Raw genomic sequence first — 72,089 nt, 5'->3', positions numbered from 1 at the left:
ATGGGATCTGGATCCTGCAGCCTGCAAGATGAGGACACAGAGAGAGAGAGGACAGGAAGGAAAGATACAAACTAGGGGGGAGAAAGAACAGGGATTTAACAGTCTGAATGTGTTATGATATATTTATAGTACTACAATGTAATTTCTACAAGCAGCATAACTGGTTGTTGAAAAACAGCCAAAGAATTAAAGGGGACATATTATGCAAAATCTACTTTTTAATAATTTTAATACTTGTATTTGGGACTCAAAGCTCTTTGTCGCTAAGTGTTCTATTCTTGGCTGCACAGTGCAGCACAGAGTTCTACACAAACTTCCAGCCTCACAGGATTTACGTGTCCAGTGGATACATGTTATATATGACGGCAATGGGTCGGCTAGAATCGGCAAATGATTGCTTTTCCAAATGCTAACTGCTGTTAGCTGCCGGAGCCTCAGTGACGCTGAAGTACTTTCATGTGTCTCGTTTGCATTTAAAGAGACAGGCACTCAAAACTGAGCGTTCTGAACAGGGCTGTTTTAACAGGGTGATTGAACTGCTGTGGTGCTTCATCCTTAAGGTATTTTGGCCAAAGCATGTCACAGACATGTTCATTAGGACACCAGGGAACTAGGTTAACTTGGAAATAGGGTATAATATGAGTCCTTTAAGACACAAGAAAATAAAATATATATTTTTTTAGTTCAGTCTCTTGTTTTGGACACACTGTAAATCAGTGCAAGAAGGAGGTTTAGCTCATAACTGCTGTAGTTTGCGTTCTTACCGTGATGTAATCTAAAGCATCTCTGGAGGTCAGTGTCAATGTCGCCGTAATGGTTGCTCTGATTATATATGAATGAGAGTCATTTGTTTTGCTTTTTTCATACAGTGTCATTAATTAATGTGTGCCTGTGTTTTTGCTTTCTTTGTGTGATCACTTAGCTCCCCCTTCATCCTTCATCACAGTCTCCACCTCCACCTCCACCTGCCTGTGAAGAATGGCTTCTCATCAGCCCCATAAATCAACAGCCACAGAGCAGGTTACCCACCTCCAAACATGAGCGTCAGTATGGTTTTCTTCTCTACAATGAAAACAAGTTAAATTCTCTTTTTTTTTAGAAATACGTTTCATCATCATTAATCAGCAAAATACTTGTAGATAAAGATTAATTGTCTGTATCTTAAAAATACATTTTATTCTGAAATTAAATCCTGTTATGGGGTAGAACAACAACATAGTACTTCCCGTGTACTGCACTAACCCAGTACAGTGATTTTATTGGCAAGCCTGTTGTGCTCAAATGAAAATCCTTCCAATTGGAGGTGTGCAAATCTTTTCTTCCTTTTTCCTCTTTTGACTGGATGAAAATTCATCCATTTATTTTCTACCGTTTTATCCTCCACATGAGGGTCCGGCCATTGTTCCGACCAGGTCTCAAACCTGGTTCTTCTTGCTGCAAAGGCAATAGTGCTAACCACTACACCAACCACCGTGTGGCCCCTGGATCCATCCATCCATCCATCCATCCATCATCTACCGCTTTATCCTTCACTGGAGGGTCGCGATGGGTGCTGTGCCTATCTTAGCTGACATAGGGCGATAGGCGGGGTACACCCTGGACAGTTTGCCAGTCCATCACAGGGCCACATATAAAGACAAACAACCATTCACTCACACTCTCACACCTATGGTCAATTTAGAGTGACCAATTCACCTCCTACCCAATTCTGCATGTTTTTGGACTGTGGGAGGAAGCCGGAGAACCCGGAGAATACCCATGCACACATGGGGAGAACATGCAAACTCCTTGCAGAAAGGCCCCTGGATGAACATATTATTTAAAAAGATCTATTTTATTCACATTCATTCTCAGTGGAAATGAAACCACAGCCTCCAAATGAAAGAGATTCTCCCTATCTCAAGGTGAAGTGGGTGCAGAGGGACAGAACAAAAAAAAACCGGGGTTCACTTATAATTACGATTCCTGTGGCGTTCACACTCCAGTATGTCACCTGTGTTTGAGTGACAGTTTGGGTGTAGGGCCTGATGTGAAAGGATTGACCTTATTCACGTTCCTTCCCTCGCTCTCTCTCTCTCTCTCTCTGGAGGTCTGTGTCTCACTGAGAGAGGGGAACTGAAAAGGCAGCCTGTAGGTGGTTTCTTTTTTGGGACCATTAGTCAAAGGTGGGGACACCATCAGGGCTTTGATTACAATGGTGTATTCCCTCAGGATCTTCTCTTCTTCATTCATATTCTGCTCTTTAAACAGCCGATTTATCAATTAGCACCACCGCTGCAGCCACGTGTTATCTAGTGTTCATGTGCACACACACACATTCACATTATACAGATATAAGGTCCATCATCATACACATGCACATCTTCCTGGGCAGTATATTCATTTTTTTAACCCTTTTGACACAGATTAGCAGCATAGCTCTATGGCAACATGGGTCAGGTTCATGCTCATCAGTGATTGGATTAATCTGTGTATGAGGTTACATGGTTCTAAGAGGATGATTCCTAATGATTTGGTAATTCTCTGATTTTTCATCTACTGCTATTTAACAGCACCCCCCCGCAACCATCCTGTGGAGGATAAAGAGGCAGAAACTGGATGGATGGATGCATAATAATTCATCTTTACAGACAAACACATCAACATTATACTGTTTTAACTTCGTTTGGCGCAACTTAAGAAATGAGGCTGATGAAAACCGTTTCCTGGTTATGAATGTGTTATGGTTTAGGAACAAAAAGCATGTAGTAGTAATGGCTAGGACCAGGTCATGGTTTGTCCTGACAGCAGCAAACTTTCCGGTGTGGACCTCTGAGTAATTACCACTACACACTGGTATTGATTTGACCTACTTTTTCTCCACAGTGCCTCACCAGTCACACAGAGAGAGTGATAGAGAGAGAGGTAGCGATAGAAGCAGAAAGTAAGTAAGAACGACAGAACAGAACGTAAGAAAATAATCAAGTAAGTCCCCAATTATTAACGGCTGGTCGTAGAGTTGCATACCAGCGCCCCCCACAGACCTGGAGCACTTCCAGGACTAAATATGGACTAAATTTATGCTATCAGCTTATAAAATAACTAGCCATCAGCTGCAGTGGTTTTTGTACGTTATTTAACGTGTCAACAAGCTAAAAGGACGCATATCGCCATCTAGTGTATTGGAGGCAGACACACGGGACACAGATAGAGACAAACAACCATTCACTCACACTCTCACACCTACGGTCAATTTAGAGGAGGAAGCCGGAGAACGCAGAGAAAACCCACGCACACATGGGAAAGGCCCTTGTTCCAACTGGGGCTTGAACCCAGGAACCCGGGTCTCCTTGCTGCAAAGGCAAGAGCGCCAACCACTTCACCAACCACCCGGAGTTCAATCAATTCCCTGCAAATGCAGCACTGTTGCTAAGGAAGGAGTTTGCTCGTTCCTGCCATGTGCACATGAATAAATAGTTGTTCATCTCTGTGCATTGACTACGATGGACTGGTGACTGGTCCAGGGTGTACCCTGCTCTTCGCCTTTTGTCAGCTGAGATTGGCTGCGACCCCCCTGTGACCCTGATGTGGAGGACAAAGTGGTAGACAATGAATGAATGAATGAATGAATGAATTCCGGGCAAATGCTTGTATGCGCGAGACAAGGACAGTACAGTCCAACCGTAGCTCGACTTTACTGTGCATGGAAACTTACTTACCGACTACATTTTTCTCTGAGTGCACTTGAGTCAAGCCTTCCCAGCTCTATATTCTATGTGTGTGTGTGTGTGTGTGTTATATAGCCTCCCCCTCAACCTTTCATTCATTCTCTCTTTCATCTTTTTCCCCTGGTGCCTCATTTGCCCCTGTGCTCTGTTTGTTTGCTCTGTGAAACACTGAGCTGGGCTGGACCACAGTGAGTCTCGGCTTGCTCTCCGGAGGCTTGTCTGCGGAGCACAGATACATTTAGGGGTCGCGACGAATTTAGAGTAATAACACAAAGGCTGCATTTACCTTTGGTAATGGAATGAGTGAGTAAGCGTGTCTGTGTGTGGTCAAACCTACAGCAGACCTGTGCATATATATATATATATATATATATATATATATATATATAGCTATTATTACCCTAAACCTGCAAGTCAGCCACAGCTCATTCATCTGTATCTGCCCCAGCCCCCGGGTTCATATTGAGTGTCCGACTCTGGGGGGATTTAAATCACTCGGGAGGCAGAGTTTCATCTTTTGTCTTCCTCCTGTCACCTCTGTCTGTGTCTCAGTCCTCCACATCTGACAGGCTTGACACCAAAGCCTTGTTTCATCCGTGCTTCTCAAGTTGAGATGACACATCCTTCAGGTAGAGAAACATGCAGCGAGTGACACTTAACTCAGAAGGTGATGGTACACACATGATATCTCATCCTGAGGCAGACGCAGGGAGAGGCAGAGATAGAGATTTCAGGGTGGCTAGTCATACGAGTGAAGAATACATTACAATCTTTAAAAAAATCCTCCAGCTGTGTAAATTATTGTGATGGCTTCCTGTCTTGTCCTCCTCCACTGGCCTTGAGATAATTGTAAACTATTCAATCGTCGAGCACTGGCTGGTTCCTGCCTTCTCTGTGAGAACAGCCTCAGGTCTTTGTGTTCTATAACATCTCAGGTGTGTCGCTGCTGCATTGACATCTCGAGTGAATGAAGGTCACTGAAGGTCACGTTACTGTTTATGAAACCAGACAGCCAACTTCTCCTGGGTGACTTCAAGCACTGATTGCCCAGATGCCAAAATGATGACTTTATATATCTCAAATATCCCAATAACAACATGGTAAACTTGTGCTGCAGCATCAGGAAAAGTGATTAAATGCTTTTTCATCTGTGATACTACCTGGTACATGGTGCTTTTTTTGCTAGCGAGCTAAACTGATACTAAAATGTGACCTCAACAGACTGCCGGCCACTGATTGGTCAGAGAGTGCCATCACTGGAAGATTCATGAGCGTGATGTCAGACACGAATCATGCCAAACTCTGTAGACTCTGTTCAATTGGGGGTTGCAATATTCAGCCGGTCTGAGTTTGCGTTCTCACTGCACCTTTATGACCGAATAACGTATTCCCCTTCTCGCCTGAGGTGGCGCTGCACCAAGAATTACAAGAATACTCGCTCGTCTGTACGCGAGTATGTTTTGGTTGTGTTAACCCACAATGCCCTGCCTTGTAGTCCGCTTCCTGCATTTGGTTCACTTGAAGCCCACCCCATGGAGTGGGAGTGAAGTATTGTTTTTAGTGGCTGTGCGTCTGTCTGCGCGTGCTTCCGCACTTGCACATATGACCAACAGAGGCCGCCAGAGGCTTGTTGCGTGAATGGGGTGAAGTTTGCCATCTGATTCCATTTCAATGCCACTTATGACATCATAGGGAGAAAGAGAAACCCAACAGTTTACACACTGAGCAATAACTATTGCTTATTGTTGACTATGGAGATAAAAATGGGAGGAAACTTCTGGCAGAACCAGAGTCTGAGATATGCATCTGATTTGGGTCCGTTTTGGTGAAAATTGGTGAAAATGAGGGAGACAAGGGATTATTATTGCTGTTATTAATAATAGAAACAGCTTTGACGATTGCAGTAGAGTTGTTGCTTCTGCACAAGTTGCTATAGCGATTTTTGCCAGGTTAAAGAGAGATAAAAATGTCTGGTTTTAGACTCAGACAATAAATACAAACCATTTACCAGAGTCCTCTCTTAAATATTTAGATTTTAGACATTTCCCTGATTGTCGGAGATTTACCCACATTTGTAGGATTGTTAAGTCTTTTTAACTGATCTACAGTTCAGCATTGTTCGCTTTGATTCTTGTGTCGGGCGTCTCGCTCACGCTTCTTCCTGTGATGACACTCTGACCAATCAGTGACCGGCAGTCTGACGGCGTCCTGCATAGTATCAGCTCAGCTCCCCTGGAACCTCGCAGGTACTAAGAATACTACCAGGTGGGAACTCAAAATAAACGCGGTGTGCCGAGTCACGCTAGTGCCAACATGCCATATGCGTCCCTGTGATGGATTGGCGATCTGTCACCCTTTCCTCACCCTCAAAAATCACTTAACTGGTATGAGTGTGGCCTCTGTACGCCAAGTTTCTGAATGAAACGAACGCCTGAACAGGAACTGTGCCGGTGTTTTCCAGTATGCAGAGGCCATCTTTGACAGCACAATGAATATTTAGCTCCACACTGGGCTTCAGCCTCACCCTCTCGCTGCAGCCGCTCGTGCAGAATAACTAACCGGTTGATTTCACGGTCAACCCATTAGTGACGTGTTCAGAGCTCAAGCAAAGGTCAGGCCGCACCGCTGACTGTAAATGGACTGGACTAATTAAGAAAAACCATAAAAGTGTATATTCTTACCACACAGACTCACTGACTTGGTTCCAGCAGATTTTATCCTGCGCTCCGATAATTACACGGTCAAACATTAACACCTAAATTTAAACAGCCCACTGAGCTCGAGACAGCAGATCCAGTCTGGCAGAGCACATTAATTAAGTGCAGCGAACACTTAAATAGAGGATAAAGGTAATGGGCAGCCTCAGGTGACACATCTCTGTTTTAACAAAGGCATATAAATTAATTTCATGTATTAATTCTTTTTTTTATTATTTCTTTATCATAAATCTCACCAGGGGGATTGATTACGTTACACATCTTCATCGGGAAACTAAGAATTATTGCAGGGAGGTGTAAAGTTATCGCGAGAGGCAATTCTGCCTTCACTCATGAGTTAATAGCTTTGCCTGAAATGATCTTCTAATTCTATTAAAAGCTGCGATCCTAGGCTTGTTAGGTACGTGAATAAATGGTCACTATTACTCATCTGAAGGGGACAATGTGGAAGACACTGCTCAGGCAGAAGCTCCAGAGGTATTAATTAGTATTTAATTATAAATGCCGCTCATAAATATCAATAAAAAGCCTTTGTGTGTGCTTCCTTTTGGGACCAGAGGCCTCCTGAGGGAATATTCAGCAAAGGACAAACTGGAACTGTGGATGTCTAAAAACAATAACTCAACTCCGAGGGGATCAAACTATTCTTAGCGTTAACAACCAAACTCTGTTAGGGCTGCACAAGATATCAATATTATATCTATATCAGTACACGAGACAAGATATGGTCTCAGCGTTTATCGTGATAAGGTATCTGAGAGGACTTTTCCTGGTTTTTAAAGGCTGTTGCATTGTTAAGCATCGCATTTATTATAGTGAATCAATTTGTGAAGCACACTAAATATTATTTAAAGGTGCATTATGTAATAAATCTAAAGCAACTGGCCATAAAATCCTCCTAATATGTCACAGAGGACCAGGAATTATATTAATAACATACTGAACTCACCAACAACAACAGTACAGCCAAAATATTCAAAAAAACATGTGGCGCCACCTACCGCCGTCTACCAATCATTGCAGTCAATAGAGTCTCAGCTGCCGAGCAACCACGGGTTGCCAGTTACGTCTGAGCTACAACGGCGGAGAAAACTAAACCTAAAAGACCTCTATATTTTGAATTTGAGTGTAGTAACCGTTTTTGGCCACATTCTTACATATGGCGCCTTTAACCCTTAAAACCCAGAGCATTTGGCTGCTTTTATACGAACGTGCAATATAGAGTGTCTTATATCCTTTTTTTCAGCACAACCTAGGCAATCTCATAAATAATAATTTTCACCAACTATATAAACACACCTGAGCAAAAAGTATGAAAATGTTTTTAAAATCGGATTGAATTTGTGAAATTTGGAAATACGTCACAGTTCAAAGTTCACTTGAATATGAATAAAAAGGAAAAAAAAAACGCTCTATTTTGTGACTTCTGCACAATTATTACTACTTTATATCACTACTAAAAAATGTGATTGACTCAACAACACATAAGACGACGAAAACCCCCGGGATGTCCATATAAGGAGTTGTGTGTTATTCCCACGGCAAATTACCATGGGTGCACCTGTGCCACAGATCTGTGTTCTTATTGTTGTGAAACTTGTATTATATGGTTCTACTTTACAGGCATATATATATATATATGTATACATATATATATATATATATATATATATATATATATATACACATATATATATATACATATATACATATACATATATATATATATATATATATATATATATATATATATATATATATATATGTATATATATATATATCAACCTTCTAAATGAATACTAAATGTGGTTGGGGTGAAGGTTAGGGGCTTGTTATAATCTCAGTAAAATATAGATGTGATTACAATAATGACTACACTTACCACAGCATTTGTTCTCCCAAATCATTGCCCTGAATTTTATTTTTTTTTCCTTCAGCACTTTCACAGTTGAAAAGGCTCTCGGTGAAGGGCTGATACTTAACATCGGCTCCAAAGAGCCTCAGTGTGAGCAGCACTTGTTAATGCCAATCAACAGATGGAGGGGGACCTCTCTGTTCTCTGTTGCTAAGAGACGAGAGAGGATATTTTCATCGGTCCAGCGAGACTCTGACTGATCAGATCATTAGTGGTCTCTGGTGTGAGGTTTTTTTTCTTTCCTTCTTTGGAAAAGCAACATTCTTTATTTTATATTGGAGCAAATTTTACAAACAAAGCTAAAATCAGCTGCACGCGTGCAGAAACAATCTAAACATAATGACATGAAAATCCTCGCAATAACTGGACGAATTGTTGCCGTTTCATCATATTCTCTTTGTGCTGCAGTGAAAAGGGTTTTTGTTGTTCACACGTGGCCTTTCAGGGAATACCTAATTACTATTGGCCGTTTGGTTCACTGTGACATTTATGAAAACTTAATGGACAGCAATTGCTTCTGCTTGTGACATTTTGGAGTCCCCTTTAAATCTGCGAATATGAAGGTTTTCTACTTTATGGGCCACGGGACTCGGAATGAAAACGGCTCCCGCTCCAGGTCTCGTCGGTGCAAAGATGAAAGAGCGGTGAGAGAAAAGAGACTGACGGTGTTTTCATCCCGTAAGAAAAGGTCATAAATATGTTCCATCTTGATGGAGACAAAAGGTCCTGTTTGGTGTGCGATAGGAATCTTTTCACAGGTTGTTGCTTTGTAATTGAAATGATGAATGTGAGGTTGCAGCGCCAGTACAGATGCTGAGGCGTGATACTACCTGGGCTTGTTGTTGATGTGAATGGATATGGAAGGGGATTAGGGCCCACGTGTCAATATTCCTTTGGAAAGACTACATACATCTTTGCCGTGTGAGCACGAAGGGCTAACGGTCTCAAATCACAAGTTTCAGCGCTTCTGCAATTATGTTCCCATAGGAAACAGATGACACGTATAAGTGGACACCAAGTGGCAATTGGTCGTGATGTCACCCATCAGAATCTGTAGTCTCCATAGCTTTGTTTTGGCCAGAACCACGTTGAAGATCACACACATCACTTATTGGATGACACCAGCTGCCAGTCACACTCATACGTGCTGTGCTTAAAGGTTTATTATGCTCAAAATGGGGATGCAATTTTACAGAAATTGACATCATATTCTATTGAAGAAGAGCTGAAGCTAGTTCTAAGTCAAGGGAGAAGTCATTTTTCCATAGACTTCCATTCAAACTGATGGCCCTGTCAGCTATATAATATACTGTATAGTCTATGGTGGGGGCAACCGTGTTATTCACAGGTAGTCTTGTTCAATATGAGTCTGGTTGCAGAAGTAGCTTTTTTTTGTGGATCCAGAATTGTTTTTTTTATCACTTTCCATGAAGAACTATTTCAGGTTTTCTTTAAAAGCGTTAAAAGTTTTTATGAGGTTCTGACACATTGTCGGCACTGACACAGCCTTGTTTTGCTGTTGCTGGCAACCAAACTATCTAACAGAGTAACTTTAACACAGAGCGCAATCGCAGAACGACGTGTTAGCGCAAGCGCACTTTGCATCACCGCAATTATGCTGTAGCCAACATGTAGTTATTACGGTAATTTCACTCGCGTTGTTGTAGGAAGCCGGCGTAGCCAGACTGTTCAAATTTAACATGCAAAATATTTTAACACGCAGTAAATTGTAAATAACTGCCAGATATCGAAAGTTATGCATGGGCCACTACAGTACCTCCAGGTCAGACTGTAAAACTGTAAAAGTATTTAAAGCCCAACAATTCACGTTTTCATCCCTCACTCAGGCCCGTAATCTGTCAGCAGATCAGCGGCTTCACGCTGCTTATGTTACAGTGAAGGTGGACTGCAGTCGCCCCCACTCTGCTTTCATTTACATATTGGATCAGATTATCATTACATTATATATTCCAAGGACAATCCTGGGCTTGGTGGATGACTGGTGCAGTGAAGTCATCTGCACCAAGGTGCTTTTGGACAAGCTCACATCAGTGAGAACACTTGTACACAGCTTTATATACCTGTATACATGTATTAGACACACAAACACACACACACACACACACACACACACACACACATATATATATATATATGTATATATATATATATATATATATATATATATATATATATAAATGTATATACAGTATATATTTATATATATAGGATGGTAGTACAAGTAAACCATGACTGATGAGCAATCCTCAACAGAATAAAGTTTTATAAAATAAAAACAAATAAAGTAACGCTATTAAGATATCTAAATATATCTTAAGATATCTTTTTTTTAATATCTTAACATGAGGGACCCAAGCAGCCCTTTTCCACTAGCACGACTCGCCTCAGCACAGTAGGGTTATTTGGTCTTTCCACTAGCAATAGTACTTGCTATTGCTATTTTAAATACCTGCTCTGCCTTGGACCGGCTCCGAGTAATGGAATGGGGTGACTTCCAGTGAGTTACCATCATCTCGTTGGCAGCAGTCAGTCTAGCAACAAAAATAAATGTTTTAAGTTTAGAAATGCTGCAAAACACTTGTATATCATATCATATCATTACGGCCAGCAACGTGCAGTATCCTTGTGATGTGGTTAACTATAACCTGGATGCATCTACACAGAAAATAACATGTGCCCAGCCAAAACAGCGAAAAGTAGGCCAAGAGACATTTGGAGTTATTTACATTCTGAAAGTGTGATTTCTAACCATTTAAACAATGTCTAACACGTGTAAATCAGATAATATTTGAAGAAGATGGGGCCATTTGAATGTAAGCACTCCTCAAACAGATGTACACCTTCTGGGAGCCAAGAGACAGAATCATCACATTTACATAGCACAACCCCCTCCTGGTTTCTGTGTGAGCTAAACCAGGAGCACAGATGCTATTTTGTGAGCTACACAGAACAATACATAAAAAACTGGACATAATAACCTCTTAACACTTGAAAAATATATGGGGGGCTTATTATGTTATCATTTCTTGTGTAGTCATATTTCCATCATCTGTTTTTGTTGTTGTTTCTTTTCTTTTTGAAATAACAGTTTGCAGTGCAGCTGCAGTAAAAACGGTTGCATAGTCCATTTTAGTCAGGAGGCTGCTTTTGGCTGTAACATTTGATTTTGAGATTTTATATCCTGGTCATGCATACATTCATCGATGCAATTTGTCAGTTTCAAAGATGTCAGCCCGCTACCCTCATCCTGAAGGTCTCAAAATCTGCAACTGCAACCTACACCCCTCACATACCCGTCCTTACCGACAAAATTTCACTCTGAACTGACTTCAAAACTTGAGAGCCCTGATAAACTGTTGTAGTAGTGTGAACAACGTTCATCAATAACATGTCTAGAGACCCCAAGAGTTCTATGAAGAGGTCCCAGAAGGTTCCCATAGAGAAATATAATGAAATATGAATACAAATTTCATACAACAAAAAAGTTAATATACTTAAGAGTTGGAAGGATCAAATATAGATATATATTTCTAATATCAAACCAAATAAAATACATTTAAGTGGCTCTGTGGTGTAGTGTGGATGGATTCTGGAGTCTGTTGCTGAATGAGCTGATGATGTGCTAAATCATAGCTATTTGCTAAATAATTCTGAAACACACAGTGCATTATTAAAAGACAGTGTCGAGCAGAATAGATTCGTAGCATAACATAGATAACCAACATTCATGAAAACTTACCCCAAATGAAGATAGAAGGTTAATAAGAGGACCAGGGTGCTGGCGTCATGTCATCATCTCAGAAGAAACGGCCGCTAAATAATCCATCCGTTTGATTGTAAAGTTTGCCATAAAGTCTGCTCACTTTTATGATAACTCGTTAGCATACCGCGGCTAGCTTAAATGCTAACGCGTCCGCTAGCATAGCAGGAGTGAGAGCGACCTCGTTATGACTAGAAGCCTCTGCTTTTATTAAAAAGTACAGCCATTATTTTGTTCTTCTGCGTTTTTCATTGTCCATCCTCATTTAACGGTGAACATAAGAGGTACATCTTTCTTTCTCCCAACTCTGCACTTGCTGTTTGTTTACATTCGCGAGGCCATCAACATGACCGCCACGTCCCACAATGCAACGCGACGCGACGCCGAAGCCCTATTCAAATACAGCATTTATTGATTTTAAGACCCACAATACTGTAAGTTAAAGCTTTTTTCTGTGTTTCAGAACCATATTTCTGCCAGTTATTGCTCCTTTGTTTCCTTAACAAAACTGTCCTTTTAAAAAAGAAAAAAATAACTCCCTGGTCCCTGCCTGCTGTTGACATGAAACAGGAAGTAGATAAGCAGAGCTTCAAATTCCAAATGTATCTTTACAGGAAGCAAAATAAGCAAAAAAGGAGAAATGATGTCTTCCTCCTTTACATCGCTAATCTATACTGAGCTTTTATGTGCAATTCAGCAGTGAAACCTGTTTGTATTCTTGTCCTCGTCTTCATTTTCTTCAGCGTATCTTGATTGTTGTCGTCTCTGTATTTGTTATAATAGGGTTAAACGCCAACATCAACATGTGACCTACTTACTATAATCGGTGCATTATGAGATATATTAAACAGCCATTTAAAATCATACATTGGAATATCTTTTATTATAGTTTTACTTTATAACTTGTTTATTTATGTGTGTTGTTTTTATACTTTCTACAGTATTTTATTGTTTGTTCTTAGGCCTAATGTTGTTATATTTAGTTTTATTTATCTCAGCACTATGTACAACACTGTTTTTGTTTTATAAAAGTGCTTTATAAATACTTTTAATATATATATACTATAATATAGACTATAAATGTTTACATGTGGCTCTAATACTCTTCCGTATCGTTCAAATATAATTCTTATAGTTAAATATAGTTCTTTCTGCACCACCTTTAGATTCCACTTCCTGCCTTGAGGTAATTGGCCAATCACAGGGCAGTTCAGGCAGAGCAGGCTGCTCCAATTGGCTGTTACAAACAGCCGCATCTCTTCAGTGGAAAAGGTTGATATCGCAGCATTGGTGAAAAAGTGTTAATACTGCAAAGCAACAGCATGAATTCTGATGCTGAGATTAACGTCAGCATCAGAATTCTGACTTTAATCTTATAATTTCTGACTTTTTCTCAGAGTTCTGATTTAAAATAAATATATATATATATTGGTCCTAATACCACGGTTCATAAAGTTAAAAGAGTAAAAACCTAAAAAAGACGTCGTCACTGTGCTGTCAAAAAACTAATTTAATCAAAACAAAATGTTGATTCATTAACAAGTTTATAAAACAGTGATTTAGTTACATAAATAATCAATCAGTGTATCAAATCTTAGTTTCAACTTCATGAGCATGTTGACATGGTTGTACAATCATTGACCTAACGTAATAAATAAACGGGAGTATATTAAGCTTCTAAACAAGAGGAGGAGGAGGAGCTACCGACAGACGACACTGAGAGACAGATGAGCTTTTAAAGCACAGGTATACACTTCAGCTAAAAAAAAAAAAAGGAAAAAGAAAAATCAAACAAACAGAAAAATGACACTGACAAACGTTGGAACCAAACGTCGGCTGGCCTATGAAAAAGGTTTGGTAGTCAGGAACTCCCATTTGGTTATTTTAAAGCATTAAGACAAGGCAAGAAAGAAGGCTGTTCTTGTGTGAGGAATTCTAGAGAAACAAAATAACACAGTTGAAGAGGATTTTCTTTTAAAAAATCAAATCAAAATAAGTGGAACAGTCAGAACCTACAGTACAGAGCAACTTTGTGTCACATTTCATTTCACAGGTTCTGTATTTTACATTCAAACTCCTTGGAAACTGTCCTCATTTTCCCTAAAATTGTTGGATATGTAAAAAGAAAAAAAAAGAAAAATGCTGTTACATTTGCTGAGCCTGTGCTTATTGTATGTTAAAATAAGTTACTTCGAAGAAACTGATTATACCTACGTTTGGATCAGAGCATAATGACTTTAAACTATTTGGTTTCTGTAGCCTTAGAATGTACCTTTTTAAAGCCAAGGGATTTGCTGATATATGGTGTCATTACAATCTCTAGTGCAAAGCTGCTAAGTTTTAATTGCTTTACGATCATGTAATCAGCGGCCCATTCTCGTTTGGGGCCCCCTGGGCAAATGTCTTCTATGTCCTGCCCTGTTCCAACGTCTGTGTTTACGCAAAATCGTCTTAGGAGGATATTAAAGAGAAATAAGCACAGACCATACATTAAAAAAAGTGGACATAGTCTTCTGGTTTGCAAAGTGAGTCTAAGGGCGCTTTCAGACCTATAGTTCGATTGCTTTGGTCTGCTTTGGCTTTTTTACAATGTATCAAACAGACGTGGGTACGGTTTGCTTTCACATGTGTAGTTCTAAACGAACCAAAATAGACCGCGAAGACCGTCGGCACCGGAACCAGACTAACCCCCTCTTTTCATAACGCGCCTGGTGGGGATTGGCCCTGGAGGCGCAAAAAGGGAGGATGGCGCAAAACCGTGTGGAAATTCAGGGTAATCCCGTAAAAAACATCCCATTCCCATAATGCATTTAACTATACCGTTTTGTCCCGTTTGGTTCGGTTGCTTTCACACCAGAGGGACCATACCAAAGTAGACCACCCCTTCAGTCAGGTCTCGGACCGGTTGATTTGGTGCGCACCAAAGTACCGAGATTGCCTCCACACCTACGCAAACGAACCGAACCAAGGGACCTAACACGTTTGGTGCGCACCAAATGCTAGGATGTCATGCCTTATTGGGTGCAACACAACATAACTCTTTGCTCTCGGAAAAATTAGCTAATGTAGGTCTTTCTTCGGTATAATATGATGTCAGTTTTGGAAATTGAGGCAAACCGCAGCACATCCTGTATGAGTGGACCCCAGCGTGATTGAGAGCTGGTATCCTCCAGTCGGTGCCTGGTTGCAGGTAACGTCATGTTCTGGTCTAATTGCAAAATCTTGAGGCTTCTCGAGGCTAACGTCCACTTTTTCATCAGTCTATGGAAATATAATGCAAGTGGGCTTTGTTTGGAAAGAAGAACTTGTCATTTACAGCTAAATACCAGCTTATCTTTTGGGGGAAATGATGAAGACAGTTTCCAGGAAATGACCTGTAAAACACAGGACTCGTAAAAAAAAAACAAAAAAAAAAAAACAAAACACAGGCCAAGCCAACTTTCTGACCTGCTCAGAGTTCAGAGGTCAGCAGACGAGGCATGGACACTGGCTTGTGAAACGAGCTTTGCGACCCTTTTGCGACCTGAATCAGTGCAGAGGGAGACACGAGAGCAGCTTCCTGTCCGCTCCGCACAGTCCTACTCGATTTTCTCCCGACGTCTAACCGCGTTCCTCAAGACGCGTCTTTATTCAGGGGCACGCACGACACAAATTTGCATGTCCACTTCCTGTCTGGTATTTCCTGCAGTTGGTTTACGCATCTCCAGATCCAGCGTGTCCTCTGCAGGTCCTGCAGTGAAGACCAGCCCCTGATGCAATGCAAGGCCAACATTTTGAAGTCCTTCTGATATGTGTTTTTTTTTTTTTTTTTACTTGTTTCAAAAAACCAAAAGTACTGCAGCTTCAAGTATTGTGCCTCACATAGAATATTCTGTCATAAATTAGTTAACATATACATTTTTTTTTTTCAATATTCAGACATATACTTTCATATATATACAGGACATTAAAATGCTTTTATTCTCTTTTTTTTGTTGTCTTTTTTTCCTTTTTTTTTCTTTAAAAAAAAAGAGAAATCCCTGAGAATGTATGTTGACAGTTTCCACTAGAGCAAGCACTGTGACACAGCCGTGACATTATGGTCTGTAAACGAAGCATACTGAACGTTTGAGACAACACTGCGAGAACCAAAACAGTCGGGCCTGAATTTGGCAGAGCAAAAAAAAAAAATTGATCCAGTTTATGACGTCTGATCGTGGATCTCTCTCCTGGGTGAGGGCGGGGAGGGGGGGAGGGGGTGAGGACCGGGGGGATAAAGCTGGATCCTTAAAAAGAGGTACTTGATACTTCAGATGGAGTCGCTCCATTTGGTTTAAAGCCGTTTTTGTTTTCTCTTTGAGGCTGCAGATGTTAACTGAGGGACATAGGAGGAGGAGGAGGAGTGCAAGGACAATTTTCTTTTTTTTTTGCCATTAAACAATACAGTTTATACTCAGTGTAAAACTCTGTAAAACACTCCCACGTTCATACATGTAAAGGGAAACACACAAACAAACAAACGTCCATGAATTCTTCTTCTACTTCTTCTTCTTCTTCTGCACGTCTAATGTTTTTTGTTGTTTTTTGTTTACACACATCCATACCAGGTGTTTTACTTTTAGGGGTTTACTATAATGTTTTGATTTTTTTTTTTATCAGTTTGGTCTTATTTCCACTGAGTGTCGTCAATAGTTTTGGTCAATATTGGGATATTTGTATTTGTTTGGTATTAAATGCACGACATTTTGATGAGATCCACATTCTTGCGTTGCTAATTGCTTTGGGATGCTAATGCTATACAATACTATGTTATTTGTGTTATATAATTGAATGTATATAGGCGTCACCCCTTTGTTCAGCATATAAACCGGACATTTTCAGTCCATTTTTGTGGCTTGGTAGTCGATTGGTCTCATCGACGCTGCTCTTAAAACCTGGCCTCGATGTGCGTTTAATTACACCCCGACGTCTCATTATCACATTAGACCCAGCAGTTCCAAGTTATTAGAGTAAGATTTGTGTGAATGTTGTTTTAAGTGGATTTTTTTTCTTCAAGTTAGAAAGGATAAAAAAAAAAAAAAAAGAGTCTCAAGTATATATAAAAAAAGGGTCTTTCGATGCTCTTTCAGCCAAATCTCTCTCGAACAAGCATCATGAGTTTCTTTTTGCCCTTGTATATCTGTTTCAGGTTGTCTATGAACTGAGTGAACTGCATGTGTCCGTCCTGCGCCATCAGAAAAGTCTCTCTGGCTTTACCGAGGAACTCGATGAACTCGCTGTAGTGGCGCGGGCTGATGTGCGTCAGCCGAGAGTGCGTCGTGTTGATGTAGGCCCCGATCGTGGCGTCCAGTAGCTGCCTGAGCGGAGCCTTGTCCAGAGACATCAGCTTCCCAGAGTTCCTGCGACTGTGCAGCGCCACCAGGCCCGGCGTCGTTAGCGTGCACCGCCGCAGAATGTCCGACAAGACGGTGGCGCACTTCACGCTCTTCACGACCAGGGGGATGACGGCCGCCAGTTCGTTTTTCCCCAGCGAATGGCTGAGCGCGCACGCCCACAGCACGTCGTTGATGGCCGGGTGCGTGTCTTGGTTGTAGCTGAGGTTCAGGTGAGCCATGGCTAACGTTGCTAGTTTGTACGCCCTCATGGGATAACCGCGGTGCTCCATGTAGCGCGCTATCGTAAACAGCTGCGTGTAGTTCATTCCCGTGGCAGCTGCGTCCAGTACAATCTGGTAGGCCGTCTCGAAGGCAATGTGGTCCTTCTCGCAGAGCGTCAGGGCGGACAGGGCACAGTTTTGGGGGTCCTTCATGGCACACTGCAGGGCTAAGGTGCGGGCTGAGTTGGCCAGCTTTTCCTGCTGATGGCAGTCCAGATGCAGGCGGACGATGGTGCTGTTCGACATGACCGTGCTGGCCACGACACTGGTGGCTTCAGTGGGTGTGAAGAGGGTGAACCAGCTCTGCATGATGCTGTCCAGTGCAAACACACCTGAAGAGAAAATAAAAATCAAAGTCCATTAAGGAGTTTCCCCCAGGCTCAATCATAGATCCTCTACTTTTTTTAAAACCCTGCTAAAAACAACAAATCCCAAAGTTCTGTATTTAGTAGTGATATTTATATACATGTTTTTTTCATCAGATTGTCTAGGTTGTGCTGGAAAAAAAGCATATAAGACACATTCTTATATGTGCCTCTGTACTGCATGTTTAAAGATAGTCATGGGAAAAATCAGCCAAAATGCTCTGTGTTCTAAGGATTAATTATTGTTTTTATAAAGTAATTTTCTAGAGAGATTGATTGATTGATTAACCTGAACTTTTATTCGATTAACTGGTCTGATCTTCTTAATTTACTGCAGCACATCTCTGTTCAGAACTCCTTCCTTTGATCGTTTCGCTCTCCTAATTCAAAATTCCACTCCGACGTAATACGTCACTGTCTGTTTAACTTCTGATGTGATCTTCTGTTCCCTAATGTGTGACATTATAGGCTCTGGCTCTGCCTCTACATCACCAACTGGCGCGTTCTCAATGAATCCATTCACACTCAGAAACAGGGACGCCTTGTCACTCCCCAACATTCACAAGAAATCACATGGGAGGAGGGGTTTTACCCTCTAGACCCCACTTCCTGTCCACTTCAGGGAAACATCAGCCACTGGGTTTCAGCATTCAAGTCCAAACATAAGACCAACTTAATCGGCCCAGAGACCACAATCTTCCGTAATCACTGCTCTGCCAGTCGCTCCTTGTCTCCCGCTGAGAGGCCTCCAAATTTCACGTTATAAGCTCTTGTGAAGTCAGACCTGCTTTTTCCTCACATCTCTTTATCCGTAAGTTATTTGGAACTGATATTTGCTAACGGTCAACTATCCCCTCCCTCCCCAAAGCAAAGTTACACACAGTAAGACACAGAGCCAAGCTCATCTGGATTTCCCTACACGCTGAGGCCGTGTGTGAGGGCCAAGTAAAAGAGATATTATATAAAAGGCAGATATTTAAAGACACTGACGTGTCTCCACTACATGGTCCCAGCTCGCCTCGCAATCACGCTGCCAAAACAGCCCTGTTCAGAACACTCTGTTTAGTAGTATCTCTTTAGGTCCACCTTAAAAAAAAAAGTAAAACGAAACTTAAGGGACAGGAACTGACATCAGCCACAGAAGCTACTGGGAGCTAACAGCAGTTAGCATTTGGAAAAGTGATCATTTGCAGGCTCTAGCAGGCACATTGCCGTCATATATAACATGTATCCACTGGACAGATAAATCCTCTGAGGCTGGAAGTTTGTGTAGGACTCTGTTCTGCACTTTTTCCATCCATTTAGAGTCAAACATTAGGGGACACTTAAGCGACACCTGTACCGTGTGAGCGTCAGTTTCTTTGACTCACCAACTTCTGTAGCGCAAGTGACGAGCCATCGCACCATTTCCCTCCTCCTCCAGTTCAAGGTGGACAGGGTCATTCTCATCACCTGTAAGAAGAGTGCAATTAGCACCGAGCCGAGTCTTTCTCAGTACGAAGTGTGAGGTTTGTGTGTGTGTGTGTGTGTGTGTGTGTTGTTTACCTGGAGGCCCAGCTCCAGGGAGACTTTGAGCAGAGTGATATCGGGCAGACTGTCCATGAGCGTGGCGATCTTGAAGGCATCCTGGGCCAGTTTGAAGATGTGCGATGAGGAGTGGATGTTCTTCTGGATGGACTCTAACACTGTTTGTAGTTTACGAGCGTCGCCTGAAAACAGCCAATGATAAAATGTACCGTGTAAGAAAGAGGCAGTGAAATTATGGCGTGATTTACTGTATAATTGTGCTGAACGTTTCGAGTAAAATATCTAATCGCGCGGCATTTGCACGGAAATATACAGAGGGCCTTTATGGTTTTGATATTTGTACTGGACACTTAATTATACCCTATTTCTCCAAGTTAACCTAGTTCCCTGGTGTCCTAATGAACATGTCTGTGACATGCTTTGGTCAAAATACCATAAGGATGAAGCACCACAGCAGTTCAATCACCCTGCCAAAACAGCCCTGTTCAGAACACTCTGTTTAGTATTATCTCTTTAGGTCCACCTTAAAAAATAAAAGTAAAACAAAACGTAAGGGACAGGAAATGACATCAGCCACAGAGGCTACTGGGAGCTAACAGCAGTTAGCATTTGGAAAAGTGATCATTTGCAGGTTCTAGCAGGCACATTGCCATCATATATAACATGTATCCACTGGACAGATACATCCTCTGAGGCTGGAAGTTTGTGTAGAACTCTGTGCTGCACTGTGGAGCCAAGAATAGAACTTTTCGCGAACTTTGCGAACTTCAAGTTTTCGAATACCGTTGCCCTCGCCAACACTCTTGCAAGTTTTACGGACAAAGCGGAGCTCTGTGTGACTCATGTACTTAGACTGAGGAGGACCACAAAAACATGAGTGAGTCATCTTTTTTCACACTTTGCCGACTGATAAGGCCCAAATATAAGGATATAAATGATTAAAAAGTTGATTTTACATAATGTGTCTCCTTTAAGGTGTAAAAAGCCATTCCTTATCATGCCATGAAAAATGTCAAAAGCAGAAACAACATTTCCAAACAATGGCGTTGGTTTGTACCTTTAGCAGCAGTGAGCATGGTGGAGGCCAGTTCACACTGTTGGGTCTCTATGTGGCTCAGCGTGAACCAGCGAGGGTAGCGGTTGGGAACCACCGACACTATATGGTGGGGCCGGGACAAGTCACCAGAGGAGGCCGTGGACTCCAGGACTGGCAATCTGAGCACAGAACAGAAACTGGGGTTAGACGCAAACAGAGAGACGTAATCCCACAGCAGCTCACAGAATCAGTCTGGTTCCTTGTATATATATATATTATAATGTACATATATATATGTACATTTTAAATATCCACGGGGGTCTAATTTGGATAAAAGGAAATAGACTACCTCGTGGTGGTTAGGGAGGTAACCAACAGTATGTATTTATTATTCACACATCTTTTTAAAACTCCTTTTCAGTAGTATTTAATTATTTAGTGACTATTCCAGCAAACGGAGGTTTTGTCATTAAAGCGTGGCACCAGACATCTCCTCTATCTGCCTCCATCCCTCCATGTCTGCATCATGAGCGCAGACCAATCAGCCAGCTCATATTTATTCACTCTACCGCCCTCCACTTCACACACATTTTCATCCATTTATTTATTAACGCGCAGCACGCAGTGAAATGATGACTGACAGACGGCGAGAGGAGCGTCGCTGATGCGTTCGCGTCGGAAAACAAAATGGCTGTATTGAATCTGCTGCCGTGTTAGAAAAGAGAACGGTGCATTTTTCTTTGAATGCAGAGTGAATGAGTTAATGTGCTGCATTAATTTGAGTCATAGTGACGTTTATTTCACATTAACTATGTTTGACATAATTGGTCATATTTTAATGAGATGTAATAAGATTTAATAAGATCACACTCGCACACACGGTGTGGTTTCCATGACTTCAGAGGATATGAATGCATTGACTTACATTTATATCCTGGAGACTCACTCTAACCCTAACCATAATTACTACACTCTTAGAAATAAGGGTTCCAAAAGGGTCCTTCTACAAGGGCTGAGGTTCTACCTGGAAACCTTTTGCTTGTGGAAATGCTGGAAAATGCTTCTGCTTTTCAAGGGTTCTTGGTAACACTAATGGTTCCAGTAAGAACCATTTTGATCCAGAGAACCCTTTAAAAAAAACCTTTCCTGGATAAAGGGTTTTAAAGGGGTTCTTGGTGGAAAAGGTTCTACCTGGAGCCAAAAGGGGTTCTCCTAATCCTGACCCTAACCTAAACCTGCCCTCACTGGGGACCACTTTGAGCAGGTTCACTTACTCACATTAGGCACAACGCAATTTTTAAAATTTTCAATTAGCATTAGCGTAGCTAGCTGTTGTGACCAGTCAGGCAGCGGCTCATCAGCAGCAGCTGCGCTGTCTGGCGCAGGGAGGTGGGAGTGAACTTGGCGAACCCGTTTCCAAAGGTAAGCTAGCGATGCTACGATTAGCATTAGCCTAGGGCAACCTCTGTAGGCATTTTATTTTTCGCCCGTGACAATTCTTTTGGCCATATATAATCCATGATTCCATTGATTCAAATTCAGTTTCTGGTGGGACATTTTTCATCCCATAGGTTGGCCATAGTGGACATCCACTAGTGTCTGAACTCTGTCTTTATTCCATCAACAAGTACATAATCCAAGTAAAAAACATGTGTGTCAAGTCCGTCCACACTTACCTCATGGCCCTCAGTGCAATTTTGTACGCCAGCTCGGCGTCATGAGGTAGCAGTGAGGTGAAGAGATACTTGGCAAAGGTGTGCATGGGTACGCTCTCTCTGTAGAGTAATTCTCCCAGACCACTGTAAGGACCAGCTGCAAGGAAACACATGGGAATCACATCAGTTTGTGGAGTTGAGTTTGGTGTCAAATCACAGTGTGAGGGGGATTTCCCTGTTTGGCATGTCAACAGGTTTAAAGGTCCCATATTATACCCTATTTCTCCAAGTTAACCTAGTTCCCTGGTGTCCTAATGAACATGTCTGTGACATGCTTTGGTTAAAATACCATAAGGATGAAGCACCACAGCAGTTCAATCACCCTGCTAAAACAGCCCTGTTCAGAACGCTCTATTTAGTAGTATCTCTTTAGGTCCACCTTAAAAAAAAAGTAAAACGAAACTTAAGGGACAGGAAATGACATCAGCCACAGAGGCTACTGGGAGCTAACAGCAGTTAGCATTTGGAAAAATGATCATTTGCAGGCTCTAGCAGGCACATTGCCGTCATATATAACATGTATCCACTGGACAGATAAATCCTCTGAGGCTGGAGGTTTGTGTAGAACTCTGTGCTGCACTGTGGAGCTTGGTAATAGTACAGCTTTTGGGAACTATTATAAGTGGTGGATTAATAGTAATTCTGGTAGGAAGACACAGATATTGAACCAGAAAAAACAACAACAATGCATTCAGACAACTCCCTCGGGCTGTGGGATATTAAGGAAGACATTTTTCAGTTAAACAAGCTAATTAATTCAGAGAATAAACAGCAGATTTATGAGTAACAGAAACAATTGTCAGCTGCAGCCTTGAAAAAAATGCTCCTTCTTCATTTCCCAGAGTCAATCATGATATCTATAGTTAAACGTCAAAGATGTTAATTTTACTCCGCAGAGGACAGGCGACAGGCAGCAAATCAATCGACATGATCTACAACCAACAGCGTGTTGGGATGTTTGAGTCTGGCTCACCCTCGAGCAGGAAAACAGCTTGCTTCTGGAAGACTTTCACCAACGAGTCGTCCAAATCGACTTCTTGGAGCTTGGCCAACAGCTGCTCTTCGTTGCGACACACTTTCTCCTGGGCGTAAAGGCCGTCGGGCATCACCCTCTGCTGCCCGAGGCCGATCAGAGCTGTCTCCACGGCCAGCGACACGAACGACTCGCCTTCTTCCAGGAAAAGATGCGCGGCGAGGAAAACGGACGGCTCCGTCGTCCTCCCTGGACTCGGCGAGCCTGGGGGGTGAAGCAAGAGAGGACTGGGGTTTAGGGTTTGAAAGCACATTGTTGTCTTTTATATTGACGTCAGAGTCACTTCTTCATTTTTCCCCCAACCAAACAAACAACTTCAGAAGATTCAGAAGATGATTCAGATTCTATAACGTGAGTCAGGATTGGATTAAGATTTGAGCCCTCAGTGAGGAGGATGACTCAGGGGGGGGAAATGTTCCCTTCAGGCTGTGAACCAAGCGTTGATAGATCTATTGATCTATTTGGTTGCACTGCTGTTCCTATTTTCAGAGTGTGCTCTCCTGGGGGTGGTAACGTGTGTTTTATTGGCTTAATGATGTCTTGGCAGACCTCAGAGTTCATCCCAGAAGGGTTAACGATCCCTAATGAATTACACACACACACACACACACACACACAGATAAATATCAGAGTCTTAATTGAAAGCGAACAACTTTTTTCCCATGAATCACCATCTTCCTTGTCACTTCACCAGGATAAAACAAAGCGTGGAGCTTTTTTCTCTGGGTTCTGGGCCGAGCTTGCTGCATAATTAATGCATTTTAATTGGGGCGTTTTTTTTTTTTTGCCCTGCCGCATTCCTTATTCATGAGCAGTTGTAAGAGGATGACTGCAGGCCAATCAGAGCCGCGTCTGTGTCATCACTGCTGATTGCTGCCCGAGGGCCCGCAGTTGTGACAGGAAGACACAATCACTGCAGTGTAAATGTGTGTGTGTGTGTGTGTGTGTGTTTTGTGTACTGTATCTGCAAAGAACAGGAATGGAGGACTTTAATTCAAGTAATGCACTTCCTCAGCTTCAGCATGTACGTAGGTACAGAACTCTTGCTGTTATTTTTATATATATATGTATATATATATATATATACGTATATATACAAATATATGTATATATACATATATATGTAAATACACATATACAGTACATACATACATACAGATATATATATGTATATACAGTGGTGTAGTGGGGATTTTATCACTGGGGGCACTCTCCGAAAAAAAAAAAAATATATATATATATATGCGTGTGTGTGTGTATATCTATATATATATATATATATATGTAGCTATATAAACATACATATAAATATATATATATATATACACATATAAATATATATGTCTATATATATATATATATGTGTATGTATATATATATATATACACATATATAAATATATATGTATATATATATAGATATACATACACATATAGACATATACATATATATGTATGTATATATATACACACACATATATACATATACATACATATATAAATAAATATATATATAAACAAAAAAGTATATATGTCAAATGTGTCTGATTCAGTTTTAATGATTACTTTATGATGAGCAAAGAAACAAAGAAAATATTCACATTTAAGAAGCTAAAACAATCAAAATTTTAGCTTTAATTGTGAAAAAAGCTTCAAACCCATTATCGCGTATCAAAATAGTTGACGATTGATTTAGTAATTGATTAATAATCGATTAATCGATTAATCGTTTCAGCTCTAAACTCATTATAAGTTGATATTATTAAGTGGCGGGCAACATGCAATTGATTCGGGGGCCGCATGTGTTTGTGAGACCCCTCATATAAAGTATGCGAGTACTGCAGTGCCTCCTCTGTGTATCTGTGTGTACCTGAGAAGTCCAGCAGGACCGAGGCGCCGTCTTCGCTGCCGTGGCCCGTCTCCGTCAGAGTGCTGAACAGGGTGCCGATGGGGTCCAGAGGGTGGCCCACCCAGCCCTCCAGGTTGGTCACTGATGTTATGCCTTTGTGGAGCAGCTCTGCAGTAACACACACACACAGACACAGACATAAAGTGTTAAAGCAAAATAATAAATAATAATGTCACTTCTGTTTTTCCTCGTTAGTAACGCGCTCTAAAACTAAGTAAATAACAACGTCGGCTCCATCAGCAGAGGTGTAAATCGGAACACTCCTTTCACAATCCGATATAATATGGTTTGAGCATTTATTTCTATACAGCGTGAAACAGCTGCGTATTTCGATTTCCATCTTCGATGACCTTTTAGTTCGTCATGTTGGCTGATGCATAATTAATCTGCATCTCTCACGTGCTTACTAATCACTTCCCCACTCACTTCTATGCCGGATATTCAACATACAAATAGACTGTGAAGAAAATAATTCTTATTGAACGTGCAATTTAAACCCATACAGTTGTGTAGATTACTCTGATTCACTGTAGATGTAGGTCTTAATATATTTGACATAAGCTAAGGGATATGTGATAAGATAAGGGCATGTTATGTCCCTCCAGCAGGACTTTAACATGACAGAAATAACTGAGAAATGTCCCTTAAAACAGACATTTTACATTATTTCTAGAAGTCCGTGAAAAGTTCTATTCTTGTCTCCACAGTGCAGCACAGAGTTCTACACAAACTTCCAGCCTCAGAGGATTTATCTGTCCAGTGGATTCATGTTATATATGACGGCAATGTGCCTGCTAGAGCCTGCAAATGATCACTTTCCCAAATGCTAACTGCCGTTAGCTCCCAGTAGCCTCTGTGGCCGATGTCACTTGCTGTCCCTTAAGTTTCCTTTTACTTACGGGACCTTTAAATATCTCCGCATTTTAACAGCGACTACTGATGTAGAGCGACATGGTTCTCAGAATAAGCCTTTTAACATGGTCTTGAGGCAAAGGCATTGCTTCACAAATGCCACCATCTTGAGCCAAACAAAGCAGAACAACAACATCTCTGATATGTGAGGGTGACGGTATGGGTGAACGGTCCCTAATTCTTACACACTGGCCATTTAAATCATGCTATAGCATTTTTTTTACTTAGCCCTAGAACACTATCGCTCAAATTCAAAATATCATCACTAACGCCGGGTGATTTTTATTTTACCCAATAAAAAGTACTTCAAAATATATAAAAACATGACAATACATGATGAGTTTGAGTAGTGTTCTTTTATTTTAAAGTGTGTCATGTCTAACAAAATGAAAGAAAAACATCATGAAGGAACCATATAAAAATGCTCCAAAATTACTGGAAAATTAGGAATTTGGGAACAAAAAACGCCTTAAAAAAATAATCATGAAGATGAAAACTTCATCTCGGGTGAAAACACCCGGCAATGGTGTTCTAGGGTTAAGTTTGTGTATATAACGTCATATTCTTCAGTATTTGCCTAATAGGGATGTACAGCGTGAAGCATCAGTCACATAAAAAAAACATGATGGAAGATAGACTGACCTTTTTTATGAGTGCGGAAGAACTCCAGCTGTTTCTGCTGTTGCCTCCTCAGTGTGTTGACTATGGTGATGGCCAGCCTGAGCGCTTCCTTGGGGTAGCCGTGTGATCTCAGGGCATCTACTCGGGCGCAGGCAGTGGGGACGTGCTCTGCGGGATTCAAGAAAAGAGATTTCAAGATACTTTTCATCGATCCGACCCCGTCGTCTCTCCTCTTCTCTATCCTGAGGGCGTCCCATCCTCCACTCCCCGCTCTCTCTCTCTTACCGTGCCACAGAGGCCACCCTCGGGCGTCAAAGAGGGAGCTGTCCAGGTTGTCATGGTAACAGTAGTTGGCGTAGTGGTCCTCCGTGATGATGTGTTGCAGGTGGGGGTCCTGCCAGTGCAGGTCGCAGGCCTCGATCGCCCGCGTGAAGACGGTCCGGTGAGGCCGAGTGAGTGGGTCTGAAAGAGATGACGCGGTGAGAACATGTCATTTCAAACATCATCATTAGCAGCTTATAGAAATGCTGGTGTGTCTGTTTTTTTTCTTTCATTTTCTTCAACAGGGGAAGCACAGTGCCAGAGAAATTGTTACGAGGCTCATTCCAGTAGCATGCGCTGCAAAGGTAATACGACTCGCAGGCGCGAGATTGATAGAAGTAGACTTGATTAAAAGAGAGGGGGAGGGCGAAAGGAAAGGAGACAACGGTGTTAATGCACCGGCAGGAGCAGAAGAAGAGCATGAAGAGAGAGAGAGAAAAGAGGTGACGAGGTCGAGTCTGGGAGGGAAATTTGGGAGAAAACAAAAGAAAGAAAGCAAAGATCTTGTGCTTCAGGTAGCATCTCACCTGGGTTGCCGGGAGGGCCCTGGGGCAGAACGTTGGTCAGATTGGTCAGCTCGCTGCCATGGTTACCATCCTCCAAGGGGCAGACGTCCACACTGTTCCACCTGCGTAGCTGTCGAAGCCAGAAACCTTTCTGCTCGGGTTTACAGTGGGGGTTCAGCACAATGCACATCCACAGAGTCCCTGCACACAGACACACACACACATTTACAGTCACACACACTCTAAGACCTAAAGGGTTGATTATTATGGAGAAAACATAATCACAATTTTCGTTTTTTTGTCTCTCAAAGGGATATTTAAGATAAATATAGAGATACCATTTATTTACACAAAGATTGATCACCTTTAATGAACACAGTGTCACCCTTGGGAGGCTTTGATTTTGTTAACATTGCTAGTCTTTTTCAGCGCAAAGGATTTTTATACCACAGCAACAGCTGTTCACACACGGCTGATTCAGACTCATCAAGGCTTTATTATCGTGCGCTTTTCACAATCATGATCCTAAAGGCCTTTTTTTTTTTTTTTTTTTTTTTTAAATCGCGTCCGTCTCTTGGGTTTGTGAACTTTGTGAGCAACCTTGGCACAAATCGAGTCATTTGAATTAATGAATGCAGCTTTAATCTGACCAATTATGACGAAAAAGCACAAATGGACATATTATGCGAAAGACTAATGCACGTTCATTTAAGTCGATCCTCATTTGCGCTGCTTGAAAATCCACGAATGCAAGCGAACATCTGGCTTTTGTCTGCAAAGGGGAGTTACAGACAACTGGCATTCGCTCCAGTAAAGGTAGACGTCAGAGGTGACATTCAAGTGGCGAGCTTAAATTGTTCAGTCGCTGAGTTTGAAAGAAGGATTGAAATGAAAGATAATCAAATGGAGCCACCATGACATCGTTTAGAGAGGGGTCTATATATGCGTTTGACTGTCTGTTAGTGACCAACATAGCTTGAAAAGTCAAGGACCGATTTGGATGAAATATTCAGGAAATTTCCGCAATGGAACCAGGAACAAGTGATTTGGGTGTGATCCGTCGACGCTATCACTGGTTACTACTGTTATTATATTCAATTCAAGTAAATTCAAGTAAAATGGAATCAATTCAATGCGTAAGGAACACTTAGTCATAGGGAATTCGCCATTTTTGTCCCTGGTTCGGCTCTCAAACAATAAAGCAAATAACTAGAAAAGCACTCGGAGAGCGCAGACTCACCCCCCCCTTAGGACTTTGAAAACGTACTCTTTGCGTTGTAACTAGTGCTGGGAACTAGGTTAACGCACGCTAACGCATGGTGCCTTTCCATGACGACTAACCGGAAAAAGACGTGCGCCGTGCGACGTTATGTTTATGTGCCGCGACACAGGAGTCCAGGCACCGTTTACCAGTTAGCTCCGGTAGCTGCATTAGCTCCTTTTAGCGCCGGTTAGCACGCCTACAGTCGAACTGGAGCGGTCTGTTTATTAAAGGAAGCGAGGAGCGCTACAAATAACCTGTGTATTGCGTATGTGTGCCTCTGTTTTTAAAGTTTAGCGTTACTTTAGCGACTCGATTTTAACACGGCGGCACGCAAACATGACGTCACACGTGTCTTTTTTGCGGTCAAGCGTCACGGAAACGCGCTGTGCGCTAACGCTGACGCCGTTAACCGCCGCTACCAGCACTAGTTGTAACCAGTGATAGCATCTACGGATCATGCCCAAAATTGAATCACTTGTTCCTGGTCCCATTGTGGACATTTCCTGAAAATTTCATCCAAATCCGTCTGTGACTTATCCAGTTATGTTGGTCAATATCAAACAGACAAAGAAACTCTGGCTAAAAACAGATACCTCCTTGGCGGAGGTCAATAATCCCAACACTCAAAAACAAGGACAGAGATAAACAACAACACTGACAGAGTAGATGTAAAATCGAGTAAATGCAATGAATTAGACTTTAACTCATCATCGCTGCTGTTCAATTTTCTTGAATTAACCGACTAAACTGCCACTGAGACGAGCTAAAGCGCCACACAGGAGGACACTACTGGGTACAGACTGGAAGATAAAGGCACAACGTTGAGGAACAATAAAGGATGAGATGACAAAATTAGAGAGGAGAAGTGTGTGTGTGTGTGTGTGTGTGGGGGGGGGGGGGTCAGAGAGAGCGAGAGATTGTGAGGAAGAAGTGTTGTATGGGGGAGGGAGGCTGAGGAATGGGGGGATGGTACCGGAGGAGAGACGCTGTATCCTCTGTGTCTTTGTTAACGCTGCAACCAAGGACAACAATGAAGGAGGGAAAACAGCAGAGTGATGAAATGCAGGGCAACAATCCGAGGGAGTGTCAGGGAAAACAATAATAATAATAATGATAATAATAATAATAATAACAGAATCTGAACCTAGAGGCTGAGTTATCATTTATTAAACAGAGGATTAGTGACCGAGTATTTAAACTGTGTTTATTATGCATGGATCCATGTTCGTGAGCAGCCTGTACAACCTGTTTACTCGCAACTGTTGTTAATGTGAAGAAATAAAATACAGACTGTTAGCGTTTTTGGCTTCGGGTAAAACCTTTTAGCTGGATTCACAGTTACTGATATGTATTAGTGAGACTTTTTAACAGCGGTCACCAAAACGGGGACCTTTTTATTCGATAGTTAGTAAAATTGATTTAATTTTTTCTTCTCTCCTCTTATGTGAACTCAGCGTTATGTGTTCGGCGTGGCTGAAATAATTGCCCACGCTTTGATAATTGTCGCTCAACAGAACGCAACAAGTCATGCAACGTTTTTTTTTTTTCCGCAATCCGTTCAAGCGAAAGGCTCCGGTCGCTTCTGTGTAACCGCACACCTCCTGTCAACTCTTTCAGTTTCCACTTCACGTCGTATATATAAAAACCTGATCGGCTTGTTTCTGTACGTCTGTGCTACGTTCTCTTTGTCTTGATAATGCATGGATTTGATTCGATCGTTATGGAGGAAGAGAAAAAAAAAAAAAAACCTGACCACACTTGCAAAGTTTCCGCTTTGATGTTGAATTCACTGTGTGTTGTGTTTTGAAACTGTACCTAGTTCATCCCACAGTTGCCTGTACTTGTCGGTCATGGTGGTTCCCTGTTGCCTCCACAGCACTAGCCTGGGGTCGCCCATGAACTGCTCTGTGATCAGCGTTAGCATGCGAGCTCCGTTGGAGTCCCTCATCTTCAGCATCTCTCTCACCTACGGAGACGGGGGGGGGGGGGGGGGCGGACATTGAGGTTAAAGGTCGCCGTACAGCTGCCGCGTGTGTTTGTGCTTGGGCGAGTCGCTCTGGAAAAGGTTGTTACCTTGCTGAACAGTAAGTTGAGCTGCTTTCCTGAGCCGTGGTACCCGCCCTGGGAGAGAAAGAGCTTCACCTGCTCTTGAACCTGTTCCTCGTCCAGATGCCAGCAGTTGTCATCATCCACGCTGGCGCCTGCTGTCGGATCCGGAGCGCCTGCAACAGGTGACAACAAATCAGGCGACGACGCACTGGAAGAGCGAGAAGGCAACTACGGCAAAAGTGACACTCCCCTTTATATGAAATACAGTGTATGCAATATAATCCCTGCAGACTTCTATAAGGTCAGGTGTTGAGCCGTGCTCTAGCTTTTAACAACTTTTTGGACCAAAGAATAATTGATTACCACGATGACTATGTGACTACGTAAAACATAGTGACCAGTAAATGACTTACGGGGACATGTTATACCCTATTTCTCCAAGTTAACCTAGTTCCCTGGTGTCCTAATGAACATGTCTGTGACATGCTTTGGTCAAAATATCATAAGGATGAAGCACCACAGCAGTTCAATCACCCTGCAAAAACAGCCCTGTTCAGAACGCTCAGTTTAGTAGTTTCTCTTTAAGTCCACCTTAAAGGTCCACCTTAAAAAAAAAGTAAAACGACACTTAAGGGACAGGAAATGACATCAGCCACAGAGGCTACTGGAAGCTAACAGCAGTTAGCATTTGGAAAAGTGATCATTTGCAGGCTCTAGCAGGCACATTGTCGTCATATATAACATGTATCCACTGGACAGATAAATCCTCTGAGGCTGGAAGTTTGTGTAGAACTCTGTGCTGCACTGTGGAGCTAACAATAGAACTTCCGGTTTTGGGATACTGTTGCTCTCACCAGCATGCTGGTCTAAACGAATCCTTCGCAGAGCTCCGTGAGACAAAAATTCCAGAAATTTAGCGCATTGTGACGTTCCAATGAGTGCGGAAGTCAACATCGCTTGTTTTATCTCCTGTCCTTGTACTGAGGAGGACCACAAAAACATGAGTGAGTCATCTTTTTTCACACCGATAGGGCCTCCAGAGTCTCAGATATAAGGATTTAAATGACTAAAAGGTTGATTTTGCATAATATGTCCCCTTTAAAGCTGAGATCAGACTCCTGTTTAGGTTTGAGTTAGGGAGACTTGGGAATGCACAAGGTGATCACAAACTTGTTTTCCCTCCTGTTCTCCTAAGCTCTTTATATTTCCAGAGTCCTGCCGTTGGACTTCCACTGATGCAAGACAGAGGAAATCCAACATGGCTACCAGCATTTGGGTGTTTTGCCCTGCATGCACATTAAGAACTAGAACACTCTGTTCTTCCAGCAATAGCACTTCCAATCATCCAGATCCTCCACTCACCATGGACCTGGTTAATCTCCGAGTTCTGCGACAGGATTTCATCTGCCAGTTTCTGTGCCGTTGGCAGCACCTCGGTGTGATGCACTGTGATCAGGTACTGTACAAACTTCTGCAGCTGATCCCTGTTCATTTGGAAAAGAGTCTCTGAGATGGGCAGGCGCAGTTTGACCTGCTCGGGCTTCCGTACTCGGTATAGCGATAGCGCCACAACGTGGGCACAATAGAAAATGTCCTTGTTGCCGCAGCTGCACGTCACCGCCGTGATTTTGCATCGGTCGAAGCTGACGCTCACGTTGCAGACCAGCTCTGGCTCCGAGGAGGTGGCGGGTTCCCTGACTGTGCCGCTGAGGTGAAAACCTGCAGAGAAACAAAGAAAAGGATTGGTGTTAAACTTTTAAAATACACCGTATTGGGGCCGGCAACTAATTTTAAATTTTTTTTCCTTCTTATGCCGCTTTTCCACAATACAGTTGTAGTACAGCGCAGCGGTTTTCATTGCTATATTATCCACTGAATGTGGTCACAAAACTGCCTTGACGTAGTTTTATACGTGACACAAACTAGTGACGAGCAAAGCAGTCATTTCCGGGGTCCTGGATCATTAGAATGAGTGAATTAAAAAAAGATTAGTTCAGTGCTTCTTGTATGACTGGACTGCAAACTCCATCTGACACAGACACTTAAATGGGTCATATTATACCCTGTTTCTCCAAGTTAACCTAGTTCCCTGGTGTCTGTGACATGCTTTGGTCAAAATACCATAAGGATGAAGCACCACAGCAGTTCAAACAGCCCTGTTCAGAACGCTCTGTTTAGTAGTATCTCTTTAGGTCCACCTTAAAGGTCCACCTTAAAAAAAAGTAAAACTAAACTTGATGGAACAGGAAATGACATCAGCCACAGAGGCTACTGGGAGCTAACAGCAGTTAGCATTTGGAAAAGTGATCATTTGCAGGCACTAGCAGGCACATTGCCATCATATATAACATGTATCCACTGGACAGATAAATTCTCTTGTGTAGATTGTGTAGAACTCTGTGCTGCACTTTGGAGCCAAGAATAGAACTTTTCGAATAGGTTTTCGGATACCGTTGCCCTCACCAGCACTCTCGTGTGTTTAAAAGCAGAGCTCCATGACACAACAAACATAATTTCAGCCCTAACAAATACAAACCAGCTACTCACATGTTATTATTACTCTTAAAGTTAGCGATCATACAGTATTAGCACAGGGTTGTTTGTAAAAGCACATAGCAGGTATAGACGAGAGTAAGATTGCACATCACATGTTTGGTTGTGCATTTGAAGCCTTGAAGCGACTGATAAGAACGCTGTAGCCTCGCTCTTATCGCAAATCTCTCACCACAATGGCCATGACTCGACTGTGTAGCACTTAATAACACACAAACTATGCAAATGAGAGTGGTAACGTAACGATTATTGCTGTTATTGGTTTAATATATAGTACATACACATGTTTTCAATACCTTTAGCACATCACTCCTGCAACATTTCCCTATTTCTAGGAATTCTGTCGTGTGGCATTGGTATTTTATGTCGAGTAAAAGATATCGGTTCCTCCACGCCACAGTTCTGACTGTACACTGCGCATATTTATCATTGGCTCTTTGTTAAAACGAGAAGTGAAAGCACACTCGTCAGTCAGGTTTATTTCCTTATCCGGAACAGCAAACATAGACGAAGCTTGAAGAAATATAAATTTCAGGTCGCACCCATATTAAAGTCTGTTGCCGTGACTTTCTCTTCGGCCTCTCCGAACACACACACACACACACAGACCCATAAGGGTTTCAGCATGTGAGAGGGTCAAAGGTTCATGAAACAATAGCAGGTCTCTGCCTGCAGTGAAGTGATCCTGTCAGTCTTAAAGGCTAGGAGGAGGAGGAGGAGGAGGAGGAGGAGGAGGAGGAGGAGGAGGAGGTGGTGCTCGGGGGTAAGGTAAGCACTGGAGGTGTTGTGGAAGGGAAATGAACAGGAAATGAGAATATTTGGGTCTTCCCACTCCTCTCCCAGCGGCTGTGGTGCTCTTACACTGTCAAGTTGTGTCTGGTTGAACCACACTGACGGGTATCATCACGGACCGGTTGATGTGTGTGACTCTTGTTATGCTCTTATCTGTTTTCTAATGAGGCAAAACCAGCATTTTCCCCTTCTGGTTTAAACAAACCCTGTGCAGACGACTGTGCGCACGCAACCAGTTTGGTTTCATGTGGACTGTAATGCGCCGGCTTGCACACGCTCCCTGTAGCGAAACACTTTCCGGTCCAAAAGAAGAATCTGGTAACTATGGAAACCTGCTTGAGGTCACATGTGATAATCCACCAGTTCTCACTTATGCACGGGTCGGCACTCAAAGAATACAAGAACAATACAAACGGGGTTGATTCACCGATAAAATTTGTCACTACTGACGAAGAACACGAGCTCGCACGCACATGCGTTTTCTCTCATCTTATTAATAGCGGCTATTTGGCCTTTTTGTCCCGTATCAAGTGCTTCGCCTCTCTACATACGTTTCTATTATGAGCCGTTGCTCGCTTGGCACACGTCTTCTCCATTTCTGACCTCGGGGTCTACTTAAAAAGCTGCGAATGTGCACTTACCGCGATTAGTTACACCCATGTTCACGGTGCTGTTTTGGCGTTCGTGCAACTAAGACTAAGCCAGGAGGAAGTAAGTAGCATAGGTTAAGCCTCACTTTGTCAGATATCCACGATTTGTGCAACAGCCTTCTGATTTTATTAAGATCGGTACTGGCACTGGCAGTGGCTACAGAAAGAGTGTAAACAGAAGCGAGAAGACTAGTGCTGAGCGCGTTAACGGCGTAAACGTTAACGAATGACGCGTTTCCATGACGACTGAGGGGAAAAAGAGGCGAGTGACGTCTTGTTTACGTGACTACGGATTGTTAAAATTAGTCTGTATGCAGTACACAGGTACGCTGGTTATTTGTAGCGCTGCCATTTTCGTTTAATAAACAGAACGCTCCAGTTCGACTGTAGGCGCTAAACGAGCTAATGCAGCTAACGGAGCTAACTGGTAAACGGTGCCTGGACTCCAGTGTCGCGCTGCGTAAACATGCCGTCACACGCGTATTTTTCCCGGTCAGTCATCATGGAAACGCGTCGTGCGTTGACCTGCGTTAAACTAGTGCCCAGCACTAGGCGCACTAACGGCGCTAAAAGAGCTAACGGAGCTAACTGGTAAACGGTGCCTGGACTCCAGTGTCGCGGCACGTAAACATGACGTCACACGCGTCTTTTCCGGTCAGTCGTCAAGGAAACACGTCATGCTTTAACCTGCGTTAAGCTAGTGCTCAGCACTAGGCGCGTTAACGGCGCTAAACGAGCTAACTGGTAAACAGTGCCTGGACTCCGGTGACGCGGCACGTAAACCTGACGTCACATGCATCTTTTTTCCGGTCAGTCGTCATGGAAACGCGTCATGCGTTAAGCTAGTGCCCAGCGCTAGAGAAGACCTACTTAAATTATACTGTAATTCAAGAGCACTAGAACAAACTGCAGCCCAAAGACCAGTTAAACACGAACTGAACATTATAAACGTCATGAGTAAAGATGAATTGCTGAACCGTTCTTAAGTGTTCCTAATAAACTGGCAACTGAATCTACGTTTGTATGTTATGTTATGCACGTCTACAGAAAAGGTTAAAAACACGAGCAAAGGGTATTTTCACCCTGGAACATCATCTGGAAGGTTTGATTTCCACTCAGCTCAGATGTTCTCACACATGTGACACGCTGCACAGCGCTGACACATATCTGCCCTGCTGTGTGGAAGGAGATTGTAAACAGTGTGGGTGTCTTTTTTGGTGTTTTTTTTATTCTTTCTGAAAATGCGGTGCAATGCTGATCCGGGGCCAAAAAAAAATAGAGGTGGAACGCGACGGCGTTCGTCTCGCCGATCGCGAAAGCGTCTGTTAGAGAAACACGAACGAGCGATTCAGTTTAGCAGACGCGCCACAGATGACGCTCACACACTTCCCTCAACCACCAGTCCACATCCTGTCTTTTTGAGTACACGAACACACACACACACACACACACACACACACACACACACACACACACAGAAATGCATGGCACTCTGTTTCACAGCCCTGCCCCAGTCATGCCTGGCCCACAGCTGAACTACTGACGCAACAGAAAGAGAGAGGCTGACTCGAGGAGGAGGAGGAGGAGGAGGCTGGAAAAATCGGTATGCCCTCAGCTGAGTGTGTGTGTGTGTGTGCACATGCAGGAGTGTATGCTTGGCGGCGAGCCAAAGCCCTGAGCTCAGCATTCTGTAATGCACTTCCTCTCCGTGTGTGTATGTGTGTGTGTGTGTGTGTGTGTGTGTCTGCACTTCACAGCTTGCATAATACAGCTCTCTGTGCACGGCATGGCAACCAAACTTAACTCCTTCTTTCCCGACGCCGAAACAAAGTTTCAGGCAGCGTGGCAACACTCGGAAAAGTCACTAAGTGCATTTACTCACGTACTGCACCACCGTAAGACATACTTTATTTCCTGTTACAACCAATTCAGAGGTAAATCTAACACTTTGGTCAGCTTTAAAATGAAAAACCACTCACATGACAGGTTGTGACAATTTCTTAAAAGCATAAACAACTTCCTTAAAAATTCATTATAGTTTAATTTAGCCTCACTCGCACAAGGGGCGTAATTATTATCCACTGAACTATTTGTACTTGTATTCTGATGCTAGTACATTGGCAGGAAGTGACATTTATCTTGTAATGTAAACGGTTCCTGCCAGTTTAAGTCATCAATCGTCGCTACTTGGCGTCACCCTGCGGTGGCGCTGCTCCAGAGCCGAAGAAGGAGTTTACAGCAGGGATAATGGCTGACAAAGCTACGTGAAAAGACGCCCCATCCACATTCAATACATAGACTTTTGTGCACCTTGTTCTCTATGTTGTAAATAAATAGTGAAATCCTGCACTTTTAACTTTTCGCGGACGTTTAGTTTATTTCCGTTAGACCTGTCTTGCAATATATTTCTATTATTATCACAGAATTGTTGTGAAAGTATATTATTGACTGTGGACCATGTGTCATATATTGTACCTGTGATTCCCATCCTTAGTAAATTGGGTACTTTTTTATTATTATTAGTGATTTGTTGTTTTGTTTACAAGTTGTCAAAAAAACACAAATAAATGCCATTATACACTCTTAGAAATAAAAGTGTGAAGTAGAACCATATAAGGTTATTTAGCTTGTCCTCATAGGAGAACCCTTTATGGCTCCACCTAGAACCTTTTTGTAAAGGTTCCACCAAGGACCCCTGTTTTAAAGGGTTCTCTGGATCAAAAATGGTTCTTACTGGAACCATTAGTGTTACCAAGAACCCTTGAAAAATAAATGGCTCCAGGTAGAACCTCAGCCCTTGTAGAAGAACACTTTTGAAACCCTTATTTCTAAGAGTGTAAAGACAAGAAAGGAAAATGAATGTTTCCTTCATGTTCAATGACATTATCCCATATAACCACCCTCTTGCCCCTCACATTCTTGTGGTATTCACAAACTCAAACCTGAGACTTTTCTCAAGAAGTTCACAGGTTCCGACACGTTTGTGTGTTTCCGAGAAATGACGGAGAACCAGTGGTGATTCTCTAGTCATTGATCCCAAACGACGTTCAATGTTTCCAAATAAGGCGCGTGATCAGCTTCGGTCACTTCGAGGTGGAAACGGCAGCAAGTAAACCCTGTTTCACATGATCACGTGATGAGTTCCTCCAGTCAGTGGCCACAAATGTGTTGTCATGTCTCCATGCCACGTCACTTAATGATACAACTACACCAAGAAGTTATTTTTAAACGCAACAGGAAGCTCATCTAAAAAACAGTCATTAAAGACTGCTGGTAATCAGTGCGCGCTGACTATTGATTGGTTGTTTACTTCACCTTCCTACAGCCCCAGAGGTGCCCCTGCATCTCCACGGGTGAGAGATTAGGTTCCCCATTGTCATCAAAAGTACACACACACACACACCTTGTTTGAGAGGCTCACTTATGCCTGAGTGGCCAGCTTTGGAGGCTGGTGTGAATACTTGTTTAATGTAGGGAAGAGGGGGGAAGATGGGGGGGGGGTTGGAGGTCTATCTGCCTTTTGTGTGCAGGTACTCTGGAAGCATAGCTGAGAATGTTGCCCTGCAGCCACGGTCTTCAGCAAGGCTTGAAGTTCTCCTCCACAGCCAACTCTAAACTCAGGGGGTGGGAACTGTGGAACGTGCAGAGCAGCTTGGGTCCAGTTATGTGATAGTAAATGAACTGCCATATATATGACATCAAACTGGGTTTAAAACTGGGCTTTTCATTCTGCTGGTCAGAAACAAATGACTTTTACAATAAGGTGAGCGAGGGTACACTCTTTGAAATAAGGGTTCCAAAAGGGTTCTTCTACAAGGGCTCAGGTTCTACCTGGAACCATTTGATTGGGTTCTTGGTAACACTAATGGTTCCAGTAAGAACCATTTTGATCCAGAGAACCCTATAAAACCCCTTTCCTGAATAAAGGGTTCAAATAGGTCGCTCAAAAGGGTTCTCCTCTGAGGACGAGCCAAAGAACCTTATATGGTTTTACTTAGCACATTTTCATTTCCAAGAGTGTACCATGAGCACTCCGCTTTACAGCACGATGCAACATGTGCATTCTGTATCAAAGAGGGTTTTCATTTCATTTTAAAACACCGAAACTGGAAATAATAAAAAGTTTCTGGTGCATACAGAAGCCATTTTGGGGGGCGAGCAGGGGTCAAGAAGCATTTATCCCCCCATAAGTCACTTCTGAAAGTGTTCGCGGGCCATTCTTTACGTTTACCGACATATTTACAACCCGTTTGCAGATTTACTCGTGGAACGTTGCTCCACCTGTCTCCACATAAATCCGATCACTTCCTGTGAAGAAGTGCAGACCTGGATGCAAACGGCACTACATACAGTTTAGGTCTGATGAGTCTCAACTCAAAATGTCTATTCTGAGAAGCAGAGTTATCAGTGATTGTTATAACGGGGGTGTGTGTGGGGGGAGTAACTGAACAGTCAAAATGGTTTTACATCTGATGTGTGGGGGTGAAGGGGGGGGGGAGGCGGAGGAAGCACCTCTATGCGCGCTCAGAATTGGGTCAATGGGGATTTGAGTTAACTGGGTCAATCTGTGTCCTTTAAGCTCCCTACACAGCATGACTATGCTAATCAGTATTCTCTGTTTATTCTGCAAAAAAACTTTTTAAAGATGTTCTATTAAATTCCACCCACATTGTGTTTTTTTTTTATACACACATTTTAGTCCTTCACCAACCAGCAGAGAAAAGCAGAGTTGCGGCATCATAACTCATGACATGTATCAGCCTCTTCCAATCTAGCCTCCAAACTCTAGAAATGACAGACTGCACTGAAATTCAACGAGGAGAAAGGAGAACCTCTCTGACCGAGTGGACAGAAATTCCTCAGCTTTGTCAGAAAAACAAGGTTTACGCCCTTCACAGTGCATGAGAAACTGCGACTGGCTTTGTCAAACCCCGACAAGAAAACGACTCCGGTAGTGCAGGAGGACACCGCTGAAACCCGGCATTTTACAGCAGGCTTTTAATCGATGCCGTTCAGACATCCAGTGTAGGTCAGTGTGGCCTGTAACTGGTCCCTGAACTTGTAGGAGAATGGATGAAGAATCTGCCAGTGAGAGTGGAGGGCAGACATAAAGAGATAGGGCTTTTAACAGCGAGCACTTGAGTAGAAGCCTCTCTTGGCGGTTTTGATCCAAGCAGACCGCAGCGGTGCAAGAGAAAAGTTCGATCACAATAACCAGCGCACTTAGAGATCGTGCCCTCGCTGTCATAATGCAAGTTATATGTGAGGCAATCAAATAAGTGCTGCAATTAACAATTAGTTTTGACTGTATATGAAAGTGTTGATCGACCACATATCCAAAATCTTATAGTGAATAACAGTTAAAGGTAAGCTATAGGTTGTTCCACTGTAGAGAGTTAGCTGGGATTGGCACCAGCGTCCCCCCGCGACACCTCATGTGGAGGATAAAGTGGTAGAAGATGAATGAATGAATGGTTATTTTCTTGTGTGTTGAAATGACGTCCTGTTTTTTTTTCTGCCAATTTTTATGTGTTCACAAACCCAGCGGATGATTGCTCTCAAGGGGATTATTCAATGAGACTAAAATTAACATAAACATCCAAACAAATGAATTCAAATATTTGTTCCCCTCAGATTATCTCTGATCCTGTACAAGGGCCCTCCCATTAAGTGGAGTTCAATCCACCAGACTTGACTGTGTGCAATGTAGTTTTGCATCATATTTTATCATATTTAAATTTGTTTTGACTAAAAGTGAAAGGACATTTGCAGCCTTGCAGCAAAAGACTCAGGTTAGCTTCCCGGTCCAAACAATGCATGGAGTTTGCATGTTCTCTCCATGTGTTTGGGTTTTCTACAGATTCTCCAGTTTTCTCTCATGGTCCAAAAACATGGAGAAGTTAACTGAACACTCTAAATTGCCACTAAAGGTGTGTGAATGTGAAAGTGAATTATGAGTTGTTCATCTCTACTAGTGCAGTGCCCCGTAGGAAGTATGTATTCCTATAGTGGGAGCTGAATAATAATTTTTCAATGATGGTAATGCACGACGGTTCGTGCAACAGCTAGCTACGCGAATGCTCATCGAAACATAAAACACTTGCGTTGTGCCTAATGAGGTTGCACAGTGTTTGTATCAAGTTAGCAATACGCTAATGCCAATCGTAGCCTCGCTAGCTTACCTTCGGAAACATGTTAGCCAAGTTAGCCGCAAAGTAGTAGCATGCTAATGCAAAATAAATATGTGCTCACGTATTGGTGGATGGACACTCCCACCTTCCCGCTCCAGACAGCGCAGCTGCTGCTGATGAACCACTGCCTGCCTGGTGTAGCGTGATAAATCAGCAAAAATTTTAATTCGCCCCAAAAATGTGAAAATCAAGGATGCACACCATCGGGCTATGCTCAACCCGTATCCAAAGTCTTAGGGCGAACTGACTAACGGTCATCGAGATATGCCCGTCACAGACAGACAGACACACGGACAAAACTTGCTTTAAAGATATGTTGGCCCCACCCCATGACCCTGATCATGTGGAGGATAAAACGGTAGAAAAATAATGAGTAAGGAAGCGCATTTAACTTGTTTAAAATACTTAAAATGTAGTTACTTGATCAGAGGGGACAAACGGTCATAATACTGACAGACAAACAGTAGCAATTTCACAACTTTTTTGCGTCATTGTGTATTTGCTGGGGCTAATAAGAGTCTTTAGAGGTTTGCCAACCACGTTCTACAGGGACTGAGGAGAATTTTCCCCTCCTTGTCTTTCCTACCATTTAAAAGCATTTGTTTGAGTGCTGCGTGTTCCTGGTGTGCTCAGTGAAAGTCATTTGTTTAGCCTCGGAGGACCATCAGCAGGGCCAGCCAGTGCCTACTCTCTCTCTCTCCAAATGCATTTGTTTCCACTCCCGAGATCCACCACAGAGAGTCTCCGCAGACTTCCTGCCCGAGCTGCACCGCTGCTGCTAATGAGCCCAGGAATCCCACCAAGACAAATAAAAATCAAATAAAAGCTTTTAAGTGTTTGCTTACATTAGGTTATTAAATCTTCCTTCAAGATGTGATCGGAGTTTGGTGAATATTCTCTGAATCATCCGCATTAAAAGGAACAGTTTGGCATATTCTCACTCAGAGTAACACTGCTCAAGTTTATATGTCATAAATGACGCCTGGGGAAATATAATAGCTTAGCATAAAGACACCAAAAGTGTAACTAGCTATCAAAAGGTAGGGGAAAGAATGCAATTATCTGCACACAGTTTCTGATGTATTTTATCAATACAGGCGCTTTTTGCTTAAGTAAGCAAAGCTAACTGGCTGTTTACGGCACCACCTTCACTAATATGAGAGAGTTGAGGATAATTTTACACTCGCAACTGAAATAAAAAACAAAATAGCAACTAGGAAAGCTCTCGGAGAGCGCAGGCCTCCGCCAAGGCAGCTCAGTGCCTACAAAATAGCGATAAAAATAGTGATATCGTCTACTAATCATGCCCAAAATTTAATCACTTGTTCTTGGTCCCATTGCGGACATTTCCTGAAGATCTCTGGACAGATAAATCCTCTGAGGCTGGAAGTTTGTGTAGAACTCTGTGCTGCACTGTGGAGCCAAGAATAAAACTTTTTGAGGACTTCCGGTTTTCCGATACAGTTGCCCTTGCATGTTTTACGAACAAATCAGAGCTCCGCGAGACAACAATTCCATGAATTTAGCATCCTGTGATGTCCCTATGAGTGCGGAAGTCAACATTGCGTGCTTTATCTCCTGTACTTAGACTGAGGAGGACCACAAAAACACATAAATAGCCATCTTTAGACTGATAGGGCCTCCAGAGTCCCAAATATAAGGATTTAAATGATAAAAAAGTGGATTTTGCATAATATGTCCCATTTATATCCGTACAATGCCTTCTTCGCTGTATTTGGTGTAGTGTTACAGCGCAACTTATGTACTACTGGCATATGCAATACAGCGTGGGGTTCAGCGGGGGTTCCATGTGGATAGAGATGTTTCCAGAAATGATGTCGTATTTATAAGGAACTTTTTGAAAACGTTAAAGAAAAAGATTTACATTTCATGCAGTTTCCACGTGGATGTGGAACTGAAAACAGTCGGCCTGGTTCTCACCAAAGATAAAATAATGTCTTGATTAGCATGTGAAAAGCTCAAAAGGGAATCAGTTTAATTCATTCAAATGCCAGTCTGAAGACAGGTAAAAGTTGTTTACCAGCAGAACACAACAAAAACAGAACCACTTTTCCCCAAAACTATACAATAAACACCAACAAGTGAAGAATTATTGCCGCTAATGTCAGTGGCAGGTAAACTCAGCCCTCTAAATGATCTACACCATGTTTATGATCACATTAGCTGACCAAAATAACCAGAAAGAAAAACAACTTCACGTGGGAACCAGCAGCAGCAGAGCAGAGGAGCAGGCCAACGTGAGGCCGATGGGAGAAGCTCACTGTGGGAACGATCAGGTCCCCGAGTGGATGAAGTTAACTCGGTAACCTGGCTGTTCCTTCAGCTCACGTGGGATTGTTGGTGGTGGAGCTCCAGCTGTTTTCTGCGTTTACTTTCCCTTTTATTGTGTCCCCATTTCCCTCCAGTGGACAACCATCTCCTGAGATTCCATCTGTATTCTGCCACAGTCTCACGGTCGTTTTATCTACTACTTACAGTGAAGTATGGAGCACTTAATTGACAAAAAGCATTCAGATTTTCTGGTTTCTTTGATGGAGAGGGTTAGGGTTACTGAACATCTTTTGTTTGTGACAGTTGCTATGGCTGCACAGACACAAGTGATCAGAATAAAAGCTTGATCGGAATAAAATGTGTCACGTAAACATGCCAATCCAATAGCTGTGATCCGGCACAGGGCATTTGGAAACCAATTTCATGAGAGGGTTATATGCTGATCGTCAGTGGGATCGCCGTTAATATTAACAGTCGACTTCCTGATTTGGTGCAATCACATGTCTGATCCATGTCAATGTGATATATTTCCATTTTGTTACTTCTGGAAAAGGAGGAAAAACAAAATGGATAATTTATTTTTGCCTCCATGTAAATAATGGAAATGCACATGTAAACAAGGCTGTTTTATGGACTAGTCAGTAAATCAAGAATTTATTTGACGGATTAATCAACAACAAAAATAATACTTATTTATTATTTAGTCACTTAGAAATGGGACACCCCTTAAATGCAGATACGTCTTCAGACAGTGGGGGGCAGAATAACGCGTAAGCTGCGTCCAGTCTGTCAACTCCAAAGAAGAAGAACACATTTATGTCACGATTATTTATTACGATCCGTTTGTCAGTCAAGTTATTAGGTTGTCAGTTTGTTATAAAGATGATACTCGTACAAATACCACAACCACGGAAATATTCAGCTGACAGTTACCACACAACACGGCTTATTGAAAAGTAAACCATAGCAAACGATCGATTGTCCCGCACCGGCCGGCTATTGACAAAAGATCGTAAAATAAAAAAGAAATGTTACGCAACAATGACGTCAGTAATCCGTAATATGGGCCTAAACTAAGATAATACAATGGTTTTCATAATGTTTATATCTCTATTAACAAAGAAAATACTTAATTTGTAGCGTACTCGTTTCGCTGCATTCGGCGCCATCTTTGTTGTATGAAAACACACAATGCATTCTGGGTAGCCCTTGCTCCCAAGGGTGGTCTCGGAAAATCTCAACTTTGATGGCGATACAGCCCTTAAACTTGCCCCCTCAACTTAATTTTTCTGAGAATCGGGACAGCACCTAGCACTAGCGGGAGCGCACATTTTTGAGATTGAGGGTTAAGCAAAGAATTGGAATTCACCCATAAAACCATCTGGGATAAAGGATGCATTCATAGCACTTTGATTCCAACAAACAGCCGAGAACCTAAATATTATCAGGGAAAACAACAATTGTCCACAAACATGAATCTGCATCTATGCAGAATTAAAAGCCAAACAGATCAGACGAGAAGGATTGATCTCCCCAACGATCCCACATTTGCATATATTTAAATAAAGACTCAGAAGATCTGACTGAATGATTTAGTTCTGGGTCGAGCTCTTAAGTCATTCACAATATCTACAAAGTTGCTTTTTGGCGCAGTTGACCAATTTCGTTTTTATGCTGACCGGTAGACTGCATGAGGAGGAGGAAGTAGGAGCTGGTTGGGTTTTAAACACAGAATGAAGAGATAACGTGGGACGACAGAAACCAAAGTATCAACGTGTCCAGACACGGACCGAGTCGAGCGGTTTCAATACAACTGTAGTCGTATTGTTGCATCTTCTCGTCCAGTCAGACCTGCTGCTGAAGCACAGTCATTCGCTCACTCAGAAATGTCGAACACGCTGTGATGTCTGTTCAGCCGAAATAGCAAAAGGAGGTTGAGGGTGTGTAAATCTGGTTTGATGCCTGCCATGATAAGGTGTGACCTGCATCCTGTTTTAAGAGCACGGGGGGCCCCTCCTCCACGGTGACGCTGTAGGAAAGTATTCTTTCCTACTATCACAGGCACGGTGTTGCGGTGATGCACTGACAGTTTAACGGCTGCTCTCAGTCACACAGAGACAAGAACAGGCCCCGGGTATTTTTGCTGGATTAGCAGATCAGTAAACACCATTTAACATAGTTATTCAGCTGGATCCTGGTTTTCTCAGTTCTACCTATAACGTGACCATGCAGCTTATTCACAACAATCGTGACTAAGCCCCCCCCCCACGGGAGCTGTGAGAAAAAAAAAAGCTGATTAATAAGTAAGTTGACTGAAAGAAAATGAGTCGATGAAAGTGACATAATCTTACGCCCATCATTAAATCCATGTTTTTAAATGATGCGTTCAATCGAACAAAACAACACAATCCTGGTTGATGAGACGGAGGGAAACGTTTTCTCTTTGCTGCGTGAAAAGGTGCAAATCCTCTCGACACTCACATTTTGAATGTTTGGTATTTAAAACATGCAGAAGCAGTCGCTCTATATACTTTCCACGTTCCTCGTTCGCAGAGTTACTTATGCCTCCAGTTCACACATACATGCCTATGGTTCCATTCATACTAAAACCCGGTGTCCACGTTGGTCTGACATTCCAGACCTCGCATCCCACTCCAATTTGGCACGTATGCTCCACATAGTCACAAATTTCAGCTTTCAGAAGGACGTCTGCATAGGGGTCCATTCGTACCATATCGGACTGCGGACTTGGGAAGAATTTGCCTGTATGAGGGACTTAACACACGTGGACAGCTAAGTTCAGGTCTGCAAATCCATCCTGAATCAATCCTCAGAGCCAATAGGTGGTTTGGGGACACATGATGCCACATTCCCGAGCATGCATGAACAAACTCCATCCTCAGGACGCATTATACACCTTTAGAAATAAGGGTTCCAAAAGCGTCCTTCTACAAGGGCTGAAGTTCTACCTGGAACCATTTGCTTCTGAAGAAAGGGTTTTTCAAGGGTTCTTGGTAACACTATTGGTTCCAGTAATAACCATTTTGATCCAGAGAACCCTTTAAAACCCCTTTCCTGAATAAAGGGTTTAAAAAAGGTTCTTGTTAAAAGGGTTCCAGGTGAAACCTTTATAAACGAAAAGGTCCTACTTGGAGCCAAACAGTGTTCTCCTATGAGGACAAGCCTAAGAACCTTATATGGTTCTACTTACTTCTACTACTTTTCAGGACCAATATGTTCATTTTGTTGTAGCCACCACCACGATATGAACACGGATCAACACAGTTGCTCATGGTAAAAATTATATTTCATGTTACTGCAGCGCAAGTAGCAGCAGCAGCATTAGCAGCAGCAGCTTGTGTTTCAGTGATCACACGTGGTCACAGGAGACAGGTCCAGGACAGAATTTTAACGCCAAGTGTCAACAGTCGAGCTAAAGCCTGTTTCCTTGTGATCAGATCCCTCGGGACGATACCAGTGTCTGAACAGGGCCACAAAGTGACTTGCAGCAACTTATTAATATACACATGTACCTGTGGCTAACACCTGCCACATCAGCCAAAAACACATGAGATCTTACGTTGGACCAAGCTAAAAGCAAATCTTCATGTAACGAGAGGAGAATCTGTGTAATTTAGTGTAATTAATGTACACATTTTACCATAGTCCTTTAAATTATCTGTATATGAACTATGTATGAGTATGGTACGGTATGTTGGTCGTGATCACTTAACCATTAACCACAACTACACTTGTTGCAGACCTTGTCTTGGGGACATTTTATCAATGTGCACCTCTTGGAACTTTAACTGACTACACCTGGTTGATGAAACGACAGATGTCAAGTTTTAAACAGTAATGATTGCTACAAACGTTAATACTACACGTTAAGCTAACAGCCATACAATGAATGCGCGTTGTAGAGATGTACCGGAAAATGACTGCGTCTCAAGCAAAAGCACTTAATCTTGTGTCTCCATTGATAACAAACGAAGCAGAAGCTGATAAAAAAACCTGTGTGCATTTCCTGTGAGTCATTTGACCTGGAATGAATGCCGATTAAACACATTCCCACTGGTGAAAAACCAGTTTAACGCCAGGATACAGCTGGTTTTTGCACCAGTGAGTATCAGATCGATACGATACCTCATACCCGGCATACCTCCGACGGGCAGAGGACGACGCAAAACCATGGCGCCGACGTGCCCGGTGGAAATTTGGGGGTAATCCCGTATTTCATCTCATACACATAATGCATTAAACTATACAGTTTTGTTCCATTTGGTTTGGTTGATTTCACACCAGAGGAACTGTACCAAAACTGTACCCAGCGGTTGATTTGGTGCGCACCAAAGTACGGCGATTATATTCACACCTACGCAAGCGAACCGAACCAAGGGACCAAATACGTTTGGTACGCACCGAATGCTGTAGGTGTAAAAGCACCCCGAGGTTGCCCTTTTTCAGAATTATTTTGAACAATCGTCCACTTGTTTCAGCCTTTTCTACTCCCATTGGATCATCTGCTCTTCACTTCACTGCATGAAAAGGCCAGTTGAGACAGTTCTGAGTTTCACCCTGTACCAACAATGCTGTAATGCGTGTCGAGCAACAGGTTACCCGACATGAACTGATAGTTAAGCAAATAAATACATAGTCATTACTTTTTGCTCATTATAGGATTATGCGCCGATTGTTTTCTTGATTCAAAAAGGTTCATATTGATTCTGGCTGTTAAGACAATATGAGCCGACTCGTCATGGAAAGTTTGACTCAACACGTGAAAATCAATGTTTCTCAATGTTCCCACAGACGATGGTACAGTAACGCTGAGGATTGGATTGAATCAGAGTCAAACTCTGGAGGTGAGCAGTAAAAAGGTCAAGCAGAAACAAAAATATCTGGTTCTCTCATAGCAACTCAAAGGCAACAAATGAACTACAACCCCCAGGGTGGATTTCAGCATGACGTGGGGAGAAAGTTGATATAAAATATAAATGAATTCATTTGAACACATTGTTTGTTTTGTAATCACTTTGAGACGTGTTCCCGTACGATGAAAAGAATCGTTTTAAGTTGTAATAATTTGAATAACCTCGTATTAAATTAGTTAATCAGGCATCGTCTTCTTTTTACTGACACTTAATAGAATAGAAACAACAAATCATGGTAATAAACTGCTAAATAATCCACAAGGAGAGTCGTTATTGGTTTATTTGTCTCGTAGGTCATTTTAAAATTGCAGTATAATCTTGGGTAAAAAATAAAAATGGGAACTGGGAGTCGAACCAGCTGCCTCTGTGTGAAATGTACTGTATAATCAAATATGAAAAAGAAATGTAGAAACGCTTCATAACTGGAGCATCACTTTTGTTTATAAAGAAACATAAATGGTTAATGACTTCATCGGTCACCTATTTGCACAGCTCTGTCGCCATGAAACCATAAAGTCATGGGAATGTATCGCATGTGGCAGCAGAGTTGAGCAACAGTTTGCCTGGAAGTGTTTGGAAAATGGATACACGATCAAACGGGTGCGTCTTAATAAAACCTGGTTTTACTTGTCTAAACTTTAACATGCTGTGCCCGTTGAGACTCCAAGGCACTCGCCCAAAAGCAGCGACGCATCTCTGAGTCAGAAGCTCTGCTGGAGGTTGGGGAATGGCCCGCAGTTACAGTTGGACCAGGAGAACAAGATCATTAGCGTGCTGTTGCAGATACACGTGCCATTTAAAAAAAAAAAAAAAGGTAAAGTGTGCCAAACAGCAGTGATGAACACAAGCAGAGAGGAGGTTCCTGAGGAACGTTGATGAAGCAAGAGGCACCTGCTCTGTCTGCAGTGATTAACTGTGAAGTGATTCAGCTATGTGAGCATAAACCACCAAACAATCCAACTTTGGACTGGAAATATACAGAACCATATAAGGTTCTTCGGCTTGTCCTCATAGGAGAACCCTTTTTCGGAGGGTTCCATCAAGGGGTCAAACCTCTGATCCAGTTCCACCTCTGGATAAAATGGTTCTTACTGGAACCATTAGGGTTACCAAGAACACTTGAAAAACACTTTCTTCAAAAAAGTGTTTTTCAGAAGCAAATGGTTCCTCATAGGAGAACCCTTTTTGGTTCGAGGTAGAACCATTTTTTTCCACCTGGAACACTTTTGGAGGGTTCCACCAAGAACCCTTTTTAAAACCCTTTATTCAGGAAAGGGGTTTTAAAGTGGTCTCTGGATCAAAATGGTTCTTACTGTAACTATTAGTGTTACCAAGAACCCTTGAAAGCAAATGGTTCCAGCCCTTGTAGAAGGACCCTTTTGGAACCCTTATTTCTAAGAGTGTATGTTCTATAACTTGCTACCCAGCAGACCCTTTTCCACTAGCGTGGCCTGCCTTGGCACGGCACGGTTATTTTGCTTTTCAGTTTTAATACCTGCTCAGGTAAGGTTCCAAGCGAGCAGGGCCAATACCATGTGTGTCGTTGTCACAGTGCCGGCCACTGATTGGTCAGAGTACTGTCACACAGGAAGAGGCATGTTGAAGACATCCAACACAAGAATCAAAACAAACAATGACGAACTGTATCAATTAAAAAGACTTAACAATCCTGAAAACAGTGATGACTCCGCCCACATTGAGGAGGTACTACATTGTAATGGAATTACCAACCAAACCGCGTAGAGTCGAGCCCTGCCAAGGCCAGGTGAACTGGGACTATGAAGTGGAAAAACGGCACATGTGGGCCCCATATGGGTTTGCCTTTCTACGGTGGCCCCAACTGCATTTACCTAGTTCAAGCCTATGCCTATTTACGACCCTTCCCAGGCTACCTGGGTACTAAGTGGGTCAGGCTTGCGAGAACAGTACCATAACTTATATGATGCGAACCGCGGTGTCATTCCGGTGCGATGACAATGAAAAACGACATCAAACGCGACACAACACAACAGACAACAATGGAGGACATAGGCTTATTTTCCCCTGCTTGTATGGAAATAAACTGCGGGCGTTTGCCTCGACTTCCATGGGATATTTACACTGGTCTGTCGAAAATACGTAGCGTACAGTCTCAAACCAAATCGTTAAACTCAATGCATACATGGCTTTAAAAAAACATAGACACTAATGTTTATTTCTGCCAATAAACCCTCCTAATTGAAGGCTATGGGTCAACATTCTGTATTGTCCTGTAAGTCCAAGTGAAAGTTGATACCTGCAGGCTTCAGGCCGACTGACAGTTGACGTAGCGACACTGACACAAGCCAACGCGGCGGTTACATACGGTGAACAGCGACATGTTTCTCCTTACACAGTACATTTCTCTAACTGCTATGATATATGTGCATCTGGAGCCCGTAGAGACGAGGGAGGAGAGGACCATCAGTCTTCATTAAACATGGTCTGGCACTGAGCTACGAGGTAACAGCCTCTGATGGATGGCACCTTTAAGTTCCCATTAAAAGGTGAGCATTGCTCATAAGCAGCTTCTGATTAACACTGGGGGCTGGGAAGGTGAGCCATGTGATCCACAATGACAAAAGCTGGTGCTTCTCATTCAGGGCTGCAACCACTCGAGCACAGTCGGGCCCTTCAGCAAACACTTTGATTCTCATTTTTCTGGCCATGTCCATAATACTGTGGCTTTGGTTCTGTGTGTTTTGTACCTACTGTACATGTTAATCGTGAGTGGGTCTTCTCTGCAGCCGATGACTTCAGAAAAAAATGGTGCCTTTATGAAGTGCTGATGAAACGCTCCCAGCGCTTCAACCTGTTAACTAAAGTGCTCTGTTTGCAGAGGTCCGAAGGGGCGCTGCTCAGCAGAGACCACCTCCTGAGGCCCCGGTTCTCAGAGAGGTGAGGACAGGGGCAGGCTTTGACTTGCTACGACAGCGCCGGCTTTAATAAACCTCCCCAAATGCCTCCAAGAAAAGAGACTGTTTCTACAAAGTCTGAGAGGCCGAGGTGTGTAGAGGTGAGGGAGTTAGTCTGCTGATCTTTTATTTGCTCGGCAGCAAAAAATAAATCAGCAGCTACGTTTTTAATCAGTGGAACTTTTTGGTTCATTTTCCAGCATTCCCCAAATTCCTCGTGTGGGAATTTATAATGTTTCTTATGTGATAGTGAACCTGAATGCACCTGCGACTAGTAAACATTTTAATTATTTCGTAAAACTATTATATTCCCATCATTCCCATCCTATAGTGAAGAAGAGTATCATCAATTTTGCGGCTAACTTGGCGAACCTGTTTCCAAAGGTAAGCTAGCAAGGCTACGATTAGCATTAGCGTAGGGCTAACATAATGACAACACTGTGCAACCTCATTAGGCACAACACAATTAGTTTTTGTATTCGATTAGCATTAGCATAGCTACTGGCATGGCTGACAGTCACAAAACAGCGAGCTAAGCTAATGCTAATCGAAAATGTAAAAAAATATGGTGTGGTGACTAATGAGGTTGCACAGTGTTTGTATTATGTTAGCCTTTACGTTCCTTATCATGCATTACCATAACTGAAACATCTTCTTCAGCTCCCTCTATAGCAGGGGTGTCAAACGTACGGCCCGGGGGGCCAGAACTGGCCCGCCAGAAGGTCCAATCCGGCCCACATGATGAATTTGTTAAAATGACAATGTCAAATACAATATTTTTCACTTCCAGATAACTCTGACTAAATGTTTGTACCTTTATAGATCCAGTGTGATGTGTAAATGGTGCGTTTAAGCATAATATTGTTTAAATTGCACTTATATTTCTCCATAAATGTCATGTTTTGTAAAAAAGATACTTCATTAAATACAAATACAAATTCAGTTCTTGTTGTTCATAGATTATTATGCTATTATTTTACTGGTCCGGTCCCCTTAGGAATATAGGAATACGAATACATACTTCCTACTGGCACTTCACTAGTATTTTTTATTATTTTTTTCAAATCAACCAGGAGAACAAAAGTCAAACAGTTTTAAAATAACAGAAGACAAAGAAAAGCAGAAGATTCAACTGATCAGCTCGAACAATGACAACATTCCCTGAAAAAGGTGACAAGCTATTACTCGACGATCAAAATACCTATAGATTGATTTGAATTACTTTTTTTTACAAACTAATAAATTGAGAAAGCTATTTCGCAGATGAATCCATAATGAAAACAGTAGTTGTCCATACTACATGTGTCATATAAACTACCTGCCAATGAAAGCTAAACAGGATTTACTGAGGCGATTACGCTCGGGCGGAGGAGAACAAGTTGCTCCCCTCCTCCATCCGCCCGTCTGCTTCTCCTCTACCTCCAGTTGAAGGTTAATGATGAAGGCATATATGACAGAGGAATACAGATCAGGGAGACGTGGATGGATGTGTGGAAAGAGTGCAAAACCGTTCAGAGGGCAGCTGTGGTGGGAGACGAGGCGCACGTTTGAACTACGACCGAGTCTGCAAAAACATACTTATTAGCGTGACGTAGCACCGGCGCGATGACAATAAACAACGACTTGTATCTTCTCCTTTTTCTTCCTATTTGCTAGACCGCTATTTAAAATTCCCTCAACTGCCATGGAATATTTACACCGGTTGTAGAGTGACGTTTACACAAAAGAATGACATAACATACTGTACCAAACAGAAGCACGGTTTAAGCCTTTTTGAATAATAATTGATTATCAATCAATATTATGCTAGTCCAATATTAATTACCATAAACATTATCATTTCTTCATATATCCACACTACATACACTCTTAGAAATAAAAGTAGAACCATATAAGTTTCTTCGCTTGTCCTCATCGGTGAACCCTTTTTTGTTCCAGGTAAAACCATTTTATAAAGTTTCCACCTTTATTCAGGAAAGGGGTTTTAAAGGGTTCTCTGGATTAAAATGGTTCTTACTGGAACCATTATTGTTACCAAGAACCCTTGAAAAGCCCTTTCTTCGGGAAAGGGTTTTTCAAGGGTTTTTCTAAGAGCGTAGCTGGTCTTTGTGATATAATCCAAATATCCAAAGTGAACCTTCAAATTCAACATACTGTATGTGATTTTGTTGTTTGTTGTTCTGAACAAAACGTGGCAAAACCGTGTTTTAACACAGAAAAAACCCCTTTCTTCAGGAAAGGGTTTTTCAGAAGCAAATGGTTCCAGGCAGAACCTCAGCCCTTGTAGAAGGACCCTTGTAGAGCCACAAATGTGGATTAATCCACTGCTGAAAATAGTTCCAACGCTAAAAACTACCATCCAAACCTTTATTATCAGACTTTGTTTCTTCCCAACAAACCTATGTAACTCAAAGTTCTATATGACCCATTTATGAGGATTTATATCCACGACAGGAACATGTGGAACTGAAAGTTGCACTAAATATGTAGGGGAACAGAGATGTCCAAAAAAATGTTGTTTTTTTACATCACATTTACGCCACATTTGACAAGAAAATGTGTGTATGTGTATCTACACTCGTAGAAGTAAAGTGCTAAGTAGAACCATATAAGGTTCTTCGGCTTGTGCTCATAGGAGAACCCTTTTTGGCTCCAGGTAGAACCATTTTATAAAGGTTCCACCTGGAACCATTTTAAAACCCTTAATTCAGGAAAGGGTTCTCTGGATCAATGGCTCTTTATGGAACCATTAGTGTTACCAAGAACCCTTGAAAAGGTCTTTCTTCAGAAAAGGGTTTTTCAGAAGCAAATGGTTCCAGGTAGAACCTCAGCCCTTGTAGAAGGACCCTTTTGGAACCCTTGTTTCTAAGAGCGTGGACAACTGTGCGTCTGCCCTCTACTTGGAGGCAGATTTCTTCCAAATTCCTTGCAGTGTCTTGACACTGAGCTGGAAAATACTAGGGCAGAACTCTTGAACCAGTAACATCTACAGGAAAACTCGCACAGTCGTAGAACAAACACCGAAATACCGCTGTTTCAATCTGCGGGACTCCTCCTTCGATTTTTTTTTTTTTCTTAAATAATTTCACACACAAGTAGAGTCAATGTAGTGGAAAACCATACTTCAAAGTGGCAGGCATTGCCAGGGGCTGGCCTCATGCGGGCACTCGCCTCAAAGAGTATGTGATGTTGCACCAATAAAAATCGATCTTGCAGAGCAGAAGCATATTGAGGTGCTATGCATACACCATTAATGCTGATCAACAGCCTAAAAGCCTGAGCATGTGCGCGCCCTCTCAGCATTCCTGCATTCCTCCTACCAATTCATTGATTCTTCATAAAATTGCAGATGAGAGAGCGCTCGCAGCCAGTAATCAGTGTATACAAGACGCCCGAGGCTTCGTGTAAGCATCAGTGAGTCTGTGTGTGAGTGTGTGAGAGAGAGAGAGCTAATGCAGATTAGTACTTTGATATGCTCACAGCATCAGTACACGCTGCCCATGTTAAACTTTTGAATGAATAAATGTTTGGGATTCGCAGGGTTTTGCGACGCAGAAGAGCGTCTCATCTCAACTCGATCAATGCTTTGGTCAATAAAATGCAAAAATAAAAAAAAAGTCATAAATGTCAATACGTTCTCCGCCCATTGACACATCTTCCACCTCATGCGCAAGATATTCACTTAACAAAGATGTTACAGTGGATATAATCTTTCTTGTTGATAAGCATTGATTAGTGTCTCCCTTATATTAATTACTTTATAAAAACACAGATAGTTTGTGATTCATTTAGTGCAATTACACAATTAATGGATAAGTTGATGAACCCCTAACTTAGGACAATGTAGCTCACTGGATGATCACCCCCAACGTTCTTTGACAGAACAGGTGAAGCTTTGGCTTCGACTACGGTTGATCTCATACCACCGATCTGGTGAGATTTCACTGTTTGGTGAAACTATTCAATGCCGCCAAACAAAGCCAACCTCGCATCTCGCCGCAGAATCACAGAAAGGAGTTCTCGCTCGAGTATCGCATGATGAAATGCGAGGAAAACCTCGGATACGCAAGATCGCGGGTGCAGTAGCAGGACTGCGACGGACCTGAGGACAAAGTCTTAAATTCTACACTTCAGCGTAGCCTACAAAACGTAGTTCTGACCATTTCACATCCGGTAAACTCTCTCTTTCGTGTAGTGAATATCTAGTAAATAAGAAAGTTACATATTGGATAACTGCTTGAGATAATAATGAGCATGTTAATCATAAGGAAGGTCAACAGTCAACAAAGACCGACTGCTAACGGCTAACTTTTAACCTGACACGACAGATTCAAGAGCAACAACAAAAGGTTCTGACTGTCTTCGACTGAAATTGCGATTGCGATATGATTCGCAATATTAGAGGGATTGATGATTTTTACACAATTATCCTAATTGTCGTTGAAAAATATTGATTGCCGCGTGATATTTTCTTATAAAGTTGTGTCTGTGACGGGGATATCTCTCGCTCACCGTTAGTCAGATCGACCTAAGATTTTGGATCTGGGTCAAGCATGGCCCGATGGTGTGCATCCTTGATTTTCACGTTTTTTGGATTTTAATTTACGCTACACCAGGCAGGGGTGCCGTCAGGATTGTCTACATAAGAGTACACCTCTACATCCAACATTCGCTTTGGCCATCACTAAAAAATCTTCTTCAGCTCCCGCTATAGGAATACACACTTCCTACGGAGACTGCACTAGTTTAATCTAAAATGGTATTTTGACACACACAAGTTTAAAGGATGAACCCCATGACATCATGTAAAGTGTAAGCAGGTTCCACCTGACCTAATAACCAGGTAGTGCAAGTCAAAAACACACATTACATCATATTATGTCTCCCACTATGTATTGAAAACCATGTAGTTCGTTGCTAAATGTAATGATATAGACATGAGTTAACGTATGTGTGACTCGTATGTTTTGACTGCATGTGGCGGGTGAAGCTCCCGCGACTGAAATAATCACGCTCGGCTGCACATGTAAACACTGCAGTCTATACTTCAACATGTCGCGACAACAGCCTATACTTCAGCTCAAACCTACACATCAACATCCCCCGTGCATTGATGTGCGGCAACTGAGATGTGCTGCTGCCATCCACGGAGGTTATTAGTATATCAGTGCCATAGTTAAAACAAAAAGTAGCACAATAATAATAAATGAAACTGATTATTAGGTTTGTGGACAACAGTGCCTCAACACTGGTCAACATTAATAACATAACCTAGAATATACACAAGATGTGTATTAAAAACTGATTTTAAAAATGTCAATAATCCTGATCCGGTTATGGCTAGTGATTCCCTGACTGCTCTGCTAGCTGGCTGCAAAAAGTGGAATGGATTTCCCGAACAGAGGCGTGTCTCAATGAGACGCGGAAGTAACGATGCACGCCTCCATGCAGGAAATCCATTCCACAGTTTACAGCTAGCTTAATTCCCTGACTGCTCTGCGAGCTGGCTGCAAAAAGTGGAATGGGTTTCCCGAAATGGAGGCGTGTCTCAATGAGACGCGGAAGTAACGATGCACGCCTCCATGCAGGAAATCCATTCCACAGTTTACAGCTAGTTAAATTCCCTGACTGCTCTGCTAACTGGCTGCAAAAAGTGGAATGGATTTCCTGCATGGAGGCGTGTCTCAATGAGACGTGGAAGTAATGATGCACGCCTCCATGCAGGAAATCCATTCCACAGTTTACAGCTAGCTAAATTCCCTGACTGCTCTGCGAGCTGGCTGCAAAAAGTGGAATGGATTTCCCGAAACGGAGGCGTGTCTCAATGAGACGCGGAAGTAACGATGCACGCCTCCATGCAGGAAATCCATTCCACAGTTTACAGCCAGCTAAATGGAGTTTATTAACGCCATATATAAAATCAACAATAATGATATTATGAGTGACGGACACTTATTAAATATTTCGTGCAGCCGGAGATGACAGAGAGGCTCTCCGAGGGGTCTCCGTAATCAACGTAGAGCACTTTATGCAGGAGTACAAATTGGGCTTATGGAGGATTTTAAAGTTTGTTATTTTTGGGGGGATTTGACAACAGCACGGTGTGCATTTGGAAGGAACAGCACACTTCTACTGCTTTGGTGTCGGTGCAAAAGCTTCATCCAGCTCACGGCTCAACTCTATCAGCACAAACTTAGACGGTGAGATCGACCAATGGGGAATAAAGAAGCCCTCAAGCCTCCACTCAAGAAGCTGCAGTGCTTTCTCTTAAGAGAGAAAAAAAAATCACCTTCTTTATCTGTTCACTGATGAACAGCGAGGCTTTCGCTGTGGACGGTCCACGCAGCAAATGTGTGCCAATTCATTCCCTCAAGGTCTGCAGTGAGAAAAACCCTCCCTGCTCCGGTACAGCCCACACGTGGGGAGATTACATCTTTTATTTATCACTCCTTGGCCCTATTTTTCCAGAAAAATTCCAGGCTGGTGTGCAATCAGCCAAGTAGAAACCCTCCCTGCGCGTGAGTGTGTGTGTGTCTTTGTGTGCGCACTGCTGTGATTCCTCTTTGAAAGCGTGCCCACCCCCCCACCCCCTCTCATTCTGTGGAATAACAACCCAGATTCAGTTTCTTCCCAACAGAAACATTTCCCAATATGTGGGAATATATCGTAGAGCTCGCACTTTGGCAGGACAGAGGCTGGTGTGTGTTAGTGTTAGTGTTAGTGTGTGTGTGTATTCCCTGTTGCCCTTCAGTGAGTACACAAAGCCCACATGCACCTCCTGAATTTAAAAAGTGGCTGGAAAGAGGGGGGGGGGGGGGGGGTGGGCGGGCCGTGCAGAAACTCCTGCATTACAATTCAAATGAGGCATGCAGAGTAATGGGATTACAGCCCTCGTGGTATTAGTGAAAAAGGTGTCCTGAGCGCGTTGAGCTCACAGGTGACAGACTGCAGCGACACATTCTCCCAGGCTGACCACGCGCTGATAAAGGACCGTCTATATTAAAGTGAGCTATCTCTAGCAAAGCATACTTCTCTTATCATCTGTTTTTTTATTTATTTATTTTTCAATTACAGACACACACACAAAAAAAATCTCTGAACCAATTGGCTGTGGACTGGTGTGTGAATCGTGGCCCATTTGAAAAAAAAAAAAAAGAACCGTTGTTCTCAATACGCTTCCTCCTTCCAAATCTATTCTACTTAACATAGGAGTGAAAAGATGCTTTTGTTTGCCGGCCCCCTCCAACAGGAAGCTTGAAAGACACAAATGAACATGAAAATAGGAACAAAGTGCCAAACTCACAATGGGAATGCTGGGTATTTGATATGTGTGCTGCCCAGTGATTAAAATCTCAAAGAGGGCTTTGCTCTTTTAGGCACATTAAAAAAAAAATAAGGGGATGGAGAAAAAGGGAGGAGGAGGGTGGATTGCAATTAAATGACATAAAAAAAGCAATTGATGCTAAGTAGCAGATTGTTGTTGATCTCAACTTGATGTCTACTATTGCGTTTACTCATTTCAAATAATACCAAATTTCCACTGGTTTGTTTAAACTGGATTTTGACCAGTGTGTATGTGATCGAGTGGCATTCAGTCAAATTACTCTCCAATGCAGCTGTTTATTTTCATACATCTTTGGCTCCAATCAGCATTAAGCTCGATTTATATTCCTGAGTAAAGTGCTCTACGTCGTCTCGGGCTGCATGAAATATTTTTTAAAGGTTCCATATTATGCAAAATCAACTTTTTAATCATTTAAATCCTTAAATTTGGGACTCTGGAGGTCCCATCAGTCGACACGTGAAAAAGACGACTCATTCATGTTTTTGTGTGTTTTTGAGCAGAGTGGTGTTGACTTCCGCGCTCACTGGGACGTCACAATGCGCTAAATTCCTGCAATTGTTGTCTCGCAGAGCACCGATTAGTCCCTAAAAACTCGAGAGTGCAGGCGAGGGCAACAGTAACCGAAAACCGGAAGTCCGCAAAAAATGTTCTACTCTTGGCTCCACAGTGCAGCACAGAGTTCTACACAAACTTCCAGCCTCAGAGGATTTATCTGTCCAGTGGATACATGTTATATATGACGGCAATGTGCCTGCTCGAGCCTGTAAATGATCACTTTTCCAAATGCTAACTGCTGTTAGCTTAAATGAGGTAGATGACGTAGTTTCCTGTGTCCTGTGTTTGACCAAAGTATGTCTGGAAGGTATTTTTGTGTCAAAAGTATCTGTGTTTCAATGTTATTCAGCTGCAACAACAACAACAACAACAACAACAACAAGAACAACAACAACAACAACAACAACAGTCTTTCTCTCTCGGACGCCATTGCTCACCGTTGCCGAAAACACGACAACCAACGACGTTAGCGAGAATTGGCGTCACTGGACTACGCCAGTCTTATGTAGCGACCCCTACTGATCGGGGCGGGAAATTGCATCACATATCTCCAGCACCACGACGGAGAACTATAAGGGCTCAAGGGGTTTCCGTGGTTACGCAGTTGGATAGCGCATTATGCAGTTGTAGAAGTGTAATGACCATGAATATGCTAATTTCATGGTCTGCTTCATTAACGGCAGCGATATAAATCACTAGCGTCTTTCCAGTGCAACATTACAATGCATATCCATAATCGGGCCTGTTAGCATAGCATCTAGCCTTGAATGTTTTTTAAGGAAACTTTACTTTTTACAAATTGAGACAGCAATACATTTTTTTTTTTTTATCATTTCATGACATATGCACATGCTCAATGTCTTCTCTGATTTCGGTGTTTTTCTGTAGCAGCACCACACACAGGCCTGGCACACGTACTACAGCGTTTAGAGTTGTTATGAAGGCAATTCCATGGAAACAACGCCGTGTTTACAGAGTTAACGGAGTCTAGAAATTGTTCAAGAGAACCAAAACAACAACGCTCATCGAGCTCCACCGTGTTGTCGTCGTTTTTCCTCTCTGACTCATTTTGATTTCGGCACGTTTGTGACGTCTCATTTCACGCACAGTGATAAAAAAATTAAAAAAAACACCACAGGGCAGAACAACCGCTGACAGTTTGAATGGTGTTAATCACCTTTTTTTTTTTTTTTTGGGTGGGTTCACAAATCCTGGGTAACCTGCTAATTTTAGCGTGAAAGAGAGGCTTAAGCTGTTAATAACAGAGGTGTTCTGGTGCGTTAACAACACTCAGTCATTTCAAAAACACAACATGATGCTCAAACAGCATGGCAGACATGTGCAGCCCTCCCTCATGTTCTGGTCACATGACAGCAGAGAACATCTCTGTTCTGGACAACACGTCGCCCTGTGCTCGGCGTATCTTCAGGATTGCGTCTTTTTTTTTACGATAACAGTTCCAAGACAGTACATTCTGTATGAATTCCACGAATAACAAACACCCTGGTGCTCCGTTAAGGCTAACAACAACAACAACAACAAATGTCAGACTGCATATTTGACTCCTTTCCAATCCTGGTGTTCGTGTTCATTGGCGACTCCCGTCACAAAAGATGACAAAGCAAGTGCTGATTAAACTCCGTGCAAACTGACACACAATGTGCCGGCATAATTATGATTCAACAGTCTGTCAATGGGTGCCAAACAGAACAACTCATTCAAAACTAATGTGTGTCAGTTGAGACCCAACCCAACACTGGATACTTCCCCTATTACTCAATAGTTGTATGTAATCGTTTTAAAAGCAGATTTTTAAATGGTTTCTGAGCAGCGGATGTAGCATTTGTCAATATTCTCTCTTATTTTGGTCAATAAAACACCGGAAGTAAAGATGCATTATGCCATTAAAGGTGATTTCTGATGATCACAACACATTTTTTGTACTAAACTGGCTGGATTTCACATGTGTGTTATTTATCTTCTTTCTCTGAACCTTTGTGAGTGGATGGTGGTGATGGGGGGAAAGACTCCTGCTTTTGTTATAAAGCCACAAGCTTGATTTTCTACGCAATTAGTGGATTTGCAGCTCCCCTGCATTTCACATTCAAACTGCCCCCGAAGCCAAAAACAGGATTTAAATGCCCCAGTCACACAGTGGCATTCATGCAGGGCAGCAGCTTTAAAGCCCCATTGTAGGCTCTCAGTGTCGGGCTGTCTGTCACCCTTTGTTGCCAAATCCTGACACTTCTCTCTACCCCACGTTATTCCAACAAAATCGTTGTTTATTCCATGTGATGTCGTTGTTTTATACTGTGTGGTTGTTTATCTGTGCTCGGTGTCCCGTCACATCACTCACCGACTTGCAGTACGTTGTCCACGCAGCCGCTCTCCAGCAGACCGATGCCCCGTCGGAAGGGCAGCCGCGTGTCGTCGCCGCTCTCCCCGCTACTACTCGCGACCTCCTCGCCGCTCGTGTTGAACGACGAGTACATGCAGATCTCCCGTTCGCTCCTCGGGAAAGACCAGTACACTATCCGTCTCTGGACCGGCTCCGGGATCCGCTCGAAGCGCTCCTCGACCCTCTGAAACGGCCACTTCTCCGCGACTTTCCGCGCCGCGATGTCCAGGAGAGTCTCCGGGCTCTGGGTTTTGCTCGACTCGCCCTGAGCGGCCGCCGAGCCGCCGCCGCCGCCGACGCACATCGCCCACGCGGCCCGCTGGCCTTGCCTGCACGTCGCGCCGTAGCCCGGTCGACAGCAGAGCCGCTTGGCCGGGGGCTGCTGTCCGCGCTCCGCCATGATAGCTCCGCTGAAAACGGCGACGGAGGAAGTCAACGCACCATATGAACGGGGATGTGAAGGGGAAAACGGCTACTCACGGCTCGGTCGTTGGCCGTGTAAGACCAAATCATCCTTTTAAGGGAACATGGAGGCAGGGCTTCTCCCAGCTTGTCAAACCCCTTTGTTGACAAATTAAGCGGAGGCGGGGTTTGTCCAGTTATAGCTCCGCGAGGGCGGAATTCCCGCACGGCCGCTAATCCTTTGTGAACCGCATTTGAGCCCCGAAACAGCGGATAGAAGAAGAGGAGGAGTGGGGTGCGGTGGGGGGGGGGGGGGTTCGCTGAAATAACAAGCGTCTCTTCTTCCAGGCGGTGGTTTTATCCGGTGAAGGTTCACAGATATTAGCGGCGGAGAGGCGACGCTTTGTCCGGCCGTTGAGTGGTGGTGAAGAGCCAGCGTTGCGTGCCTGGGGGCGGTGATTGGCCTGTCAACACCGGAGCCTCGTGGTTTGGGGGGAGGGGGGAAGTGAATGCGTCTCCGCCCTCCCGTGTGGCGTTCAGGTTCCGCTGGAATGTGGGTCCGTTGGAAAGGAAACACAATTCGTTATCGGGAACACAGACGGCACAACACTATGTACAGTATGTGAGCATGGCAACACGGAGTGAAAACGGTCATAACAAACAAAGGGTGGCTTTAAACACGTGAAAACATCCCAGTAAAAACAATGCATTTATTAGTCTGCTTTTGTACTGGAAGATATTGACAAGGTTTTAAAAAAAAATAAAATAATGGAATTTAAAGGTGCATTATGTAATAAATCTAAAGCAACTGGCCATAAAATCCTCCTAATATGTCACAGAGACTCAGGAATAATGTTCATATAACAAACTGAACTCACCAACAACAACAGTACAGACAAAATATTTGCATTCAAAAAAAAATATTTTGCAGACTGCAAATCATGTTTATGTTTTGAAATCATGTTTTTGGCATGTGGCGCCACCTACCGCCGTCTACCAATCATTGCAGTCAGTAGAGTCTCAGCTGCCGAGCAACCACGGGTTGCCAGTTAAGTCAAAAAACGAAACCTAAAAGACGTCGGTGTTTTGTTTTGAGTGTAGTAACCGTTTTTGGCCACATTCTTACATATGGCGCCTTTAAGTTCTGGAATTCACGAAACATGACATGTACAATAGAGGTCAAGCAATATTTTGGGATCCTGTTCCTGTGGTACACTCTTAGGAATAAAAGTGCCAAGTAGAACCGTATAAGGTTCTTCGGCTTGTCCTCACTGAAGAACCCGTGAATCTTTTTGGTTCCAGGTAGAACCTTTTCTAAAGTTTCCACCTGGAACCCTTAGTGTTACCAAGAACCCTTTTAAAACCCTTTATTCAGGAAAGGGTTCTCTGGATCAAAATGGTTCTTACTGGAACCATGAGTGTTACCAAGAATCCTCATAAGCAAATGGTTCCAGGTAGAACCACAGCCCTTGTAGAAGAACCCTTTTGGAACCCTTATTTCTAAGAGTGTACCTACCTTAATACAGTCGCGTGGAAGTGGTAACAGATAAAGACTACTTTGACACAAATACATTCATAAAAAGAAATGTTCCGTCCAAATTGTTTTCATAGTTTCACCAAAAAAAATACCTATTTAAAGGGAAGATAATTCACAAGGTTTTGAATTGTGATGATAATACTTTTAGGAATAAATTCAGGAATACTATGTGACAGGTGGATTTTTCTACCTTTACACAGAAATGTTTCCCCATATTGTAATAGTGTACTTTAATAACAACATTTCAGGACGGGGTCATCATAGACAAAAGTCACGTTGTTGTAAACACAGTTGCCCTCAGGGGCTCAACTGCTGGATTTGTATTTTATCAGCTGTGTTTCCACCAGGAACAAGTTGTTAGGTAAAGGTGTCTATGGCTGAAACAATAGGTGCATTATTATGAACATGTTCTACAATTGTATTGAGGAGTGTACAAATAGCCTCCATCTGTTTGAAGTACAATAGAGTCGGTTACTAATGCAGTTTTTTTACACCACCGTATTTATTTGACTTCAACAAATGTCCAGATATTATATTATTTCATATCGGGAAACACATACGACTCATGAAAATGTGCACAACTGAAGTCTTGTGTGAGCAGTGTGTGTTTTTCACCAGCCTCTATTTTCGGTAGCTATCAGAACTGCTGGACCCTGCATATAAACATGTTGTGTTGAAATGGGCTTGTTTTCTGTGTTCATAAGATGAGCACTCTTGAACGCCATTTTCACGACCCATTTACTCTAAGTTCTCTGAAGTAGTTGAAGTGTTGGCAAAGAAAAAAAAAAGCAAGACGGCACAAAGTAGTCGGTATAAAAGAAACTTTCTTCTACTTTCAGCTTCTCCCTTTATGGGTCTCCACAGCAGATCATCTGCCTCAGGTCCTCCTTCACAACCTCCATGAACCTCCTCTGTTTACCTGTTTTCTTTCTGTTTCTCCCGTGCAGCAGCTCCATCTTCTTCAGCCTCCTCTGTCCACTATAATCAATAATTCCTCCTCTGCACATGTGACCGTGATGTCATCTCAACCTTGACACTGACGTTGTGTCCAAACCGTTCAGCTTTGAGCCGTCCTTCAAATGCTCATTTCTAACCCTGTCCATCCTGGTCGCTTCCCGTTGAAAATCTTGGCATCTTCAGCTCCTTCCTTCAGCAGCTCCAGCTCCGCCTCCTGACATCGTCACTGTCTCCGAGTCGTCCATCATATCAGGTCCCACTACCGTCTTGTAGACCTTCCCTTTCACCTTTGCTGCTATCCTTCTCTCACACACATCACCCCTGACACTCGTCTCCACCCTGACTCCACTCTCTTCTTCACCTCTCTTGTGACTGTCCATTGCTTTGGATGGTTAACTCCAGGTTTTTAAACACATCCACTTTCTCTACCTCTATTCCTGGCATCTTCACTGGGAAGAGTTTTCCTCTTCCACTCCACATCATTTTTTCAGTCCAGACTGTAGTATCTCAACAACCATTGCATGCTTTGGTATGAAATTGCATTCAGATGTTTCCCCAGAGGGGAAATAAGGGTTCCAAAGGGGTTCTTCTACAAGGGCTGAGGTTCTACCTGGAACCATTCGCTTCTGAAAAACCCTTTTCCTGAAGAAAGGGTTTTTCAAGGGTTCTTGGTAACACTAATGGTTCCAGTATTTTGATCCAGAGAACCCTTTAAGACCCCTCTCCTGAATAAAGGGTTTTAAAAGGGTTCTTGGTGGAACCCTCCAAAAGGGTTCTCCTCTGAAGAACCTTATATGGTTCTACTTAGCACTTTTATTTCTAAGAGTGTACTACAACGTATCTATGGCTTTAATATAAATAATATAATGGCCTATACATAACACACTGCCAGCAAAGCCATGGAAGTCTTTTGCCCAAGGGATGCCGACGAGCAGAGCTGGGAATCGAACCCACAACCTCCCAATTGAAAGATGACCTGCTCTAGCACCGAAGCCATTCTTCATGATGGGTTATGCAAATTTGGACAGAGTAAAGTACATTTTTGCTCACACTGACCCCCGATGTGCTCACTGATGATGTTTGCACACTTTGCATTAGCGTAGTTACGCAACGTTTTGTGCTATAGGTTATTACGGTAATTTCACTGACACCGTTTCAGGAATCCGGACAATTCCTGAAACGTCTTTGTCGCTAGTATAGTCCATTTTTCTGGCCTGTTTTTGCACATTGATAGACAAAGAAACACAGAGACTCAAATGTTATTGTAAATATGTTTTATACTGTTCAAATGTACACATTTTCCATGCATTGTTTTTCTCAATAAACCTTTTTGTTTTTCCTCATTTTAAATGATTGAAATAGTATTTTAACATGCAGTAAATTGGAGGTTATTATGGGAAACTGGGCAACTACAGTATATTGTATGAACACATCTAAATGTGCCAAGCTAAAGATTGTGATATTGATAAACAAAGAAAGAAACCCTCTCCCCAGCAGCCCCATCAGAAGATATTATCTGATATATCCTTTTGATCAGCACCATGGGAACATTTCAGGCTGGTTTTTTAGAAAGTTTTATTCGTGCATAAACACACTGTTTGTCACTGTAATGACTTGATCTGTCTCTCTTTTTTTTTTTTCCCCTCTGCCATTATTTCCCAGTTACAGTGCCCCCTGCTGCTCCTGCAGGATAGCGTTATCAGCGGCCTCATTTCAGCACACTCGCTCCATGCTGCGTAAATGATTTAGGCCCCCGGTTAAAAATCTTTACCAGTGTCTCATTTTACCCAGAAGACAGTGCAGCAGAAGCAAAGTAATGACTGAGCCTATTCGCCCAGCGTGGTGGTAACAGTAGGTGGGCCCGAGAGAGGAAGACAACAGCACAGACGCACCGTCTTCACCAAGAGAGAATCACCTTATAACATCGGAGTTTGGCTTCATTTATATATATATATAAAAAAAAAAGGCATTTAAATGAGGCTCCTAGCTTCTTTTTCATCAAATGCGTCATTACCATGATGATATCTTTAGCTTTAGCTGGGCGCTTTTAAGGGGAATTGAGGTGTCCGATTCATTCAATTTCCGCTTCAAATTTTTCAACTCGGCAAGCTTCATTTTGGTCCAAATTGTGTGAAAAAAAAAGTAAAACCAAACTTAAGGGACAGGAAATGACATCAGCCACAGAGGCTACTGGGAGCTAACAGCAGTTAGCATTTGGAAAACCGATCATTTGCCGACTCTTGCAGGCACATTGCCGTCATATATAACATGTATCCACTGGACACGTAAATCCTCTGAGGCTGGAAGTTTGTGGAGAACTCTGTGCTGCACTGTGGAGCCAAGAATAGAACTTTTCGCAGACTTCCGGTTTTCGGATACCGCTGCCCTCCAGCACTCTCTTTTACGGACAAAGCGGATCTTCGCGAGACAACAACTCCTGGAATAAAAAAAAAAGGCATTTAAATGAGGCTCCTAGCTTCTTTTTCATCAAATGCGTCATTACCATGATGATATCTTTAGCTTTAGCTGGGCGCTTTTAAGGGGAATTGAGGTGTCCGATTCATTCAATTTCCGCTTCAAATTTTTCAACTCGGCAAGCTTCATTTTGGTCCAAATTGTGTGAAAAAAAAAGTAAAACCAAACTTAAGGGACAGGAAATGACATCAGCCACAGAGGCTACTGGGAGCTAACAGCAGTTAGCATTTGGAAAACCGATCATTTGCCGACTCTTGCAGGCACATTGCCGTCATATATAACATGTATCCACTGGACACGTAAATCCTCTGAGGCTGGAAGTTTGTGGAGAACTCTGTGCTGCACTGTGGAGCCAAGAATAGAACTTTTCGCAGACTTCCGGTTTTCGGATACCGCTGCCCTCCAGCACTCTCTTTTACGGACAAAGCGGATCTTCGCGAGACAACAACTCCTGGAATAAAAAAAAAAGGCATTTAAATGAGGCTCCTAGCTTCTTTTTCATCAAATGCGTCATTACCATGATGATATCTTTAGCTTTAGCTGGGCGCTTTTAAGGGGAATTGAGGTGTCCGATTCATTCAATTTCCGCTTCAAATTTTTCAACTCGGCAAGCTTCATTTTGGTCCAAATTGTGTGAATTCTGGTCACACCAGAGTCCACTCAACTGACAGCTGGTGTCATTCAGTGTTAAGACTGCAAGATTAGAAATGAACGCCATTGAGGGACAGCACACGCTGAATGGTTTTGAAACGCTTTAATGGCCGTTCTCCACTGCGGTCGGGCGACTCGTCTCACCTCGCCATGGCACGGCACAAATTTTAGACATTTCCCTGGTAATTGTTGGAGATTAACCCATGTTTTTAGGATTGGACATATTATACCTCTATTTCTCCAAGTTAAACTAGTTCCCTGGTGTCCTAATGAACATTTTTGGTCAAAAATACCATAAAGATGAAGCACCACAGCAGTTCAATCACCTTAAAAAAAAGTTGAACGAAACTTAAGGGACAGGAAATGACATCAGCCACCGAGGCTACTGGGAGCTAACAGCAGTTAGCATTTGGAAAAGTGATCATTTGCCGACTCTTGCAGGCACATTGCCGTCATATATAACATGTATCCACTGGACACGTAAATCCTCTGAGGCTTGAAGTTTGTGGAGAACTCTGTGCTGCACTATGGAGCCAAGAACAGAACACTTCGCGGACATCCGCTCTTCCCAGATACTATTGCCTTTGCCAGTACTCTCTGTTTTTTTACGGACAAAGCGGAGCTTCGCGAGACAACAATTCCTGGAATTTAGCACATTGTGACGTCCCTGTGAGCGCGGAAGTCAACACCACTCTGACCAATCAGTGGCTGGCAGTCTGACGACATCACGCATTTTACCGAAAAAAAAGTCCCTGTGCCGCTAGTGGAAAACGCAAATTAACCAGATCAGATATTAATCCGTAGTGCTCACGTAGCAGGTGCACCCATGGTAATTTGCCGTGGGAATAAAACACCACTCGTCTTCTTATGTGTTGTTGAGTAAAAGTTAGGATTAATTTTATATATTGCATTTTTAGTCGTGATATAAAATGTGCAGAAGTCACAAAATAGAGCGTTTGAACGAAGTGAACGTTGAACTGTGAAGTATATTTCCAAATTTCACAAATTCAATCAGATTTTTTTTATTCAGGAAAGGAGTTTTAAAGGGTTCTCTGGATAAAAATGGTTCTTACTGGAACCATTGGTGTTACCAAGAACCCTTGAAAAGCCCTTTCTTCGGGAAAGGGTTTTTCAAGGGTTTTTCTAAGAGCGTAGCTGGTCTTTGTGATATAATCCAAAGTGAACCTTCAAATTCAACATACTGTATGTGATTTTGTTGTTTGTTTTTTTGAACAAAACATTGCAAAACCGTGTTTTAACACAGAACTCATGGTGTGTTTTATAAAATCCGGGGATTCCGGCACAAAGACATGCTTTAAGACTCCCATTAACATGAATTCTGTGGATGGCCTCGCTCCGCTCTGCTGAGATGGCTAGCGCGGGTGATAATGACACTCGACACTCACTCCTGGGGATAATCAGACACACACACACACACACACACACACACACACACACACACACACACACACACACACACACACACACACACACACACACACACACACACACACACACACACAACACAAACCATAGTATCTTTTCACGCTGGGCCCATTTGCATTCTCATCAGTATGCATGAAATTTCTCACTGAACTTTAATACCCTAACTGCTGCATAATACACTTTAATGAGCATAAAAGTGAGCATGACAATTAAAAATCGCATTAATCACTAAACGCTGAGGGGCGGGGATGAAGGGAGAGGAGGAGGAGACGCTACTGAGGACTGTGGGGGGGGGGGGGGGGGGGGGACTGGATAAAGAGCACTCCAGAGAGGATGGTGGGGGGAGAGGGGAAAAAGGACATTGAAGTGATATTAAGAAAGGACAGAGTGAATAGCAAAGAGCACAGAAATGATATTCACGTCTTAAGGAGCCGACAGACATTTCATGAATGATGTGTTTTAATCTCAGAAATGTGTGGGTGCTTTGTTCTCTCCCTCCTCCTCCTCCTCCTCCTCCTCCTCCTCATGCTTCTATATTATTGTTTCCTTCACCTTACGCTAAACTAAACCAAGCAGGTTTTTAACACCTTTACCAACCCCCCACTTCTTCTCTTCACACAAATAATGATTGGAGGGGGTTATGAATATTCAGATGTATAAAAAAAAAAAAAAGTCCTCACACTCATTTGGACTTCTCACATATTTCCCTCTCTTCCCCAGAAACTGCTGCAATCAATAAACCGAGCTGCAAATTTTATTCTCTAAATATATTGCCTCTCTTTTTTTTTTTTTTCTTGCTGCCAATATAAACAGCGCCGTTGGGCACGTGTGAAATCTCGCCGTCGCTTACGCTGGGAGTCGTGCAGATGTCTGTTCTCGTGCAGACAAAGGACAATAACGAACCAACGCTCACAAACGGGAAAGAAGAGTTTCCTACACATTTGCCATTTCGAAATTCCGTACTTTTCCAAATCTCAAATTCCCAGACTTCTCGGGAGGAGTTTTCAGTCCATATTAAACACCTGAATACCAATTGTTAGATGCTTATTATGTAAATAAATGGTTTTTAAATCCTTCGACCCATGACTCTGCCCTTTAAAGGCGCCATATGTAAGAATGTGGCCAAAAACAGTTACTACACTCAAATTCAAAACACAGAGGTCTTTTAGGTTCCGTTTTCTGACGTAACTGACAACCCGTGGTTGCTCGGCAGCCGAGACTCTACTGACTGCAATGATTGGTAGACGGCGGTAGGTGGCGCCACATGCCAAAAACATGATTTCAAAACATAAACGTGATTTCCAGGCTGCCAAAAAAAATTTTTTTAATGCAAATATTTTGTCTGTACTGTTGTTGTTGGTGAGTTCAGTTTGTTATATGAACATTATTCCTGAGTCTCTGTGACATATTAGGAGGATTTTAAGGGCAGTTGCTTTAGATTTATGACATAATGCACCTTTAAGGTACGCACCACCAAAAAGCAAAGGAAAAATTATTTATTTTCATTTTTTAATTATTTTATTTACTTATGATAACAATAATGACAGTCAATATATACACATATATTTTTTTAATTACACCCTACAGTATTTCAGATACAGACCTCTACCAAACGGTTGAGACGTCTGTTCATAATAAACCTGGTTTGCATAACTCATAAATTACAACATTCAAAACAAGTCACATTAATTCAGTGTTAGTGAGTTCAGCTTGATGCATGTTTCAATGAGATACAGTGACTTAAAGTGTGGTCAACCAAACGGTTGAGTCGTACCTTAAAGGGTTAAAAAAAAAAATTCAAATATACATCACTGAAGATGAACGCAGCGCTTTCTAATCTTTCGGGCTCATGAACTGGACACAGACTGAATGTCTGTCCCGTCAGTTGACAGTTAATATTACGCCCGAGATGATAAAACGTGATTAATCGCCTCAATCATCCATCATCTACAGCTCTCGGAACGATCAGCTGTGTTTCTGACGGTCAGTCGTGTTTCAGCTGGAGCTCCGCGGCGAGATTTTCGCACGTGGCTGCTGTCAGAACGTCTTATGTCGAACCGTAATGAGATTATTTTAATATTAATGGTAACGGTAATTTACGGCAGTCTTAATTGAGACGGCATCGTCATGACAGAACAGCTTCCTGCGCCTCCGTTCGTGTAACACTGATCCTCTCCTTTTGTCAACATTGTTGAGCACATTGTGCATTGTTCATTGTTCATTGTGTTTTCTGATAACTTTAGCTGTTATATATGCTTTATGCAAATGATTGGGTATTAATTTATCTGTACTCTGTATCTGTAAGCCTCAAAATATCCACTTATTTTAACCCCAAATCCAAACATAAACCAGATAATGTCCTGTGAGTAAGTGGTTTTGCCCATTTTTCCAGGATAACTTTCAATATCTGCTCTTTTAACCATTAAAAAATGAACAAAAACAATAGGTTTTATCGAGAAACTAGAAAAGCACTCGGAGAGCGCAGACCTCTGCCAAGGCAGCTCAGCGCCTAAAATTGTATCACTTGTTTGTGGTCCCATTGCGCACATTTCCTGAAAATTTCATCCAAAACTGTCTGTGACTTTTCGAGTTATGTTGCTTACTGGAAGTTTGTGTAGAACTCTGTGCTGCACTGTGGAGCCATGAATAGAACACTACACGGACTTCCTCTCTTCCGGATACTGAAAACATACACCTCCTTGGGCGGAGGTTAGAAAACAGTGTAGTTGTACACGAACACCAGATTTTGCGTGTTGAATTTGGAATTTGAACAGTGTAACAAATATCGTTAGCTTAATAGCATAGCAGCCTAAGTCATATATGGAAACAAGAAAAAACTAATTTTTAGTAAAGTTAGGCAGATATCAACCAATCAAATTACCCAAAAAAATTACTTAGCCAATTATGCTACTAGGCTAACGATATGTAAATTGACGGTAAAAATCACGGTAATGCTAACGTTGTTG

General features: G+C 42.5%; 1 protein-coding gene across 2 annotated transcripts; it reads right to left on the bottom strand.

Annotated features, from left to right (window-relative positions):
* Positions 1-17,224: 17,224 nt before the first annotated feature.
* LOC310928470 (zinc finger SWIM domain-containing protein 6-like) lies at positions 17,225-62,055 on the bottom strand (the record flags this gene model as incomplete). 2 transcript variants are annotated; one of them, XM_083891017.1, is made up of 14 exons in its annotated part: positions 17,225-18,087; positions 19,491-19,572; positions 19,666-19,829; positions 20,705-20,862; positions 22,360-22,495; positions 23,372-23,635; positions 25,301-25,447; positions 26,894-27,040; positions 27,158-27,334; positions 27,721-27,900; positions 30,779-30,929; positions 31,037-31,185; positions 32,375-32,731; positions 61,614-62,055. In XM_083891017.1, 14 exons carry the CDS (start codon positions 62,053-62,055, stop codon positions 17,225-17,227), a joined length of 3,417 nt encoding a protein of 1,138 aa, XP_083747143.1. The 2 variants fall into 2 exon arrangements, with proteins under 2 accessions (XP_083747143.1, XP_083747144.1); XM_083891018.1 differs by having other exon boundaries at positions 23,372-23,620.
* Between the last annotated feature and the right edge of the window lie 10,034 nt (positions 62,056-72,089).

Source organism: Microchirus variegatus (genome assembly GCF_963457635.1).
Source record: "Microchirus variegatus genome assembly, chromosome: 1".
NCBI lineage: Eukaryota > Metazoa > Chordata > Actinopteri > Pleuronectiformes > Soleidae > Microchirus > Microchirus variegatus.
Note: the sequence above shows the minus strand (reverse complement) of the source record. Positions and strands in the feature narration are given on the sequence as shown.